This window comes from Aegilops tauschii, chromosome 2 (genome assembly GCF_002575655.3).
Source record: "Aegilops tauschii subsp. strangulata cultivar AL8/78 chromosome 2, Aet v6.0, whole genome shotgun sequence".
Classification (NCBI taxonomy): Eukaryota; Viridiplantae; Streptophyta; class Magnoliopsida; order Poales; family Poaceae; genus Aegilops; species Aegilops tauschii.
The window spans coordinates 380,372,192-380,444,280 of record NC_053036.3 but is presented as its reverse complement, the minus strand read 5'-3'; the positions used below and the strand labels follow the sequence as shown (position 1 = coordinate 380,444,280).

Genomic DNA, 72,089 nt, shown 5'->3' with positions numbered 1-72,089 from the left:
CGTTCCCAGAACGCCGACACTTGCCGGCAAAGCTTGTACAAAAGGTGGCATGCCGGGAGGCCCGACGAGCCGCGCCTTATGGGTAAAACTTGCGAAGATGCTCGATGTTCCAGGATTTGCTCACTGGGACAGCATCTTCAGTCTCCAGGCGGACTGCGCCGGGCCTGGTGACTCGTATTACCCAATAAGGGCCTTCCCACTTCGGCGTCAACTTGTTGGAATTCTTGGCCGACTGAACGCGCCGAAGAACAAGGTCGCCTTCCTCAAAGCTTCGGGCATGGACCTTGCGGCTATGGTAGCGGCACAAGGCCTGCTGGTAGCGTGCTGCTCTCACAGCCGCCTGAAGACGATCTTCCTCAAGGAGCGTTGCGTCATCTTGCTGCAACTGCTCTTGCTCAAGCTCATCATAAGCGAGCACTCGAGGTGACCCGTATATGAGTTCTGTGGGGAGAACTGCTTCTGCCCCATATACTAGGGCAAAGGGTGTCTGGCCGGTTGCTCGATTTGGCGTCGTCCTGATCGACCAAAGAACCGCTGGCAACTCATCAATCCAACGCCTTCCACTCTTGTGCAGCTTGTCAAAGGTCTTTGTTCTCAGGCCTCGCAACACTTCAGCATTCGCCCTCTCAGCTTGGCCGTTGCTCCGGGGGTGTGCCACGGAAGCAAAACAGACCTTGCTGCCGAGGTCTTGAATGTATTGCATGAAGGTGTGGCTTGTGAACTGCGTGCCATTATCAGTAATGACTCTGTTGGGCACACCAAAACGGCAGACTAGTCCCTTGAAGAACTTGACGGCTGACTGTGTTGTCACCTTCCTCACCGGTTCCACCTCCGGCCACTTTGTGAACTTGTCGATTGCAATGTACAAGTACTGAAAGCCCCCGACAGCACGGGGGAAGGGGCCCAGTATGTCGAGCCCCCAGACCAAAAATGGCTAGGAGAGAGGGATTGTTTGAAGGGCTTGAGCTGGTTGATGAAGCTTCTTTGAATGGAACTGACACGCTTCACACTTGGTTACTAGTGCCGTTGCATCCTGGAGGGCGGTGGGACAGAAGAAGCCTTGTCGGAATGCCTTGCCGGCAAGGGCCCTTGACCCTATGTGGGAGCCACATATGCCACCATGTATCTCTGCCAACAGCTCCAGTCCTTCCTCCCGGGGGATGCACTTCAATTTCACACTGTTCGGTCTTCTTCTGGACAGGACGTCATCGATGAACTGGTACAAGGCAGACAGACCGACGGACTACTTTTTCCGCTTCTTCCTGCTCCTCAGGAAGTTCCCCTGTCTGGAGGAAATGGACGGTATGCTGTGCCCATGCTGGAGCCTGGGGCTCAACGGCAAGGACCAAAGGCATCTCTTCCGCCATGGGGGCAGCCGTCTCTACGGCCAGGGCTTGGCGCCCCGCCGGAGCCAGCCATCCCTCGGCAGGCTCAGGATCCGCGGCAACACCCTTGCCCGCAGCCCCTGGGGGCTCGGCGGGAAAGTACTTGCTGGGGCCTGACTTCTTCCGCTTGTTCTGCTCTGTTGATGGCTCGACGGATGGTTGAGTTAACCGAAGCAAAAAGGTACCTCGTTCCATAGGTAGCTTGAATGCAGCGCGCTTTGACAGATAGTTAGCGATGTCGTTCTTTGCTCGGGGAACGTGCTCTGCTTGTATACCGTCGAAGCGCTCCTCCAGTTTCCTCACCTCATCTACGTAGGCCTCCATCAACGGACTCTGATAATCCTTGTTAACTTGTCTGATGACAAGCTGTGAGTCACCCCTGACGATGAGCTTTTTCACCCCGAGGTCCGCCGCGATCCTGAGACCGGCAAGCAGCCCCTTGTATTCAGCAGTGTTGTTTGTCGACATCTCCCTGGGAAAGTGCATCTAGATCGCATACTTGAGGTGCTCTCCAGTGGGTGCGACAAGCAGCACACCGGCGCCGGCGCCTTGTAGCGAGAAAGCCCCATCAAAGTACATGATCCAGTCGCGGCTTGCTTCCTTGCCGGGGAGAGCGGTCTCATGAATTTCTTCGTCGGGCGTTGAGGTCCATTCTGCAATGAACTCCGCCAAGACTCTGCTCTGGATTGTCGAGGTACTTTCAAACTTCAACCCAAAGCTCGACAACTCCAAGGCCCATTCCACAATCCTTCCGGTCGCATCTGGGTTGTGCAGTATCCGTTGCAACGGGAGGCGGGTGACGACAGTGATCTCGTGGGCTTGGAAGTAATGACGCAGCTTCCTCGAGGCCATAAGGAGGCCGAAGAACAATTTCTGCACACCGGAGTACCTCGACCTAGCCCCCTGCAAGAGGGAGCTGACGAAGTAAACCGGGTGCTGCATTATCTTCTTCTTCTGCACCACTTCACTTGACTGTGCGGGCACCACCCCGCTGGCGTCAGACACTGCCGGGGGCCTTGCCTTTCTTCATCAGTGGATTTGGTTTCCGCGTTGGCGTCCTCGCCGGGGTACTTCCTTCCCTCTTCAGCCCGGGCGCACCTATCGGCCAGAACATAAAGTTCGGCCACATCCTTAACCTTGTTCATCGCCAGCTCTTCGCGCATCTTGCGGTTGCGCATGTTCTGATGGAACGCACTGATCACGGCGGCGGGATGAACATCGGGGATGTTGTACTGCACCCGGCTGAACCTCTGGATGTACTCGCGCAGGGTTTCCCCTTCCTTCTGGGAATGATATGCAGATCACTGGCTTGGCCATGAGCTTGGTGGCCCCCGGTGAAGGCACCAACAAACTCATGGCACAGATCCGACCAAGAAGAGATGGAATCCGCCGGCAAGTGCATCAACCAAGACATGACGTTGGGCTTCAGTGCCAACGGGAAGTAATTGGCAAGCACCTTGTCGTCGCGAGCTCCGGCAGCTTGCATCGCGATGGTGTAGATGCTGAGGAACTCTGAAGGATGGGTCTTGCCGTTGTACTTCTCGCCAACGTCGGGCTTGAACGTGTGGTGGGACGGCCACTGGAACTGCCGCAGCTCACGGGTAAAAGCTGGGCAACCCACCTTGTAAGGTAGGCCGCCGGAGCTCCCCGGCGCTGGGTGGTCCATAGCAGGTCCTGCCCGCTTGTCCGACTAGTGGCGCGTATAGCGCCGGCGCTCGATAGTGGTTCGAGCATCTTCGTGAGCTCATTCTCGAAGAACTTGGCGCTAGTCGCGGTGGGTCCGTGGGTCGGGCGATGCTATGGAAATATTATCACAAGCGTCATCACGATGGACCGACACCCGCGGTGGCTAGCATGGAGGAGGAGAGTGCATCGTGGCCGCCGCACCCCCGGCCCCTCCACCGCTGGCATGCGGTGGTTCGACGGAGCGCCGGCCCGAAGGCCCCGCCGGTCGCGGATCATCTTTATTGGCGACGGCGACGAGGCTCCGGATGGTGGCTCTCCACTCGCCGAGCTTCTCCGCAGCAGGAGGGAAGTCGAGGAGCAGCTGCGCGCGCGCCAAAGCTTCCGCTGGCGTGGGTTGCGGTGACAGCTGCGTGGACTGTGGCGCGCTTCGACTTCTAACTACGTTAGAAGGAGCTCTACCATGGCCCAGCGGCCACGTGCCATTTTTGCCAGCACTTCGGCGAGCATGCTGGACTCCTTCGTCCCGCGGACGATGCACAGGGCTCTTCCCACGGTGGTGTCCGGGGCCTCCAGCATGGTGGCGCTGCTCGTCGCGCGCACCCTGGGAAGAGCGTGCTGTGGGCGCCGGCGTGGGCGTCTTGGAGGTTGCTGCGCCGCCCGTGGGTGGCACAACAACACTCCTGGAGGGCCCCGCGCCGCCTGCGGGGGCCCAGCTCCATCTTTGGATTTGGCGGCGTGCGGCCCGTCGCCTGGCGCACGAACGACGCCGCTCGCCAGGCTCTGACTGCCAGAGCGATGCTGGTGCTCGCGGACTGCGACCTGGGTCCTATCCGCGACCGGCCCGTTGTTCGCCCGCACTGGCACGGGCCGTTCGGTTCCCGACGAGCCGATCACCGTGATCGTCTTCTTCTTGGGAGCCATGGCGATGAAGAACTGCTAGGCTAACTACTAGACCAGATTCTCACAATTGCGCCCCCTACCTGGCGCACCAAAGATGTCGGTGGGAAACGACACCTATGGGATCACAAGAATCCCTACTACGGTTGCCGGGGCGCGGGGTTGTGAGAAGAGTAGGATTAACAGTCAGCACAAGGAACGTTTACCCAGGTTTGGGCCGCGAGGATGCGTAAAATCCTAGTCCTGCTTTGGTGTGTATTTGAGAGAGTTCTTAAGCTCTCGAACTAGCTATGGTGGCTGCGTAGTTCAAAAGAGCCCAATCCCCCTCCAGTATGCCAAGGGCCTCCTTTTATAGTCGGAAGGGGCTGCCACCATGGCACACAGGAGGTGGAAAGGCCTACAGTGCTGCGAGCTTATCGCTCGTGTTACAGGACAAGACGCATTTAATGCGCAGCTTAGGTGTCCCTTAGCTTTATTGGGGACGGGAACGAGGCCCGTCCCGTCCGTTGCCGCCTCGCCTTGCTTCGACACGCGCCTAGGCCAGCGGTGCATGCGGCGCCATGTAGGCAGGCAAGTAGCTGAGGTGGCGCGGTGGTAGGATCTTCACGAAGATCTGCATGCCACCACGCAGGTGCTTGCTGAGTTGGCGTAGAGGCCGCCCGTCGCCACGCAGGTGCCTGCCCAGCTGGTTGAGCTAGCAACTGCTTGGGGACGGCGGTGGAGTCTTGGTCGACGCGGGCCTGGCTGTGGCCCTGCTGACGCCCTCGGCAAGGGCCTTGCCGGGGGCCTGGCAAGGGTCTTTCCGTGGCGTCGCAGTCGTCCCCGGCAAGGCGCTTGCCGGGGGTCTTGTGGATCTCCTCGGCAAGGATCCCGCTGAGGGTCGCCGTCTTCTGGTTCTCATTTGATCTTATATCTCTATGGTCTTGACAAAGATTTGCATGCTACCACGGAGGTGCCTCCCGAGCCCTAGTTCCAATGTGGTTGGTTGAGTTGGAACCCGTGGGCTCAACGGTGGCCCACTCTGTTAGCAACGGGCAAGTTGCCCCGGCAAGGCTCTTGCCGGGGCCGCGGAGGCCCTTGCCGGGGGAGTCCACCTCGCCCTCTCGCTCTTTGGTCTTGGCATTGCCTTGGCCATCTTGTGCTTCGGCTTCTCTCCGGCTCCCCTCCTCTGCCCTGCTTAGTGTGGCCGTGGCGCGCGGCTCCGACTGCCCGTGCACAAGTAAAGGGGTACAAAGGTGTGCCCCTACTTTTGTACACCGACATAAACTAAAAGTTCATCCGATCCCAACAAACACACCGCAAAAAGAGTTACATCATATGGATCTCCAAGAGACCATTGTATTGAGAATCAAACGAGAGAGAGGAAGCCATCTAGCTACTAACTACGGACCCGAAGGTCTACAAAGAACTACTCATGCATCATCGGAGAGGCACCAATGGAAGTGGTGAACCCCTCAGTCATGGTGTCTAGATTGGATCTGGTGGTTCTGGACTCTATGGCGGCGGGAATTGATTTTCGTCGACTCCCCTAGGGTTTCTAGAATATTGGGGTATTTATAGAGCAAATAGTCGGTTTAGGGGGCACCCAATGTGGGCATAACCCACCAGGGTGCGCCAGGGCCTCCAGGCGCGCCCTGGTGAGTTGTGCTCCCCTCAGAGCACCCCCCAGGCGCTTCTCCGGCCCACTGGATGTCTTCTGGTCCAAAAACATCTCCAAAAAGTTTCGCTGCGTTTGGACTCCGTTTGGTATTGTTTTCCTGCGATGTAAAAAATATGTAGAAAACAGCAACTGGCACTTGGCACTATGTCAATAGGTTAGTACCAAAAAATGATATAAAATTACTATAAAAAGATTATAAAACATCCAAGAATGATAATATAACAGCATGGAACAATAAAAAATTATAGATACGTTGGAGACGTATCAGCATCCCCAAGCTTAATTCATGCTCGTTCTCGAGTAGGTAAATGATAAAAACAGAATTTTTTATGTGGAATGCTGCCTAACATGTCATATCATATTCTTTTCTTTATAGCATGGACATTTGGACTTTTATATTGTTCAAAGCAATAGTCTGGTTTTGACATGATAACTTAAATACTCAAGCATACCAACAAGCAACCATGTCTTTCAAAATATCAACGCTAAAATAAGTTATCCCTACCCCAACATGCTCAATCATTGATCCATTCATGAAACACACTCGAATATTAACTACACCCAATGCTCAAGTACGATCATAGTGCCTCCTAGTTGGTGCTTTTTATAAGAGAACATGGAGACTCAAATTGAAAAATAAAAATTGCATAAAGTAAAAGAAAGGCCCTTCACAGAGGGAAGTAGGGATTTGTAGAGGTGCCAGAGCTCAAAGCGAAAAACTTAGAGATAAAAACATTTTGAGAGGTGTGCCTTTTCCACCAACGAAAACGGCTTAGAGTTCCCAGCACTTTCCATGCTAGATATATCATAGCCGGTTCCCAAACAGAAATTAAAGTTTATTCCTTTTTCAACCATACTTTCACTTTCCATGGCTAACCGTATCCATGGGTGCCTTCCATACCAACACTTTCCAAGGAATTTATTATTTGACAACATAAAGTAAATTCATTTTTCATTTCGGGACTGGGCATCCCTAATACCTTTGCCTTACTCTCATGCAATGACAAGTGAATAAACACTCATCGTGAGAATAACACATCTAGCATGGACAATATTAGCCACCCCTCACCGCCTGCGAGCGGTACGAACACACAAAAGAGAAGTTCATTTCAAAAATTAGAAATGGCACATACAAATTTGCTTAGAACGGCAAAAGAATGCTGCATATAGGTAGATATAGTGGACTCATGTGGCAAAACTGATTTAAATGTTTTTTGATGCACAAGTAGTGATCATACTTAGTGCAAAATGAAGGTTAGCAAAAAGATTGAGAAGCGACCAACCAAGAAATGAATAATCTCATAAGCGAGCATTAAGCATAATTAACACTGAATAATGCACCACAAGTAGGATGCAATTTCTTTGCACAACTATTGACTTTCGTGCTTACATAGGGAATCACAAACCTTAACACCAATATTCTTACTAAAGCATAATTACTCATCAACATGACTCACATATCACACTATCATATCTAAAAACTATTACAAGGAATAAAGTTTATTTTGTCCAATGATCTTCCTGAAAGTTTTTATTATATTCTTCTTGGATATCTATCACTTTGGGATTAATTTTCATATGTTGGTTTTCATAAGCTCAAACAAATATAAGTGAAGATCATGAGCATAATATTTCTTTCTCTCAAATTAATTTAAGTGAAACAAGAGAGAATTTCTTGAAAATTTATTAACTCTCAAATAAATCTAAGTGAAGAAAGAGAGCGTTTCTTCAAAAATTCTAAAGCACATTGTGCTCAAAAATATATAAGTGAAGCACTAGAGCAAATCCATAGCTCATAAAAATTTAAGTGAAGCATAGAGAGCAATTCTATCAAGTCATGGCATAATTTTGGTTCTCTCAAATAGGTGTGTTCAGCAAGGAATCAAGACTAAAAACACAAAGCAAAACAAGCAAAGACTCAAATCATACAAGACGCTCCAAGCAAAACACATAGTATGTGACGAATAAAAATATAGCTTGGAGTAAAATACCGATGGTCGTTAGAAGAAAGAGGGGATGCCACTCGTGGCATCCCCAAGCTTAGTTGCTTGCTTCTCTTTGCATAATAGCTTGGGATGCCATGGGCATCCCCATGCTTAGGCTCTTCTTACTCCTTATTCCTTCATCCATCGTAAGATAACCCAAAACTTGAAAACTTCAATCACACAAAACTCAACAAAACCTTCGTGAAATTCGTTAGTATAAGAAAACAAATCACTACTACAAGTACTGTATCAAACTTATTCATATTTTCTTCTTGCATTATATCTACCATATTCCAACTTCTATATGGCAAAAACTCATCAAAGAAAACCATAGAATCATCAAAACAAGCACACAACGCAAAGAAAACAGAATCTGTCAAAAACATAACAGTCTGTAGCAATCTGATTTTTTTGAATACTTTTGTAACTCCAAAATCCTGAAAAATGGGGACGACGTGAGAAATATGTGTATATCAATATACTATAAAAATTCAGAATTTTTTGTCACTTCTGTGATTTTTAAAAATTCTAACTCTGGACGCAGAAGTTCCTGTTTTTTCAGCAAGATCAAACAACTGTCACCCAAGAAGATCCTAAAGGTTCTACTTGGCACAAACACTAATTAAAACACAAAAAACACAATCATAACAGTAGCATAATTGTGCTAACACTCAAGAATAGAAATGAAAAAGCAAAAATAAATTTTATTCATTGGGTTGCCTCCCAACAAGCGCTATTGCTTCACGCCCCTAGCCAGGCATAAAGCAAGGATCTAAGTTTTGTCATCTCTGTTTCGAGATCCATAAGATGCCCTCACGATTGATTCATATGGAGGCCTAATTCTTGTTCTAGGGAAATGTTCCATACCCTTCCTTAACAGAAATTGGAACTTACTATTGCCTTCTTTCATATCAATCACGGCACCGATAGTGCGTAAAAACGGTCTACCAAGAATGATTGGACAAGTCGGATTACAATCAATATCAAGAACAATAAAATCTATGGGCACATAATTCCTATTTGCAAGAATAAGAACATCATTAATTCCTCCCATAGGCTTTTTAATAGTAGAATCCGCCAAGTGCAAATTTAAAGAGCATTCTTCGATATCGGTAAGACAAGCACATCAAATAAAGATTTCGGAATTGTAGAAACACTAGGACCCAAGTCACACAAAGCAAAACACTCATAATTTTTAATATGAATAAGAACATCATGCAATTTTCTAGGAATTGAAACTTCTAATTCCAACTTTTCTTCTAAAGCTTTCATCATAGCATCAACAATATGTTTAGTGAAAGCTTTATTTTGTTCATAAGCATGGGATGAATTTATCATGGATTACAACAAAGAAATACAATCAATCAAAGAGCAACTATCGTAATTAAAGTCTTTGTAATCCAAAAGAGTGGGCACATCACTAGTTAAAGTTTTGACCTCATCAAACCCACTTTTATCAATTTTCTCAACAAGATTTTCACCCTCCGAATTATCAGGACACCTTCTAACTAAAGTTGAATTCAATAGAAGAAACACCAATCATTTTAAGATCTTCATCACTTTTATGAAAGCAATCACTAGAAAATGTTTTTTTCTAAAAATTCTCTTCTAGCTCTAAGCATAGCGGTTCTTTTGTTACTTTCATCCATAGAAACATAAAGAGCTTAATTGATTCCTCAACTTTAGGCACAAAAATTTTCATCTTGAGATTTTCTACATCATGAGAAATTCTATCAACACTTCTAGACAAATCATCAATCTTATTCAACTTTTCTTCTATAGTAGTGTTGAAAACTTTTTGCATGTTGATAAATTCTTTAATATTATTCTCAAGATCAGAGGTGTTCCTATTATTATTGTAAGATTGATTTCCACAGGAATTACCATAATTATTAGAGGAATTACTAGGAAAAGGCCTAGGATTAAAATTACCTCTATAAGCATTGTTATTGAAATTATTTCGAGAGATAAAATTCACATCTATGGCATCACTATTTTTCTCAATCGAAGTAGACAAAGGCATATGATTGAAATCAATAGGAGCACTTTTACTAGCAACCAATTTCATAAGAGCATCAACTTTTTCACTCAAAGAAGAAATTTCTTCAACCGAATTAACTTTTTTTACTAGTAGGAGCTCTTTCGGTATGCCATTGCGAATAATTTGCCATGATATTATCAAGAAATTTGGTGGCTTCACCCAAAGTAATTTCCATAAAAGTACCACCCGCGGCGGAATCTAAAAGATTATGAGAAACAAAATTCAATCCCGCATAAAAAATTTGTATGATCATCCAAAGATTTAACCCATGAGTTGTGCAATTCCTTAGCATCATTTTCATCCTTTCCCAAGATTGTGCAACATGCTCATGTTCAAGTTGCTTGAAATTCATGATCTGGGTTCTAAGGGATATAATTTTTGCGGGCGGAAAATACTTAGTGATAAAAGCATCTTTGCACTTATTCCAAGAATCGATGCTATTGCGAGGCAAAGAAGAAAACCATTTTTTTGCATAATCATGCAAAGAAAACGGAAATAATTTCATCTTCACAACATCATTGTCCACATCTTTTTACTTTTGCATATCACATAATTCCACGAAGGTATTAAGATGGGACGCGGCATCCTCATTAGGAGTACCAGAAAATTGATCTTCCATAACGAGATTCAGCAAAGCAGTATTAATATCACAAGAGTCTGCACTAGTGGCGGGAGAAGCAATCAGAGTGCCAATAAAATCATTGTTGTTGGTATTTGAGAAATCACACAACTTGGTGTTCTCTTGAGTCATTGTGACTACGCAACAAGATTGCACTCAAAACAGATCCGGCAAGAAAACGGCGAACGAAAAAGAGGGCCAATAAAACGGAAATTTTTTGTGAAGTAGGGGAGAGGAAAATGAGAGGCAAATGGAAAATAATGTAAATTGCGAGGAGATGAGATTTGTGACTAGGAACCTGGTAGATGTTGAAGATCCTCCCCGGCAACAGCGCCAGAAATTCCTTTTGATGCAGCTCGAAGCTACGTCTGTATTTCCCCAAAGAGGAAGGGATGATGCAGCATAGCAGTGGTCCCTCAATTATGAGACCAAGGTTATCGAACCAGTAGGAGAACCAAGCAACACTACGTAAACAACACCTACACACAAATAACAAATACTCGCAACCCGGCGTGTAAAAGGGGTTGTCAATCCCTTTCGCGTAGCGGCGCCAGAAATTGGCAAACGGACGTGAGGGAGTAGTAAATATTGATAGATCAAACACCAAATAAAATAAAGTGCAGCAAGGTATTTTTGTATTTTTGGTTTAATAGATCTGAAAATAAAAGCAAAGGAAAATAGATCGCAAAGGCAAATAATATGAGAAAGAGACCTGGGGGCGTAGATTTCACTAGTGGCTTCTCTCAAGAAAAATAGCAAACGGTGGGTGAACAAATTACTGCTGGGCAATTGATAGAACTTCAAATAATCATGACGATATCCAGACAATGATCATTATATAGGCATCACGTCCAAGATTAGTAGACCCACTCCTGCCTGCATCTACTACTATTACTCCTCAAATTGACCGCTATCCAGCATGCATCTAGTGTATTAAGTTCATGGAGAAAAGGAGTAATGCAATAAGAACGATGACATGATGTAGACAAGATCTATTTATGTAGAAATAGACCCCATCATTTTATCCTTAGTAGCAATGATATATACGTGTCGGTTCCCCTTCTGTCACTGGGATCAAGCACCGTAAGATCGAACCCACTACAAAGCATCTCTTCCCATTGCAAGATAAATAGATCAAGTTGGCCAAACAAAACCCAATATCGGAGAAGAAATACGAGGCTATAAGCAATCATGCATATAAGAGATCAAAGAAGACTCAAATAACTTTCATGGATAAAAAGATAGATCTGATCATAAACTCAAAGTTCATCCGATCCCAACAAACACACCACAAAAAGAGTTACATCATATGGATCTCCAAGTGACCATTGTATTGAGAATCAAACGAGAGAGAGGAAGCCATCTAGCTACTAACTACGGACCCGAAGGTCTACAAAGAACTACTCACGCATCATCAGAGAGGCACCAATGGAAGTGGTGAACCCCACCGTGATGGTGTCTAGATTGGATCTGGTGGTTCTGGACTCTGCGACGGCTGGAATTGATTTTCGTCGACTCCCCTAGGGTTTCTGGAATATTGGGGTATTTATAGAGCAAAGAGTCGGTTCAGGGGGCACCCGAGGTGGGCACAACCCACCAGGGTGCGCCTGGGCCTCCAAGCGCGCCCTGGTGGGTAGTGCTCCCCTCGGAGCACCCCCCCAGACGCTTCTCCGGCCCACTGGATGTCTTCTGGTCCAAAAAAAATCTCCAAAACGTTTCGCTGTGTTTGGACTCTGTTTGGTATTGATTTCTGCGATGTAAAAAACATGCAAAAAACAACAGCTGGCACTTGGCACTATGTCTATAGGTTAGTACCAAAAAATGATATAAAATGACTATAAAATGATTATAAAACATCCAAGAATGATAATATAATAGCATGGAACAATCAAAAATTATAGATACGTTGGAGATGTATCACTAGGTTTGAATCTCCCCTTACTTCGAGGTGTTGCACCCCCATTGACGTGGCCATCCGAAGACCATGTAGTAGCGCTTCATATTTGGCTGCATTGTTGGAGTCCATGTACATTATTTGTAGGACATACCGAACGGTATCGCCTGTAGGGGATATTAAAATTACCCCAGCCCCTAGTCCGACTAGCATTTTGGAGCCGTCGAAGTACATCGTCTACTGCGAATATGTACTGTATTCCCGGGGTAGTTAAGACTTCGGTCCATTCGGCTATAAAATCGGCCAGCACCTAAGATTTAATAGCTCGGCGTGGTTTGTATGTTATCTTGAAAGGAAGGAGCTCGATGGCCCATTTGGCGATGTGGCCCGTGGCGTCCCTGTTGTTGATTATATCATCCAAGGGGACCTCTGATGCCACTGTGACCGAACATTCCTGAAAGTAGTGTCGTAGCTTTCGGGATGCCAAAAAAACCGTGTAGGCAATCTTTTGATAGTGCGGGTATCTTGATTTGCATGGCGTAAGTACCTCAGACACGTAATAGACCGGCTTCTGGACTTGGAACTTGTGGCCCTCGGACTCTCGCTCCACGATGAGCACCGCGCTGACCGCCTGGCTGGTGGCTGAAATATATAGTAGCATGGGCTCACCGACGCTAGGTGCGGCCAGGATAGGGTTGCCGAGGAGAAGTGTTTTAATCTCCTCAAGCACCACAGTTGCTTCGTCAGTCCATTAGAAGTTCTTGGTGTTTTTGAGCAGTCTGTAGAGTGGGAGTGCCTTTTCTCCGAGGCGAGATATGAAACGGCTTAATGCTGCTACGCATCCAGCCAATTTCTGGACGGGCTTGAGCTCTGTTGCTATTGCGAGCTGGGATAGCATGCTGATTTTGGCCGGATTGGCCTCGATTCCTCTATGGGAAACGATGAATCCAAGCAATTTTCTGGCAGGGACCCCGAAGACACATTTTCCGGGTTGAGACGTATATCGTAGCTCGTAAATTGTCGAATGTTTGACGGAGGTCGTCTATCAGTTGGTCGATGTTTTTGGTTTTGACAACCACGTCATCCACATATGCCTCGACCATTCTGCTGATTTGACTCTCGAGGCATGTTTAAATCATGCGCTAGTATGTGGCTCCTACGTTTTTTTAGTCCGAACGGCATGGTGTTGAAGCAGAAAGGCCCGTAAGGGGTGATGAATGCGGTTGTCGCCTGATCGGACCCCTTCATCTTAACTGGTGGTATCCGGAGTATGCGTCAAGGAAGCATAGCGAGTCGTGTTCGGTGGTGGCGTCGATGATCTGGCCTGTTCTTGGCAGGGGGAAAGGGTCCTTAGGGCAGGCCTTGTTCAGGTCTTTAAAATCGACACAGAGCCGCCAGGACTTGTCCTTCTTGGGTACCATGACCAGATTTGCTAACCATTCCTGGTGTTTGATCTTGTGGATGAATCTGACCTCCAGCAGTTTTGCAAGCTCTTCGCCCATGGCTTGTCGTTTGGGTTCGAAAAAACAGCATAGAGTCTCTTTCACCGGCTTGAAGCCTTTGAGGATGTTTAGGATGTGCTCTCCTAGCCTGCGTGGGATTCCTGGCATGTCTAAGGGGTGCCAGGCGAATATTTCCCAGTTTTCACGTAGGAATGCTCTTAGTGCCTTGTCGACTATGGGGTCCAGTTGTGCTCCTATAGATGTCGTTTTATTGGGATCTGTTGGGTGTACTTGGGATTTGACTATTTCATCTGCTAGCTTGAATGATGTGGATTTTTGTCTTTTACCGAGGAACACGTCGTCCTTGTCGACTATAGTGCGCAATGTTGTCAACTCTTCGGCCGCTAGGGCTTCGGATAGTGCCTCTAGGGCAAGGGATGTCGTCTTGTTTTCGGCTCGCAAGGCTTTTCTCGGGTCGCTTTTGAGTGAGATTACCCCGTTGGGCCTTGGCATCTTGAGTTTCATATACCCGTAATGTGGTATGGCCTGAAATCTCGAGAATGCCTCGCGTCCTAGCAGGGCGTGGTATCCGCTGCGAAAGGGCACAATGTGAAATAGCAAGGGTTCGGATCTGTAGTTATTGGGTGAGCCAAACACGACATCCAGGGTTATGCGTCCTGAGCAACGTGCCTCCCTACCGAGCATTATACCTCGGAATGTGGTATGACTGCGTTCGGTGCGAGACCTGTTGAACTGCATTTTATCGAGAGTATCCTCATAAATGAGGTTGAGGCCGCTGCCTCCATCCATCGGCACTTTAGTCAACCGAAACCATCGACAATGGGGTCGAGGACCAGTGCGGCCGGTGCGTGGTTGTTATGGGGGCTTGGCTCATCCTTCTCGTCGAAAGTGATAGGCGTGGCTGCCCATGGCTGTGCAGCCATTGATACGTCCATTTTGCATCATGCTTTTATATTGATATTCATTGCATTATGGGCTGTTATTACACGTTATATGATGTGTTTTAACCTGGAAAAAAACAGAAGGAAGCTTTCGGGACGAAGCGCTGCCGTCTTGAGGCGGAACTTGGGCAGAACCAATCTAGGGCTCCGGCGGAGCTGTTCTGCCGGGGAAACTTCCCTCCCGAAGGGGGAAATCGAAGCCCTCATCATCACCAACGATCCTCTCATCGAGAGGGGGTCAATCTCCATCAAAATCTTCACCAACACCATCTCCTCTCAAACCCTAGTTCATCTCTTGTATCTGATCTTTGTCTCAAAACCTCAGATTGGCACCTGTGGGTTGCTAGTAGTGTTGATTACTCCTTGTAGTTGATGCTAGTTGGTTTATTCGGTGGAAGATCATATGTTCAGATCCTTAATCATAATTAATACTCCTCTGATTATGAACATGAATATGCTTTGTGAGTAGTTATGTTTGTTCCTGAGGACATGGGAGAAGTCTTGTTATAAATAATCATGTGAATTTGGTATTCGTTCGATATTTTGATGAGATGTATGTTGTCTTTCCTCTAGTGGTGTTATGTGAACATCAACTACATGACACTTCACCATTATTTGGGCCTAGGGGAAGTTGGTAAGTAATAAGTAGATGATGGGTTGCTAGACTGACAGAAGCTTAAACCCTAGTTTATGCGTTGCTTCGTAAGGGGCTAATTTGGACCCAATGTTCCATGCTATGGTTAGATTTATCTTAATTCTTCTTTCGTAGTTACGGATGCTTGCGAAAGGGGTTAATCATAAGTGGGAGGCTTGTCCAAGGAAGGGCAGCACCCAAGCATCGGTCCACCCACATATCAAATTATCAAAGTAACGAACGCGAATCATATGAGCATGATGAAAACTAGCTTGACAGTAATTCCCATGTGTCCTCGGGAGCGCTTGCTTTATATAAGAGTTCGTCCAGGCTTGTACTTTGCTACAAAAAGGATTGGGCCACCTTGTTGCACCTTGTTTACTTTTGTTACTTGTTACCCGTTATGAATTATCTTATCACACAACTATCTGTTACCGATAATTTCAGTGCTTGTGGAGAATACCTTGCTAAAAACCACTTGTCATTTCCTTCTGGTCCTCGTCGGGTTGAACACTCTTACTTATCGATAGGACTACGATAGATCCCCTATACTTGTGGGTCATCAACCGTCACTTGATATATCTGGCTGAGCTCTCGAAGAGCCTTTTTCCTTTTATTGTTTGAGGCGAACGTCTTGTAGACCGTAAGGACATTGTGGTCCTGTGGTGAAGCTGCGAGCTGTTTATCTAGAGGCGTAAGGCCCAAGATTGACTCGCCAAGTTTGGCTACTTGTCTCACCACCCAACAGGCTCGAAGTCTGTGGGTTTGATTTGCGTCTAGCAGGACCGAGTGTATTGGGCATGGTTTATCCAGTAGTTCGTCCAGCACTGATCTGGGCCTAGTTTTCTTTTCGTCAGGCTCGTGTTCTGGCGATTGATGTGTGTATGCTCATTTGATGCGAGACTGTCCGTGCTGCGTGGCGGGTTGTGGCCCCATGTCCATCTGTTGCACCCTCCACGTGTTCTCCATGGCGCAATACTTGCGTACCGTATCTGATAGTTCGGTGAAGTTGTGAATTTGGCGTCATGAGAGGGCGTTTAAGAGGCCCTCGTCCTTGCAGTTGAACTGGAAAGCTTTGATTACCTCTTTGTCGCAGCACGGTGCCATCATGTTCTTTACAAGGAGAAACCTGGCCCAATAATGATGGACTGTCTCGTTTGGCAGCTTTTTGACATACATGAGGTCCCATATATCCGTATTTCTCGAATCCGGGGAGTATTCCGTGTGGTGGGTGGGCGGGAAAAATTCGGGGATTCCTCCCTACGGCGGACCCGGACTATCCTTGATAGGTGGTTGAGCCATGTCCAGTTTTGATCGCGCAGGGTTCAGATCCGGACTAGTGTGCGGCTGGATCGGCTCGAGGTCAGATCTTGCACTAGGGCTTAAGTCCGGACGTATCTCTGGCCTAGTGTGTGACTCCGAGCTAGAGACTCGAGTGTACACTGTACTTAGCTTGTAAGGCTCTAGACCCTCCTGGGCCTCTTCGACGGTGCGACGAGGTGCGTGGCCGGAGAGGTGTTGATTTCTCGGTCATCGGGTTTAAGCCCGATCCGATCATAGGCCGTGGGCCTGATAATGGAGATTCCCATTGCACGGAATAGACTTGCCAAGTGGTCTGTCGGTTGGGCACATGGGGATGCCGGACACTCCGGCAATTCGGCGGGAGATCTCACGGACGGTCGGTCGGGGTCAGGCTCCAAGGCTGGACTCTGAGAGATACTTGATTCTTGTAGGTCTGCTGGCCCCGGGGTTGATGCCCCCGAACTAGTGAGTCCCTCCATGGGGGCGAAGCCTTCGATCTGGCCGGGGTGACTAGTGAGATCGGCGTGCACTAATATGCCGTCGAACACGAGGAAGTGACCAGGGGCAAGGAAGCCCTAGGCGCGGGTGTGGTCTCTAATGACCAGTTGAGCCACCGATTTTGCTGGCGATCCAACAGCGGAACTCTCAATGAAAGCACCAACGTCGGTGTCAAAACAGGCAGACCTCGGGTTAGGGGTCCTGAACTGTGGATCTAAGATCGATGGGGAACAGGAGACGATGAACACGGTGTTTACCCGGGTTCGGGCCCTCTCGAAGAGGTAATACCCTAAGTCCTGCTTGATTATATTGGATGTATAGTATGGTTTATGGAGTACATCTACCTCAAGATCAGCATGAGCTAAACCCTCTGGTGATGAGGTGACGAATGTGTCCCTACCCTAAAGACTACAACCCTCGGTTTATATAGACACCGATAGGGTTAGGGTTACCAGAGATAGAATACAATAAGGGAAAAAGATATCCTATCTATCCTCAACTTGGAGGACACACCATGACTCCGTAGATCGCCTGTCGCTATACGGCTTCACTAGTCCGGCCCATACTCAATGGGCCGACGCCCCGAGGACCCCTTAGTCCATAACTCCCTCAAGTACAATAGAAGGTCAATTTTATTTAAAAAACAGATTTTTTTACCTTTTTAATTATTAATTCCTCCTTGAACTAAAGCCATGACAATAATCAGTTCATCACTAAACGTTTGCATCAATGGCTGCTACTTCTATCACTTACTCTTGTCGTTGCTAGTAGACCACACCTCTGATCATTGCTGCAATAATCAGTTCATCACTAAGTTAAACAACATTCTAAGTGGAATGATGATCGAGAAGCAGACCGACCGATTTGAGGCAATGGTTTAGGTTAAACCAAGCAAGCTACCTGTGTACCCCTTTGTCAAGTCAGAAAACACCCAACAACAATACGTCTCCATATATCATTCTAGTCAGTTGCCATGTGAGCCTCACAAACGGGTGCAAAGGAACTTTAAGCAATGCAATTTGGGATTTTTTAAAGTGTGGTACATTATTGGAAATTTATTTCTAAATTACCCTACATTCATGGCATAATCTTTTAGTGTGTTATTTTCTAACATTTGCGTTATTGTTATACATGTATGTGTATATGTAGTCGCCTGGGTGCACACATGTGTGAGTGATGGTGTATTCGAAAGAAGCATGTCCAATATAATCATTTGGTAAAGTTAGTGCAACTGACTCAAGACATCAGAACAAAGAGAGTATGGGTGATATAGAATACCCTATGTAGGATTTATATCACTAATTTACAAACTTAGAGACTAAATTATTGTATATTGTCCAACAATTTTTTTTCCAAATGGACATAAATGGCCCACCTACAATGGACACACATCCAATGACTAACCCATAGAGGCAGCGATGCTAGTATTTTTCTTTCTAGTCCCCTAGAGCAAATAAATCAATCCATCACAAATGCTTCAATCACATGTGCTCTATTCATTGCTAGTAAATTATACCTTTGGTCAATGTCAAAATCATCAGTTCGTTACTAAACTAACCAACATGCTAAGTGAAAATGGGGACCAACCGCCTTGAACCAGTGATTGGGCCAAACCAAACGAGCTACCCGCACGCCCCTTGCCATCCCAAGAAGTATTGAACAACAATATGTCTCTATATATCATTCTAATTAGTTGCATGTGAGCATTCCAAGTGGGTGCCATGGAACTTAAGCAGTATAAATCAGGAAAAAATTAGCTAAGAAGTGTAAACTATTGGTAATTTGGTCTCTCAATTATCCTACATTCATGACATTATGTTTTAATCGAATATTATGTGATGTTTTATGTCAGTCTTTACGGGTATATGTAGTGGGTGCATACATGTGTGAGTGATGGTGTAATTTAAAAGAGGCATGTCCAATTTAACCCGATCTTTCAAATGATGAAGTTGCTTTATTTATTTAACAAACTTAGTGCAACAAACTCAAGGCATCAAAACAAAGATATCACTGGTGATAGAGAATACCCAATTTAAGGATTTTTGTCACCAATGTAGCAACTTAAAGATCAAATTCTTGTAGTATGTCTATAAAATTGCCCCGGATGGCCCGCCTAACAGGCTCAACAACCGATGACTAACCCATAGAGGCATTAATGATGATTTTTTTCTCTCGCCGCCCATAGAGCATAGAAACCAAGCTATATTGTTACTTCTATCACCTAGGCTCTCATTGTTGCTAGTAAACTATACCTCTGATCGTTGTTGCAATCATCAGTTCATCACTAACCCAATCAACATGCTAGGTGAAATAGAGACCGAGAAGGCGATCGACTGACTTGATGCGATGGTCGAGCTAAGCCAAGTGAGCTACCAACACACCCTTTTGTCATGTTAGAAAGTGTAATAGCCCCAATTTTGTAGTTGTAGTCTTGATTGTACATCATAATAATCTCATCAACATCATGTTTAATTAATGTTAATTTGGAAAAGAGGATAATTCAACTTTGAAGTTTTCCTATAAGGCAAAACTCTAATTGAACTCCAAATTTTTAATAAACCATAGGTATTTGATCTATTTGAATTGAATAATTTCACATGGTGAATTCTCTTGAAAACTTGTACATAGCCTTCAATAATTTTAGGGAGCTACCAAAATTATTCGATCAATTTTGGAATTACCCACAACACACTTTTAGCTTGAATATTGATTTTAATCAAATTGGGTTTATATTTTTAGGAATGAAACTATCCACCCAAAAATACTAGAGATAATTTATGTGGGCTTGGAATAATCCAAAGAAGTTGTGTAAAAACTTTCACAAGATTTGAACCAGGTTTGACTGTTCAAACAGTTTAAAACTTGTTCGATTGGTTAATAATAATAATCCCTGCCTTTCTGTGTGTTTCATTGGGCCAACCCAGTAGTCAACACATCACAAAACCAACAACTGAGCAAGAAGCAACCCAACTAGGAGTTAGCCAACCAAGGTACAACCTCCTTCTCTTCGGCGCGGCTATGTGCCACTTCTCGCGATGCCTAGGCAGGGCTCGCATGCGGGGAGCCTGAACTGGGCAGGCCCACTAACGATGACGTCATGCGTGTATTATCTTTTTGTGTTTTCCTTTTTCCTTCACATTTTCATTTTCTTTATTTACTGTTGTCATAAATAAATGTTAATCTTACAATTGAAAAATGTTAAACATGTATAGAAAATATTTGTCATAAACCAAAAATGTATAACGTGAATGAAAAAGTATAAATGTTAATCATACATATGAATAATGTTGAACATGTGTATGAAAACCGTTAGTGACAATTAAAAATGTCACACATTTCAAAAATAATGTGACATTGAAAAAATGTTTATACAATGTCAAAAAATGTTCATATAATCCAAAAACAAACGTCCCGTACATTAGAAAAATGTACGTCACACTTAAAAAAATCTACACAAGTTTAAAAAATGTGTTGGTGAAATTTAGAAAAACTGTATGTAGAATGTACAAAAATGTTTTTATAGTTCAAAAAATGGGTTTTATTATTAAAAAATGTATCAACATGTATTGGAAAAAATGTTTAACACATTTTTGAAAATTAGTAATATTAAAAACATGTTTCTGTAAAAGAATGTTGGTACTTAAACATATTATGCTTGTATACAAATGTTTTATATGTATAACAAAAATGTAAAAAGCGTATGAAAAATTAGACCTGTGTTAAAAAATAAAAAGAAAAATGCCGACAAAGAAACAAAAAAGATGCAAAGAAACCAAAAAAACCCGAGAAAACCTAGAAAGAAACAAAGTAAACCAAAGTATAAGGAAGAAGAAAAGCAAAAAAAACTAGTTGAAACAAAAAAACCAAAAAACCCTGAGAAAACCAAGAAAGAAAGAAAGTAAACCAAGGTATAAAAAAGAAGAAGAAGAAAAAAACTAGTTGAAAAACAAAGAAAACTGAATACATAACAAAAGAGGAAATAAGGCAAAAAAACAAAGGAAACCAAAGAAAAAATAACAAAAATGCAAAAAAACCATCTGAACTGGTCGATCGCGACGACAGGACATGCACGATCAAGCGCATCTAGTGCAGAGCTAATGGGCCGGCCCGCTACTCTCACGCTTAGGCGATTCCTATTAGGAATCAATACACACAATATATAGCTCTTGCGCCTTCTCTCGTCTTGGCCTAGTTTGGCCCAGCAAGAAACATGGCGTACCCAGCCAGTACAGGCCTCCCCTAAAAAGGGCCAGCACAGGCCTAGCCCACCTAGCCCCATCCTCTTCCTCTTTCCTCTCCCCACTGTGTGGCGCCATTGTGGCCGTGGATGGCGCCACATCGACGATACAAGGTGTTGCATGCATAGAAAGTCATCATTGCCACCTAGGATATCCCCTCTGATGAGGAACCTTGTATGAAAAACAAAAAAATTCCTACGAAACACCCAAAGATCCATCTTATGCTAACAACGAGAGGGGAGTGTGTCTACGTATCCTTTTAGACCGACAACATAACAATCTAATGATCGTGGTTGATGAAGTCGTGCTCGCGTCGTGATCCAATCCGATCCAAGTAACGCACGTGCGACACCTCCAAATTTAGCACACGTCTGGTCGGTGGCTTCCGCTCCTTGATCCAGCAAGTCAGGGAGAGGAGGTACATGCGATCTGAACCAACATGATGGCGTGGTGGTGCTCGCTGCAGCAGAACTGCATCAGGGCTTCACCAAGCGTGTGCGCGAGGTGGAGGAGGTGTAAAGGAAGGGACACGAGCAAGGGTGGAAGGGTGCAACTCTCCACGCGCCTCCCCACTATATATAGGGGGTGGAGGGGGGCTGGTGGCTTGCCCTCCAAGCCCCTAGGGTCATTGGCCAAGGGGGGGAAGGAAATCCCTTCTTTCCTTCCCCATCAATCGCTATCCCCTTTTTAGGGATCCTTATCTTATCCCTTCGGAATATGATCTTATTTCTTTTAGGGGGGTCTTGGTGCCCCTAGACCAGGGGTGTGGGGCCTTGCCCCACTACCCTCTTTCACGTGGGTCCCCCCATGCAGGTGGGCCCCACTCCAGAACCTTCTAGAACTTTTCTGGTACAATACTGAAAAATCTCGAACATCTCCGGAACCCTGAATATGACTTCCCATATATAAATATTACCTTCAGACCATTCTGGAGCTCCTCCTGATGTCCTAAATTCCATCCGGGACTCCGAACAACCTTCGAACTTCACCATATTAATATCTCAATACTACTCTAGCGTCGTCGAATGTTAAGCATGTGACCCTACGGATTCGAGAACCATGCAGACAAGACCGAGACACCTCCCCAGTCAATAACCAATAGTGGGACCTGGATGCTCATATTGGTTCCTACATATTCCACGAAGATCTTTGTCGATTGAACCACGATGTCAAGGATTCAATTAATCCCGTATACAATTCCCTTTGTCCTGTGATATGTTACTTGCCCGAGATTCGATCATCGGTATCTCCATACCTAGCTCAGTCTCATTACTGGTAAGTCTCTTTACTCATTTCGTAATACAAGACCCCCATGACTAAACTCATTAGTCACATGCTTGCAAGCTTCTTGTGATATTGTATTACCGAGAGGGCCCAGAGATATATCTTCGTCACATGGAGTGACAAATCCTAGTGTCGATCCATGCAACCCAACAAATACCTTCGAAGATACCTGTAGTAGAAAAGGACGGGAACAGAGGCCCCCTCCCCCCCTCTCTCCCTCGCGTCGCCCTCTCGGGCGACTCAAGGGCCAAAAACCTAGCCCGCCGCCGCCGTCTCCTCCCCCTCCAATCCTCCCCTCGCCGCCGCCTGAGGCAGCCGCCGGCTTCGCCCGGGGCTGCTGATGAAGGTGGCGACGGGGCCTCTCCTGCTGCCCTGCATCACTCGCGGGGGGCCTCGGGACCCGGGGCGGCGGCCTCGGCTGGATTGGCGCCACCGGATCATCGGCGCATGGTGGCGCAGGTGCGGGCCGGTGCCCCTCGGCCGTGTGGACGGCGAGGTACCCGGTGGATGCGAGCCAGGGCGTGGCGGCGGCGGCCTCGGCTTCGCGGCTCCAGATCTGGCCGCCTACCATCCTCTGCAGCGGATTCGGCAAGTTCTCCCCCCCCCCCCAAGATCTGGCCGGCTCCGTTCTGGACACCGGTTCACCGCCTGGTGGGAGTGGTGACGGGAAGATTGCCTGGAGAAATCCCTAGCCAGCCCTGCTGGCTATGACGGCGGCGACGCCCGCGGGCGCCGCGCACCTTCTTGGAGGCGTCTGTCAGGTATACCTTCCCCGCCCCTTCCCCCTTGTCCTCCCGGGTGAAAACCCCAACGATGTTGGGCGGCGGCGACGCCCTTGGCGCCGTATCCTTCTTGAAGGCACTGCTTTGGGAGCAAGGTGGGAATTTGGACTTCGCTGTGATGTGTGCGGTGGGTGTCGGCGGCAGCAGCATAATATCCAGCGGTGGTAGTGTTCCCCCTGGTTCAGGCCATGTTTGTGTGCTCACCGGGTGGATGTAGTGACCCTAATCCAGTGCCTGTGGCTACTGGGGAGGAGGGGATAGGGACTCCCCCGTCGGCAGTGTCACTCCAGCGAGCCGGTTGTGCAGAAGCTTCTCATTTTGATATTGGCCCTGGCTGCTGCTCCTTAGTTCATTCTGGCATCTTTCCTCTTGAATGCCAGGGTCCTTGGTTTTCGGTGATGTTCTGCTCTAGGTGAGAAGTCGACGGCAGGTCGAGTCTGCCTGGCCCCAACAATGTGGATGCCATCGGTGCCACTCATCCAGGTTCTAGGGTGAACGTGTCCATTGTCGACGGTTCGGCGCCTCTCGAGCCAGGCGAGGAGGCAGAGGCCTTCTTCGACGATGGATCTGGATGGTGGTGTTTCCCATCTGGTCCCAGGTGTTGTGGCAACGGCTGCCTCTCTCGGTCATCTGATCTTCCTCTCCTTCACCGGCATCTCCCTTCTCCTAGGCTTCGTGCGTGCAAGAGGCCTTGTCATCTTCAAGCTTGGTGCTTCATGTAGATCTTTTTTCATTTTGTTGTATGTCTGGCATGTGAGCTGCTCCCGGCACCATTGTATCTTGCCGTGTTTTCTTTTTATGGTTTATGTCGAGGTTGTTATCCAGAGTGTGTAATCCTGGCCGGTTGATGGCTTTGTTAATTCAAAGCCGGGCTCTGCGCGGGCCTTCGTTCCAAAAAAAGAGATACCATTAGAGCACCTTTATGATCACCCAATTACGAAGTGATGTTTGATAGCACACAAATTATTCCTTCGGTATCTGGGAGTGGAATGATTTCATGGTCTAAGGAACAAATACTTGAAATGAAGAAAGTTGTAGAAAGTACACTAAGTGACACGATCATATGCTAAGCTTACGGTTGGGTATGTCCATCACATCATTCTTCTAATGATGTGATCCCATTATAAAATGACAACTCATGTCTATAGTTAGTAAACCTTAACCATCTTTAATCAATGAGCTAGTCTAGTAAAAACTTATTAGGGACAAGGTGTTGTTTATGTATTCACACATGTATTTAAGTTTCCGCTCAATACAATTCTATCATGAATAATAAACATTTATCGTCAACAGAGAAATATAATAATAACCAAGTTATTATTGCCTCTAGGGCATATTTCCAACACCCTCCCCTTTCCCCACTCGCATGGCTCTCCCTGAGACTCTTTGTCGCTCCCATACTGTGAACGGAGTGTGCCCATGCGATCACTGAGCTTCGTCCTCGCGGCCGAGTCACCACCGAATCCAACGAGCATGTCCCAGAGCTCACTTTCACAGTGCTTGGTAAACACCATGCAAGGAATTGAACTGGGTGGTTGTGAAGACGCCACCATCCTCCTCCTCTTCTACTCCTCCAATTGCGGTCACCGCCTCTGTTCGTTGTAGTCATAGCCAACGACCGCCATTCATCTGCCCGATGGGTCGCATAGAACCGTCGTGGTGCCCTGATGTTCTTCTCCAAGGGAATCACTCTGGGACGCTAGGAAACAACAACATCAGCCTCATCTTCCTTGCCCTCGGCAGATCGCTGCCATGCCGTCTGCCTCTGCACCAAGCCTCCCCTGCCACCTCGACCACTGGAGCATCTTCATCGTGAGCATGTGCTCGTTTTTTCCCTTTCCCCAGCTCGATATCATCCGCTAGGCCAAATTCCCCCAAGCCCCGTCGTCCTCCGTCGCATATGGTTGTAGCCAGAGCTTCTTTGGTGACCATATGGTCATGTGCCGCCATGGGCCAGTGCGGGCTAGCCTCGAATCGACCGCACGCACTTCAAAGCAAGCAAAGTTCTCAGAGTCGCAAGTTCGGGCACCTAGTCGAAGCACCGCCGCCATGACCACCATTGTGGTTTTACTAACCAATGGGCTTTTTTATCTCCTGTCTCTTCTAAAAAAAGGTTGACCTCCTGCTAACCCCCACTTACCGGTGGATCCTAAGCTTAATTAACATGTTAAAACACCCTTGGGAAATACTCAAACATGGGTCTTGGTGCTCTGTTGACTTAGTCAAATGCCAACTATGTTTACCCACCCCTGAGCCCGCTTATAGGTCCTAGTGGCTAGCTACCGAGTGCGTGACAAAGTACTGCTGGACTTTATAATTTCATAAATGGATTTAAATGTTTCAGAAAGTGCTATAAACTTCAAACATTCATAAACGTATAGTAGAAAATTAGGTTTAATATACCAAAATTTGAAAAAAAATGCATACAATTTAGTTTATTCCATATTCATACATGTTAACAACATTTAAAATCATGTTCAGGAATAAACAAGATTAAGCCCTTTCTTTTAAATTTGAAATGATATAAGTAGTGCATCTCAACTCCAATTAAATTGCTTCTTGTCGCATCAGGTTAATTTTTTCGAACCCTGTGCCATGTCATGCATTGCATATCATGATCGTGTTGATATCTTTCTTGTAGTAGTAAAATGCATCATTTACTCTTTTCTAGTGTTCCGCTTCTTTGTTATAGGTTCCAGAGATGACATGAGCAATGAGCAAGGTTTGACCAGTACCAAGCTACTGATATAGCAGGCAAGCAAAACATCCTTGAGCATTCTAATACATCCTACTTCCTTTCTTCCTTATTCTTGCATTAGTGCCATCAATTCTGTTGTGTAGTCATCCATAGCTAGATGTTACCTATTCCTTTGCATGGACTATCCTTCTCGCCTTATATTGCTTTAATCCTTATCCTAGTATGCCTAGTAGTTGCTTGCGTTATCATCTTCTTGGCCCTGCAATTTTGTCATGCTTAGATATGCATAAGGTTGCGTGAGTATTAATCCATCTAAGTGATGAATCATGGTGGTAGATACACATGGTGCATGTTTTGTGGTATGCTTCTCTGCACTTTACCTCACCTTGTTTTGATCTTTGGCATCTCGAGTACCTTAGAGCCCTAGGATCGAGGTAGAGACAAGAGACAAAATTGTTGCACAACACATAGAAATAAAGTCCTCGCAAAGTAAATCAACAGTCCCTTTATGATGGGAATGCGAGGCTACACCACAACTCTTAGCCACAAATAAATCACGAGCAATAGACATTGTATACAAATATACTTAAAGATAAATGATTGAAAGTACTATTTTTTTGTTGATTGCGGTGTAATATCAATTACAAGTAATTAAACTAATAAAGATGGAGCCTATGGTGGTGGTGGTGAGGATGGCCATGGAGATTGCTCCTACTATTGATGAGAATGGTGATGATGGCTGAGAGGTGATGAAGATGGGAATGATCATCTCTCCATGTATTGCTTGGTCGAAGGGTTCTTCTCCTTCATATAGTGTAGACGGACGGAATAGGGTTTTGTTATGCCTTCATTGCAAATAAGCCTAGGGTACCTTCACGAAAGTTGTCAAGGGTGCCAGGGAGTCCATGCAGCCCCGATTGAATGGCAATGGATCCTTGGCCATATCAATGTGATTATCTAAAAAATATTTGGGAGAAATATATCAATTTAAACATGGGTAAAGATGAGTGAAAATCCACTCATCATCCCTTCCCCATGATAGTGATGCATATGTAGATAGTTTTGATGTAAGTCTTACGAGTCTTGTACTCACCTTGCTTTATTAATTCTTTTGATCCGGATACTGCAAATCAGATGGTATCATTTGGACTATGTGATCTCTAGTGGTGAAGGATGCTACAAATCACACGCCAGCTGGCTCGCTCGCTCGGGCATGCTCGCACTTCTTTTCTCGCTCGTGTTTTATGTTACATTCTCTCTGAAAAACTAGCTACCTTTTTTATTTTGAAAAATAGAGAATAAAAATGTTTGTTATTTTTTTAATTAGACATAAAAAAAGTTGCGACCATGAAAAGAGCTGTTAGTTGCAAAAATATATTCACAAAGTTGATTTATTTATGAATTTGAAAATGTCCTTGAAAACAAAAAAGTTCGTGAGTTCAAAAAATGTAATGAATTTGGAAAAATGTTCGATAGTTCAAATTATGGTCACGGTTATAGAAAATGGTCATTAATTTACAAAATTTAAGTGAATTCCGACATTTTCATAAGTTTGAATTGTTCATTTTAAAAATCATGAATTTGAAAAAAGTTCGCATATTTGAAAATATGTTCACCCTTTTTGTAAAAAAATAACTAAAAGTGAAAAAGAAACATAATAAGTACCAAGAAAAACATAGAAAAATACAAAAGTAAAGCCGGGCCGAAAGCTTCTAAAATTTTCTCAAAATCGGGCTGAAAGCTTCAGAAAAATTCCCAAAATCGGGTTGAAAGCTTTCCAAAATCTGGAATGAGTAATTGAGGGGTACTCCTTCCTAAGATCACTCCCCCTCTCCAGGTTGTGACAAGTGGCGTGTTGCATGTGTGCCACTTGTCTCCACCTAGGAGTTTTCCTTTTTTTTCATAAATCCGTTTATTCAAAATGTTTTATCTCTTAAACGGTGCGTCCAAATCTCGAACCATTTTTATCGTTGGATTCCTCGCGTTGAGATCTTCAAAACTAGATCCCATGTTGATAGATTTTGACGGAAAAAAGTTTCATGAAAAAACAAACGAAAAAGCCAAACCGGAAGCATGTTTTTTTCGTTTTTGGCCGTTTCCAAGAGGCACAGACGTGCCTCTCGCGAAAGAAAATCATTGCCTCTCGCGAAAGCATATTCATGCCTCTCGCGAAAGCAAAACCGTGCCTCTCACGAAAGAAAAAAAAGAAAACACATTTTTTTGTTTCCGAGAAGCACGGCCGTGTCTCTAGCGCGAAGCAAAATCCGTGCCTCTCACAAAAAAAAGAGAAAACGCGTTTTTTCGTTTCCGAGAGGCACCGTTGTGGCGCTCGTGGAAGCAAAACGATGCCTACCGCGGAAGCACAACCGTACCTCTCGCGAAAGAAGGAAAAAGAAAAAACACATTTTTTCGCTTTTGAAAGGCACGGCCGTGCCTCTCGCGGAAGTAAAAGCATGCCTCTCGTGAAAGTAAAATTGTGCCTCTCATGAAAAAAAAAAAAAGAGAAACATGTTGTTTTGTATCTGAGAGGCACGGCCGTGCCTCTCGCACAAGAAAAACCATGTCTCTCATAAAAAAACATGTTTTTTTCACGAAAGATTTTTTATCAAAAGCTAAGAAAGACCGGTAGAAAACCAAAAAGTCAAAAAAGACTAGAAAAAACCATGAAAAAGCAAAAAACACGTACGGAAAAATAAAAAAAGCGAAAGAATCGCCCAAAGCACGGCACGTGGCGGCTGCTGACGCGCTCTCAGCCCCCCGTATGATCCCCTTTGGGGAGTCTCCCGAAGGTCTCCTGGACTAGTTGCTCTCCTCAAAATCCTCTGCAAAATTCAAACGGTGGTAGGCATCTTAGGATTTAGATGGGCCGGCCACGTAGAGACCCTTGAGCGGTGGTGTACGTCTTATACGATTCGGCGCCTTAAACGCTGGGCGAAATTTCTTTAAAAAAGCCAAAGAGGCACGGCCTGTTTCTTTCTATTTCTTATTTAGAAGCAAGGATACACGAATTATCAGGTGGAGTATATAGCCAGACATGCCGACTAAACACATGACTGCGTACGAGTTGGAAGCTTGAAATATGGCAGTTGATGTTTATGGGCTCTTTGTATTTCCTGGAGAGAATAATACAGAAGCAACAAGATGTACCAGTTGGCTCTTTGCATTTCCGAAACAAAAAAAGAGTGAATTCAAGCACTACAACTCCTCATCTCAACTCCTTTGTACACACATTTGCCTGGAAAAAACCTCCTCCGTGACTGACATCTGTTTTTTTCTAATGTGGTACAACCGAAGTTGCTCACATACATGAGCACGCACTCACATCTATGAACGCACATGCACGCACGCACACCATATCCTTATGAGCATATCCGAGAACCTGAGTCGGCATATCATCTTGAGATTTGACGAAGTCACCCCTGACACCTTAGTTATCGATGGGGACATCTTCTCCCACCGAACGCACATCGCCGAAAAGGCTGAAATAAATCCAGAAAAAATGCAAGCATCAATGTCATGTCTAGAACTTAAACCCGATGGGCTGGGATATCACTGTCCTCCTAACCATCCAACCACGGGTTGATTCGCTGTTGACGACATCGATTGTTCTGTTCTTTCTAAAGCATCTTATGTTTGTCTTTCTCAAAGAAAAATTACAATGTCATGAGCAGTGTGTACTGAACAGTGGAACTAATGGCAACTCCAATGTGATTTATCGCAACTCCAATGTGATTTATCGAAAAGTCAACACCAAATGTCCACAGACACATTCAACCGTATTCATTAAATCCGGACAATGGGAGTGAGACCAAACTTGAGCTTCCGTTGCACCATTAAACGCTGAGTAAATTGTAAAAAACCATCATACTTGGGACCCTAATTCAAAAAACCGCCATCCTTCGATTTTTTTCTTCAAAAAACCACCATCATTGTGCTAACAGTTTTCAAAAAACGTTGATTAACCGATTAGAATGGTTTGAGTGGAAACATGACGCCTGGGTCCCTCTGTACGTGATGACATGGCACAAGGAAAACGGAAGAAGAAGACGGATGTTAAGCCACCCAGTCAACCTCTCCTCTTCCTCCCTGAGTGTTGTTGGCATTTCGCCGAACACCTGGCAGGCACACGCCACAGGTGCTACTCGGTTGCTGCTATAGACGCCGGCGAACGGTGGCATGCACACACATCTGTGCCTGGTGCCGCGAGGCTCGCGCTCGGTAACCTGACCGCCTCCAGGAGCACCTGCGCACTGGCGATTGACGAGCTTGGACGGCGTTGCATGCCCACCGGAGAACGACGAGTTCGGACGGCTCCGGGAAGGCGACGGCAGAGGCGCGCACCAAATCCCCGGCCTCTCTCATCCCCGGCGACGGCAGAGGCGCATACCAAATCCACTGGAGTGTGCTCCTCGCGTGCACGCCCGAAGCTCCAGGTTCGCGCTCACCGCCACCGTCATCACCGCGGCGGCCAACTGACATCCCGTGGCAAGCCACATTGTCTAGAAGCTCCGCCATGCCGCGGTCGAACTCTCCGTCGAAGTAATCACGCCGGGAAGCCCTCAAGATGACGCCCAGGTGGCCAGGTCCTCTCTTCCCCGACCATGTCCGTCAGCTGCTGCGCCCGATCTCTGGCCATATGAATCAGGTGAGCCACGGCCGTCTGTGGAAGGATGAATCCGACATGTGTGGCCCTTGGAGCTTGGCAGGACCATGCTGGAGAGGCGCGGAGCGAGGGCGGCGATGCACAGACCTCCACCGTGACCCGCTGCTGCCGCTGGACTCGACAACTTCGAGTGGTTCGTGGAAGACGCACTGGCGGGCAGCAGGCGGCAGAGGAGGCCGCTGTCCTAGACAGGAGCGGCGGCCGCCGCCGCCTCACCGGAGCGCGTCAATGGGAGCACGGCCGTGGTATTTAGCCCGAGGAGGAAGAAGGGGTGAGAACGTGGACTAGAGTATGACGGGTGGGCCCTTGACAGTTGAGTCAGACGGTGTCAACCTTCACATGACATGTCATCACTTACAGCAGGACCCACCAGTCAGTTTTCACGTCAACCTTTGCTTATTTTGTGATTAGCGTTTTCTGAAAAGTGTTAACACGATGTTGGTGGTTTTTTGAAAAAAGTTCGAAAGGTGATGATTTTTTGAATTAGGACTCTCAATTGTGGTGGGTTTTTGCAATTTACTCTATGTGACCCACGCCCGTCGTCAAACGTAATGGATCATGGCGCACAGCAAGATCAGTATCAATCAGATGGCGAGCGCACAGTTAAACAGCCCACGGCCTACCGGCATCAGATGGCGATCGATGTGACATCAACAATCTTTAAATGAACAGATCGTTAACCATGAATCCGCGTCCAGATCACTTCGCTCGGAACCGCACAAAGAAAATGTGCGGCTGATTCCGACCGTCAAGCGGCCGGAAAATTAAGAACAGAAGCAAGTTGCTCACTGGCCAACTAAAAACGCTCGGCCACAAGGCATCCAAGTACACGAGCCACTGAGTTGGAGACACGAAAAGATGGTGGTGATTTACTTACAAGATTAACCAAACGAGACTCTCGGGAGAGAACAAGGTCGAAAATTGAATAAAATGGATACTGGAAGAGAGGGGAAAGATTGCTTAATTTAGGTTTAGGTCACGGTGTCCCGATCACAAGCTTGGGGAGGTTGGGAGACGGCTACAGATTAATGATCGATACAGGCTAACAATGCATGCACCTTATGAGATGTGATGTCGTGATGGAGTGGATTTTAGTGAGAGACCCCTGATCATCCTAAATGGAAATTAATGGACCACATTTTTACTTTTTTGAAAATTAAATCAAGTACCAATATTACACAGTCCCCCCGCGTCGCCTCTCCCGGGCGTCACGGGGAAACCCCCCCCCCCCCCCCCCCCTCCTCCCCTCACCTCGCCGATGCCTGAGGAGCCCGCCGGCGAAGCCCGGTCAGGCTCCAGGGAGGGTGGCGGCGGGGCATCTCCCAGGACGGCGCTAGGGCGGATCTGGCGCGCGGGCTCGTCGGGCTCTGACGGGCGCGCGGGGGCGGCTTCGGCGCCGGCGGGGGCGGCTTCGGCGCCGGCTGGCGCGGATCCGGCTGGCCCGGATCCGGCGGCGCAGCGTTGGGCTCGCCGAGGCCTGGGGTGGCGCGGGCGTTCGGCGGGCGCGAGCGCGCGTGGAGCTGCGGCTCGGGCGTGGCCGGGCGGTGGGGGCGAGATGCGGGCGGCGATTTGGCTGTCGCGCTGGTCGGCGCAGGTCTGAAGTGGCAAGGAGGCCTCCGGTGGCGTTGGCGTCGTCCTGGCGTCACGAGGCTGTGTGGGATGGAGCCGCCTTCGATCTGCTAGGGTGCACGTCGCGGGCGTGGAGAGGGCCCGGGCAGCGCTTTCGGCGCGGCTTGGAGGCCCGTGGGCGGCGCGGAGGAGATCTAGTCTCGGGCGGATGCTGTGGCGCGCGTGACGAGTGTCTGATGCTGGGCTGCGGCCGGGGATCATGGTGGTTCGCGGCCTCGGGCGGGGCGCCTTCGTTCTTTGCCGGCATGGTGCTCGGCAGGGCATGGTGGTTGTGCTGCGTCCGGTGGCTCTGCTCTTGGTTGGCCTTTGTTGGATCTGGCTTCTGGCGCCGGTGTTTGGCCGTTGTTGGTCTCCGCGAGGTGCAGTTGCGTGCGGCGGCTGCGGTCTCTTCGTCCATGGGTTGGTTTGTTGGTGGTGCTGGTGGACTTGCCGAAGTCGATGCAAAAATGATGTGCGACCGAGGGGGTGTGGAGCTTGGGTGAAGACCTTGTCTCGGCTTTATGTCGTGACCAGCTATGGCGGCGGCCGTGGCTGTCGTTGACCTCCCTGGAGGCATAGCTGCTTTGCTGCCACACCCTGCTCGCACGGATCCGGCCATCTAGGCCCCTCCAGGGGAAACCCATGATCTTTTGATCGGACGATGGCGGCACTTTGATGTGTCGTTTACCTCTTGGGGGCTTCGTCTCGGAGCTCGGCATCGGCAAGCGGGACCTGTGGTTTGCGGTGGTTGTGGCATCCAGGCTTCTGTGGCAACGATGATGGTGGGAGCGATGTTGGTGACGCGGCAATGGTTGTGGTAGTCGGCTCTTCTTCGGCGTGTCTGCGGTATTGCCTCGGTTCATTTGTTGCTGTGGAGTCGAAGCTACGGTGGCGGGGCCCTGTGGTATACGATGACTGGCTGCAGCTGACCCTTTCGGTGATCTTCCGTGGCGCCAACCGTGCCTGGTTTTGTTCTTCTGAGTTCTCCGTCAGAGTCGGAGTTGCGTTGTCTGGCCGTAGGTCGACTTGTCGTTGATTAGGGTGGGCTTTGCCCTGTGTGTTTCAGTCTATGAATGTGGGCTTGGCCCTTGTTGTTCTGGTTTTTGCCCTTTTTCGTAATTAACTAGGCAATTCTCTTCTGCTTAATTAATAGATGAGGCAATCTTTGCCTCCGTTTTGAAAAAAAAAATCAAGTTGGTCAAAAGAATATTGAATACAATCGGATATAGAGCAAATTAAAACTCACGGACACAAAAACGAAAGAGGCTACTACTATGACTATATGCCTCAAAATTCTTACTGAAGTTGTGGCTGAACTTGTCGTCGTTGCGCCACCGTAGCCCATGCCGACCATAGTCAACATTGAGAAATCCAACCACTGAAGTACCTGCAAAGACCTCTAAAGAAACAAATCTTGTTAAATCGCTGTAATAGTATACTGCCATGTACGGCGGAGATTGTCAATTGTGCCAAGCATATCAATAGGAGATCGCCCCGATCTAGACAGACAATCGCGCTAGTATGATCGGACCAAAGCCAATGGACATGCTCGCAAAGGCTCGAAGGAAGAGACTGTTGAAGAAGACGATGTTGCCACTACATATGGACATGAAACCACGTGGACACACACCACGGATAACCAACCCGATGTCCATGAAGAATAACAGGGACAAAAACTCACGGCTCCTCAACAACACCACACCAAGCACCACCAAGATAGAATTGGAGCCAGAGGACTTTTATTTGAGATGACACGCCATCACCGTTGAAGTGGCGTCACCGTTGAAGTGGCGTCGTCGTGATCCAAAAATCTACTACACAAAAGACAAGAGTAGAGGATCCCCTCCTCTACACCTCATGACATCGAGGGGAGATTGATTTTTTGGCAGCTAGGTTTCTTCGTTGAGCCACATTTTACTTTGTTGTGCAGTCAATGTACATATATCGTTGTAATTATGGCCCCGAAGGTCATTTGGACATCTATGGAAAGCTAAGCTTCCTCTCAAATTTTCTCTTTCAAGAAACATGATATAGACACAGACGCTCATAACATGTAAACACACTCATCCCTATAAATGCGTGTACAGTTGTATGTCTTACCCATATGAGCACATTTCAGACTCAGTCATCGTGTCTTGAGAATGATGAAGTTACTCCAGGCAGTTCATAGTTGACGGACACATCATAACATTGAAAGAGCAGCGCCGGCAAGCCTGAAATAAATGCAGCAAATATAAGAGAACATGTGCCAAGTCTAAGACTTGTACCCGGGTGGGTTGTTCCACCATACGAAACCAAACCATCTAAGTTATACTTAGTTTGCCTCAAAACTGTTTTGACTCTGGATGATGGTATAGAGAGGGGGGAGAAGAAAGTGTAACTTATTTATTTCTAAAAGGAATTTTGTGTGAAATAGCTGGATAGATCACAAAGTTATTGAATGATTGTAATAACCTCTCCCATAGTTATGGTTGATTGGATGGCTAGAAATCATTATTCATATATATAGTACTATTATGCTACCGGTAATAGAATATTATTTGGTTAACTTCGGCTCCCTACCCTACATAGGGAACAAAACTTCTATGAACCGGTACCTAAACAAAGAAAAAGGAAAAAAGGCAACTTTACCCGACGGCCCGACCTAACTCCTCCAGCACCCATCTTCTACCTTGCTTCTGCGCCCGCCATCTCCCCCTAGCCCCGCCACGTCGATCCTCTAGCACTCTCCCCGACCACCGCAGCCCCTCGGTGCCCGTCACCCGCACCTAGGCCACGTGCTCCCCATCACCGCATCCCGCCAGCGTGCTCACCATCATAGGATCCAGCACTCTATACCCGCTGGCCGACCCCACAACCAAATATCGGCACCCACCCACCAACACCAAACCCGCACATCCCCAGTCATAGGATCATGGTTGCACGCTCACCACCGCCAGCATTTCCCCTGTGCCAGATCCCAGTCGTAGGCTACGTGCCTCCCCTACTGCCCAGATCCCGTCTGTGTGCCTCCCCCTAGCCCCACCACGGCAGATCCATCGCCTCATTCCATGGTTTTGTGCCACAGTTCCTCCCTTGAGACTTCCCCGCCGCTAAACTCGTGTCTCCCGCAACTTGTAAACGCCATCTTTGACTGCCAGCTCGCACTGCACCGGGGCATGCTTCACCGGCGTAAGCACGAGGTGAGAGCGCAGCAGCAGTGTTGGTAGGCAGTCGGGCCCGTAAGAGGGGTGTGGTGGTGATGAGCCACAACTATAACATCCGGGTTAATAGGATTGATTAACTACTCATGTCGACATGGAATACATTCTTTTCTGGGAGACCATCTGCAAGGAACCTCAAAGTTAAGGAGCCTTAGAGTTAAGTGTGTTCACCTTGGAGCAATCTAAGTATGGGTGATCGACTAGGAAGTTGATCCAGAGTGTGCACGAGTGAGAAGAAAGTGCACGGAGAAGACTAGTGTTGGTCTATGGAGCCCGTCTAGATCCCAGGTGCTAGCCAGGTGTAGCGGCCTTATATTTGATAGCTAGTCCTAGGGAATTACAATAGCAATGGCACCCGACACTGGGCATGTGTGCATTCGTGTGTGTGCGCGCGCGCACTCGCTTGTGCGTACATTATGTGCGTTCGCGAGTACGCGTCGTGTGAACTGTGTGTGTTCGTTCGTTAAGTGTGATTTGGTTGTAACTCCTCCCCCTCTCTCCTTTCTTATATGCTCTAGTGTACATCACGTGCTCGAGAAAAACATTTTGTGTATCACATAGTTCATTTATAAATACTTCGGGAAGTTCAAAATCCGGAGATCCAGAAGTTCAAAAACCTGTAAGAAACAAAAAAATATATACATTGAAAGTTTACTGGAAACACAGAACATACACATACATGAAAACACAGAACTGGTAAAGTTCACAGAACAAAAACTAAGAAGTTCAGACATGAAAACACAGAAAGTTCAAGAACCATCCTTGAGAAATTCGCTTTGAAAAATCTAGAGAAATCACGTTTTTTAGAATGTTATGGGTATACAACTTAGAAGAACCCTAGCCTCTGAAGGGATCCGCGCGGGGGGGGGGGTCGAAGGAAGGTCTCTGTCATGCCATCATCTCAACCAAGGATACTCCGGCATCAACCATCGTTGTCCCTCTCCCCTATTCATCCCTTTGTAATACCGAACCCTAGGTGAAAAGCTATGTGTATTACTTTGATCGTTCATACATACTTGCCATTATTTATCTTGTGATGTTTCTCATCTCTATGTCTAGGTAATACCCTTAGTTTTCGGGGATATGGAGGAACTCTGGTAAGTTTAGGTGTTGTACGTCGATATGATTCGACATACTATTTCTATATTTATGCTGATAATCTCCCCAATGTTGCGTGAAGTCGACCACTCAACATTTTCCCTTAGGTGCGTGAAGGTTATTACCATCGGTGCGATGGTGGATTTGCGGAGGTATTGCAGTGATTCCTTCCTTGTTTGTTTTATAGGGGATTGTGGGAGACCTTTAGTTGTGTCCATGGGGAAACCCTTAATCACTATTCTATAACCTGTTGTGGGAAGGAACGGTGGTGGAGTATGTGATACGTGGTTGCGGTATGTCTGCACATATCTGTACTTGGCTCCAACCAGCTATAAAAACATAGTTAGTGGCTTAGTTATCCAAATCTAGAACAATGCTCAACACATAAGTTACCTTAGTCAAATACTAGTGGGGAATCCGAACTCCCTGAGAATGCCTTAGCCCTATCGATTTCATAGTTACCATTTACCCTCTTATGCCCTTTTATTTTAGTGTTTTACTTTACTTTCAGCCGCTAATCACTTGAAATATTTTCAGGCTCCGTTTACGCTTTTCTTTGGAGTGTCATTAGCTTGCAGTCACATCTCTGTAAACCTATACAAGAGGCAAAGACCATTTCTTGTGCTCCCTATGGGATCGATACTCTTGCTTTGAAAAAGCTATAACTATACTATGTGCATATGCAGATCATTAATGATCAATCTAGCGAATGAGGGCGGTAACCTACCACATCGCCGCCTTGGCCACTTCCTTGATGGTTGAGGACTTTGCTTCAATGATGGATGCCTCCAAAACATCCTTATTGAAGGAAGTACGCTCCAGGGTCAAAAAAGAGATGGGCACATGCTTTAAGGCTACAAACGCCACAACGCCTTCTTTTTCCCCAAATGAAGTCGTTGATGCGGATGGGGATAAATAAATGTTTTCGCATCCCCAGCCGACCACCACTCCATCCTACAATATCGCAGAGCATTCCTATGCACCTCAACCCATCCCTTGTCCACATATTAATTCTCATGGTTCTCTCCCTCCTTTGAATACTAAAGACTTTGCTAAGTGGAAACTCGGTATGGAGTCTCACATTCGCGGTGCCTCATTGCAACTTTGGTGGGTGACCATAAATGGTTGCAAGCCTAAGGACCCGACAAGTCTTACTCCAAGGGAATTCGGATGACCAACTTAATGTCACCGCACTCAACACTTCATCCGTGACTGGTGAGTATCGAGACTCCAATGCTCTCCTCGAGACCTTAAAGGAGATTCGGGATTGCCTTGATGACATGTTCCAAGGTGAAGTTAATATTCAAAGATCAAGGTTGGATTTGCTAAAGTAAGAGGCCAATTTGATTCTGAAGAGTGATGGTGAGACCGCGAAAGAGATATATTGAAGGCTGAAGACTATTGTTTTCGATTTGAGGAACTTTGGGTGTACTTGAGTGGTTGATCATTTTTTCATTGACAAGTTTCTTGGAGCCATGGTTTTGATCGATAATAGTATGTTCATGTTCATTCATCAACGACTGGACTTTGAAACCATTTCTCCCAATGAAGTAGTGGCAACTTTCACCACTCATTATCCGTTGAAGGTTAAGTTAAACCAAGCCATTGCACTTGCTCTCAGGACCAAGAGCTCAAATCTCGCTTTGATGGCCTAGAAGGTGCTTGTGCATGCACCAAGAGAAGAAGAAGAAGGTCCTAAAGAAGAATACGATGGCGGTACTTGCCCGATAACTGACTTTGAGGAAGACTTGACTCTCTTGATCAAGAAATATTTGTGCACCATGCAAACGAATGGAAGAATCTCAAGGGCAAGTCCTTTGTAAGAAGTGTTGCAATTGTGATAGCCCACAACACTATGTTGTGGATTGCCCCTATGAATGAAGAGAAGACAAGATCGAGAAGCTCATTCTCAAGAAGTTCTCGAAGTTCACGAAGAGCAAGGATGACAAGACAGTTGTTCATGAGGAGTACAGGTCCGACGGCGAGGAGAACAACGATGGGGAGAATGTGGGTACAACTGTCGTTATTGTGCAATCCACTTCCTCCCCCTCTACCGCCGGCCTCTTTGATGCCCCCAACGAGAACAAGCCCATCACTTATCGGTGCCTCATGGCTAAAGAGGTACTAGCAAAGTCCTCCTCCCCTAACCCACCCCATTTCACTCTCAAATCTTCTACTACTTCGTATGCTTCATGTAACGACGATCTGGAGGATGAATGTGAAGGTCGTGTGAATGATGATGAGGATGCCTCGTTGACCTTTATCAAAACTCTTCGGGTGAGGCTCTTGCTCGTTTTAGCATTCTCTTGAAGTTACTTGTCGAACATGATGAGTACGTTGAGAATGTTGAAAACCTCCTTATAGAGGAAAAAGAGATCATCGAAGTCCTCAAGCAACGAACCACACGTTGCAATGCAGCATCGCCAGCAAGTCGTGGCAGCGTGTTTGCAGCTGGCCATCCGTTGCAACGTAGCATCGCCGCCAGCGTGCCATCAACGTCCTTGTAGTTTCGCCTGTAGCAACGCGAGGTGAACAGTGGACATGGATGCGGCATCAAAGCCTAGGTTGCAGCTGGGTGTCGCCCCAGGAAGCCACTTGCAATGGCGATGCCAATTTGCAACATGGATGTTGTTGTGCTTGCAACACCGCCACCCCCCTTTCTTGCTGCATCTGGTGCTTACTCCCTTACAGCAGCGGTGACAGCCCGGCCGCGACCTATGAGAGCTGGTGATGGGCGGTAGAGAAATACAAGAGGAAAGAGGAGGGATGTGAGGGTGCCCGAGGAAAAAGAAAGAAACATATGGATGTGATCGCGAGAAGACAAGGCCGTAATCAGCCGATTGTTTCTAAACATTCCCTAAGAAATGCTATTTGGGCAGACATTAACCTCAATGCTTAATCTACCCAATATTCCCGGTGAGTGGTCGAAAGTACCTGCAGACTGTAGAGGAGTAACATTCAAATTGTGGGTTTAGCTGCAATATGTTGGGCTCTTTGGAACAAGCAACGTTTTGAGCATAAGTTGATTAGATCCCCCACTGAGTTAACCTGTTATGCATGTTTCCTTTATTTATTGGGAAGGTTGCAAGGTGAAGCTGTCACAGATTTGAGGGGCTGCTCATTTACAAGCTGAAGCTCTGCGACATCAGCAAGCGATGGGGAGGAGCCAAGGAGGCAAGCAACAAGCTGCGGACGGATTCTAGCTTTGGAGGGCAAGGATGAAGATGTTAATACTAACTTGTTACTCAATCTGACGTTACACGTTCTGACAGCTAGGTACAGTGCAGAATACAATTACATCGAGATTAACCAAAACATATTCTTCGACTTGTAAAGGAAAAGAGAAGGTATCACAGAAGATTGCACCAAACCAGTACTGAAATTGTTGTCGCGTGGATGAAAACCAAACTTGTAAGATGAGTTCTCATGCATGATCATTCTAGCTGTTACGAACATACCAAGTCTGTGCAACCATTATGTACTGAGTGATTCTAGAAGAACCAGCGGCCCCAAGTTTGATGTGGCAAGGTTCACATGCCATGATGGCCAGCCATGCTTGCCATAAAGAGATTAGGACTGCAAGACCTAGATAATGATGTCACAGGGACCCATAATATAAGCCACTCGGGTCATAATAATTTGCTGAGTCAACCTTATGACAAATCTGATATTATTGCGAGAACGACCTGCATTTGGTTAGCGAAATAGATAGATTCTTTAGGAAGAGCAAATTCGTTCGTGTCTTAATTTATTTATCACCGGTCATTGGCTCCCGGTCAATCTGAAAGTTGAAAACTGAGGAGCAAAGATCCTGGTAAGCTTATCATGTGGCTTAGACACGGAATCATAAATTCCCGCGTTAACGCTCCCATTTTGACATGAAACCTCCGAGCTGACTGAACATCTCGAGAAGAAAAGGCACGTGGTTTCAGTGGTCTGGAAAAGAAGAGAGAAAATACGCGTGGTTTGAGCCTCCTATGTAGTACTCCAGTAGGACCTCATATGATAAGACATTAATCTCCTCCAACTGCCCCTTGGCCAGCGGCACAGATGCCGATCGATCGCCCGAGGAAGAAGATGCATAGACATATGGCCTCTCCTTTCCTCAAGAAGAACGATGGATGTGCTTTGACGCAATCAAGTCCCCAGCACACTGTATGCGGAATTAAAGCCTTCCCATACACGGGAATAGCTCAAGAAACTCCGACGGCTACTAGTACCTATATATCATCCGAGCACGCACGGTCGTAGTAATGTCCATGAGATGAAAGGTACGCCACCCGAAGCGAGAGCACGTCGCATGCGTTTACATGAACGATGATGGAGTCCACCCTTCCATCCTTATCACGACCGGCCGCCGGTCACCAGCGTGCATCATCGCGGGGAAAAATGTTGGGCCGGCTAAAGAGGCCCGAGGTGCAGCAGCGCCATCCGAGACTAGATTTGCCGGTCTCCGCTTTCAGGGTCTCTGAATAGTGTTTGCAGGCATACAGACCACCGCACAATGGATCTCGGAGCTCAACTGGACCAGAAAGAGAGACGTGAGATCTGATGGATCCTCGAGGGGTGAAAGAGGAATGGCAGACTGCGCTCAGTTTCGGGACCCCCATTGACCAAGTGCCACGCGTGCAGCCGGCACGGCCTGAGCCGTACAAGCGCCGACGCGTGCAGCCTGCGCGCCTGCCACCGCGCTCTGCCACGCCACTGTACTGTACATCGCGAAATTATACTGGTCGGGCCGTCGTTTCCGCGGAAACCAGGGCGCGCATCCTCGCCATCTACTAGTACTATATAGCCCGCCACGCACAGCCAAGCGAGACACTCTCAAAGTTCCCATCGCCGATCTCCACTTCTCCAGGAGCCGCACGAAACGACATGGTGGCTACGATCGAGGACCTGCACGCGGACGTGCTGGCCTGCGCGCTGCGCCGCCTCGACGGCCGCTCGCTGGCCGCCGCGAGCTGCGCCACGGCGGGGCTCCGCGCGCTCGCCGCGGACCCGGACACGTGGCGCGCGCTTTGCCTCGCCGAGTGGCCGTCCCTCGCGGCCCAGCACTGGCTCCTCTCCGCGGTGCCGCCGCGCCGCCTCTTCGCCGACGCGTCCCCTTTCCCTTGCCCGGACGCCGGGGAGCCCGGCGCCGGCGGCCTCCCCGCGAGGCTCGTCTCCGCGGTGGACGTGTACTACAGGGGCGAGCCCGTGCTGTACCGCGTCGTGGAGACGCCCGCGTCGTCGCCGTGGTTCCTCAGCTCGCCGTTCCGCGTCGAGGCCGTGGACTGCAAGAAGCCGGCGCCGGTGGCGGCGGCGTTCTCCCCGGCGGAGTTCGAGCTGAGCTGGGTGGTCGTCGACCCCGCCCGCGGCCGGGCGGTGAACGTGTCGAGCAGGCGGGCGGTGGCCCTGGGCCGGCACTGGTACACCGGCGAGATGCTGGTGCGGTTCGCGGTGGTGCTGGGAGGGTGCAACTTCGAGACCACCGTGGCCTGCTCCGAGGAGGCCGGGCACGTCAGCGAGGTCAGCCTCGCTGTGGAGAACGCCGACGGCGCGGCGGTGAGCGGCGAGGGCGCCCTCCGGCTGCTCGCCGCGGCAATGGAGGGGCGGAGGAGGGGAGGCGAGAGAGAGCGGGAGGAGGCCAAGGCGAGGTACGAGGTGTTCGTCAAGAGCAAGAAGGGGAGGAAGGAGAGCAAGGCGCGAAGAGAGGTGCTCGTTGACCTGTGCTGCTCCGCCGCCAGCGCTGTCGCCGTGCTGGCCTTCTTCGCCACCGTCGTGCTCCGGTGACAAGTTCTTTTTGCCACCGACGGGCGGATCCAGCAATGAGTTCATTCATGCATGATGTAGGTGCACAGTAGGCATCATGCGGGAAATGAATTGTTTTGTGTAAGATTCCTATATGGTATTTCTGCGCTCCAAATAAGACGGCATCAAAGCAAGAACTAACGTGTATTTACATCTTCTCCCTGGCAGCTAGAGTGTGTACATCCATTCTAGTGACAAAGTTTTCCTCCTAATAAATTTAGGTGAAAATGACAGAGAAGTGGAGAGACAGAAAAATCTGCCATGCAATGTGTGACATTCAAATGACACAGTTCTCCTTAGGTATGGGGGAAAAGTATCTACCATTGAGTGCATTGGCAGCCACAGGACGGAAGTACGATCACAATCTACTGTTCCCCTACCTACAGCAATTAATGAAGTTTATTTATTTAAAGTACGTATGAACGGCAAAGCATTGGCTCCAGGGCAGCCATGGGGAAAACATTGTTCTAGCACAGGATTGTATCAGCAACCTGTCGATGTCCACGAGGTTAAGGAACAGGAACATTATCTGATATGCTCTTGGACGTGTTGCTCTTGCAGAACATAAAATTCAGCACAATATTACGCGTCGATTACATTAGGAAAATATATGTTCTTGCAAAACATGAAATTCAGCATAATTACACATCGGCTTTTCTCTAACAGCGCCGCAATCTACCTTATTTGTATTATGTTTGAAGTTACAAGCATCAGCACAACACGCATTTTTCAGGTGTTGCCGACTGGCTTAGGAGGGCCTCTTGCTATTGGAACTACGTCTGCAGCACGGTCCTGTTTGGCCTTTGCAATGTCGACATATATAACTCGCCCATTGAGTACCTGTTGCAAGCTTGCATTGCTCAGCTCTTCTTCTTTTTTTCTCAAATGGAGCGGCAAAAAATACAGATTACTGATATATTGAACTAGCAACAGCACTATAGTGATAAACGTACGGTTCCTGCTAGTTCTTCAAAAGAAGAGAAGAAAAGAAAAACTTGCCTTGCCGTTCATCTCTTCCCGTGCTTTACTGGCCTCTTCCTCGGAGGCAAATTTCACAAAGCCGAATCCTTTTGATCGGCTGGTCATCTTATCCGTGACAATGGTTGCTGAGCTCAAATAATAACAAGTTGCAACTTAGATGGCAACAACAAGCAAAACAACTAGCAGCGGAAGTTTGTTCTGGCAAGGGATGAGGATAAACCTTCTAATACTTGGCCATAACGCATGAAAGCTTCTGCTAGGCTGTCTTCCGTTGCAAATTGTGACAAGCCTGTAAAACGATTAAAAAACCAAGACCGTGTCAGAGAGGCAGTTCCTAAATTGCATATAACAACTGTATCCAACTGAACAGAGCCCAACGATTCTCAAATATGTAGGTTCTTTGATCCAGTAGTAATTTTCAGCTTGGATGGAGTGAGAGAAAATATTTTTTATACCAATCAACTGAGAAATATATTAGTGCTAAAACCCAGAGTACTTGCAAGAAGAACATGAAATGAACTGAAATTAGTATGTTAAGTGTTAACCCATGATCGTTCATTGTAGATCAGCAGCAACTAACAAAAGCTTATATGTTGCACTAATAAAATCTAGACATAATAATAGGAAGTTTTTGAAGTTATAATAGTAAAGTTGACCTGAGTAATGTATAACAAATGCTAGTTTGAATTACTTCAGCTCTTTTAGTTAAATTTACCCTTTTCTGAAAAGATAGTAAACCCTTTTAATTAAACTTACCTAAGTAACCTGATCACTCATGTGGCATTTATAATGGAGCAAAGAGGTATTCCATAGTTTTGGTTATAAAATCACAAGAAACCACAAGAGCGTAAGCCCCCCACATGGCAGGTCCAACTCACTGTTGTCTGTTGGCATATTGAAGGCAGGCATTTTCGGAGTAAGAAAGGAAGATATATAACATTCGGTTACCCATATTGACCTGATAAACAAAATCTCTGCTATAAGACGGGCTCCATCTCCTAAACTTATTCCCGAGAGCATTAGTTGTCACTTAAGCTAGCAAAACAAAATGAGTAACCACGTATGGCAAAGCATCTATTGAAGACCACCACAAGTAAAACACAAGCAGCTGCACTGGTAAATAGCCCTATTGCAATTTGTCGAACAAGGCATGAAACTGCTGCCCGCACGAGCATTTCGTCGAACACTTGCTATGCGCGCGTCCACGGAGCCACGGGCGCATTCACACGCTTCTGGTAACCACTGCACGCGTGAGAGTGGAGAGCGAACAGCGGGTTGATCTGAGACTGGCCGAGGATGCGACGTAAGGGGGGATGTGGGCGTCGAAACGGGAGTGGACGGGTGAAGACTTTAACCTCCGATGAAGAGCTTGTGTGTGATACCGCGAGAGTGCGTGAGGAGCAGCGGGCGCGTGGCGGCGCCGGCAGGGCTCCACGTGGAGATGGAGGCCAGGCGGCGGGAGGCCTCACGCAGCGCCGCCATGGCCATGGCTCTGCGCTCTTTCCTTTCCTTGGGGAAGCGGGGTGAGTCGGCTGGGGGGACGGAGCCGGGAGAAGCGGGCGGCCAGTTCGTCGCTAGGTCTAAGAGAACTGGGAGGAGCTGTCGCGGGGCAGAAATCGTACCTCCAGTTTTAAAGAAAAACATCAGTTTCTCATGGAAATCGGAACCGGAATACTCCAATTCGCACTCTCTTTTTTTTTGGCTGCGGAGAAAGGAGTAGAGAACTCAAAATAGACCTGGAGAACAGGCCTCTTCGGTTCAAAAAGTTTTCATGCAAAATTTGATTGCATCTCATAAAATAGATTGTGAGGTCATTTTGAAGTACCTTTTATAGAATATTCTCCATTTGCTGAAAGTATTACTTTCTATATTATCAATGCAAAGTTTTGTTGCTTTGCTCATATGGATGTAGGCGGACGGAGTCCGCAGGCCAAAAACACACTAACTTTGCGGAAATGATAAATCCCGAATGGTTAGATTTTAAGCATGACAACTCAAACGTTTTTCATGGCAATTTTAGTTCATGCGAGGTTGACAAACATGGCAATTTTCTAAAAAAATTGAGACAAAGTTGCCGTGTCTTGACAACTAAATTTGCCATCTCGAACTAAAGTTACCATGAAAAAACGTTCGGACGTCAGTCACCGCCGTGTCCGCCTGCATGCCTTTTGCTCCTTGATCTTAGGTCCTTTGTACTAATGCCGTTTCAAGGCAGCTAGGCTAGATTCTGCAATGAGAATCTAGTTCTATCATCGCAGGGGGGGATCAGCAAGTATGCCTCTGTGACTGCTAGCGAAACAGGACCCACCCTGTTCAAAATATCATTACACCCAATGATCCCAACCGCAGCTGAAACTGGGCAATAGTCAACTAGTGGCAGATATCTACAGTTCAAACGAGAGGCATGTTTCAACATAAATAAGCCAACAACCGCATATAAATGAAAAGAGAAAACATTTAGCAGAACATCACATCCACGGCAAACAGACCTTGATAAACAGCAACCAACAGAGATCCAGATCAACAAACTCTGAAGCAACGTCAAAATGCCAGCACCTTGTATAATGTAAGATGATCCAGAACTCCAGCATGGTACTCAAAACCAAGGGCAGGTACAATGTGCATATATGTCTCTCTCGCGATACTACTCTTTAATGCATGGAGCAAGTTCATTTGGAAGCATGAAGACAGCACTATAGGGGCCTAGGGTCGATTACACTCATTCGTCGTCGTCCTCATCGACATCAGCACCAGCAGATGAGTTGAGGGCGTTGAGCCGCTCCACGAGACTGGCCTTCCTCTGCTCGTAGGTCAGCTTCTTGGGGTTGTACCTGCAGCGAACAGTCACATTAACTTGCAATCCAATCAAAGTGCTGAAATCAGTTCGTCTGACTTTAATAAACAGCAGGATATATCTACCTCTTGTGCGTCTTTGGAGGTTCCTTGGTTGACTTTGCCATGGTAGGATCAGCACGAATGGCAGCATGAACCTTCTTGTACAGTGCTTCCATGTTATCAGCCTCAATCCCCTTCTTGATGTACTCACTGAAGTGAGATTGGTACTTCTCAGGTTCCTCATCAGCCAGTGACTGAAAGAAGGGTAGGGCAGAAGTTAAAACGAGATTCAGTAAGCTGCTTCATAAATAGGAACAAAGTACACTGCTTTAGGATACTTTGTATGGGTGAATCAGGCCCCAGATATCATTCAGAAAGAATTCATGTATACAACAACGATAACACTAGGGAGTGAAGAAATGGCATTATAATACCACGAGGGCAATGGATCCAACTCACCTTCATGTAGTCAGCAACATGCCCTCCATAGATGTATTTGCGGTGAATCTCAGCGTCCAGCTGCTTCTCATCCTTCTTGAAGCCAGCAAATCTCTTGTCACTGTGCGGAATATCAAGACCACCATCCAAAGCTCCCTGCAGCAGCAAACAGAATCACACAACTGTTATGCAGCAATCAGAGTTGCACCAAGTATTGAAGTGTTCAAAAAGGTTTTTGTCATTAACAAGTGACCGTTAAAAAAAGGTGTTTAGATCCTGCGGACAAAACAGTACAATCTCTGTAACTTAATATAAAACGTTTTTTGACACTGTCATGGCCTCTATAAACGTCTTATAAAAAGTTACAGAGGGAGTAATATTTTAGTATGGACATATGATGTGTCACCCTATACCTGGGCATAGATTAATCCTAGGCCGTAAGAGTGTTTCACGAAGTTAAATAGCATATAGTTATGTTGTAGATCAGGTAGGAACTTGAGCAAATAAAATGAACAGCTACATAAACTCTGAGAACGTAAAAGTGACAAAAGTCTTAAATCTAAATAACCTGACACAAATTGTATGCCTGAGACATTGAAGTCAAAAACATGTGTACTGGCAATACTAAGTGCAACCAACCATTCATAATTTCTTGCAGTTATATAATCACATCATAAAAGATCACATACCTTAAGGGCACCAAACACACGGTTTCCAGTAGTGGTCCTAATAAGGCCAACATCCAAGAGCGCGCGGAAAGGCCTCCTCTCATCAGCCGGCTCAACAGAGAAGTCCTCCCCAGTGGCCTGGACTCATAAGCAGAATTACAAGTGTTCAATAAACACAGCATCAGAGAAAGCTCGTATGGAAATAAACATTTCAAAGCAAATTATACCTCAACATTGCCCTCATATTCCTGATCCAAATCACGGCACTTGAGCACACGGCGGGCCAAAAGCAGACCAGTGCAGTACGCTACATGACGGATTAAATCAGTTGAACTGAATAAATAGGGATGCATGCATGGAGATAAAAATTATGCACTTTGAGTTGATAATCTACCTGCAGCATAGTTGGTGAGGCCAACTTCAAGACCATACCGAGGAAGCTCATGGGAATAGGCAGCAGCCATCACGATATCACCAGCAATGGTAGCGTACACAATTTGGGCAGTGACATCTTTGTTGGTCTAAGGTACTATTGTTAAGAGATACAATATCCATCTACTAGTAGTAAAAACTATGGCCATAGATAATCACAGTTGAGATGAATAGACGATTAACCAGTGCAAAACGTGGCAATGAACAACTTAAGGATACAAATCGTACAACAAACCGGTACTTGGGCGTGTTGTACTTGTTCTTGTCTTGGTTGGTGAGCCTGAGCCTGGCCCTGTAATCGGTCTTCCCCTCTGCAAAACAAGCGCAAACGAAAGGCAGCCCATCAGTAACACTATCGACTAAGCCAAGTACAGAGTCGCCGAGGGAAGGGGGTTCAACTTACGTCTCCTTCTCTTGAACTTCACTTGGAACCGCTTGGAGTAGGCCCTGGTCTTCTGGTTCTTCACAAACACCTGAAAATCCATCCAAAACTGCGCATGAATACACTATGGATTCGAATCAATCAGAAAATAAGCTGCTGGTCATAAACGGCGTTTAGATCCAAAGAGGCTTCCGGATCTTACCATCTCGCTCGCCTGCTGCGGATGCGGCGGCGGCGGCTTTTCTTGCCGAGGGAGAGGGGTGGAGAAGTGGGAGAAGGGAGGGTTTAGAACGGCGTCGTTGCGGAGGGACTTGGGTTGCGGCTAGGGTTTGCTGCGGGACTTCGATGAAGGACTGGGCCTTGGGCCTTCGTATTTTTGCCGAGGGAGGGAATTGCTGGACCGAACAGACGGTGAAAAAATATAGAAAGAATTCCTTATTTAACACCGTGTTTAAATTGTACTCCCTCCGTTCTTAAATATTTGTCTTTCTAGAGATTTTAATAAGTGACTACATACAGAGCAAAATGAGTGAATCTACCCTCTAAAATATGTCTATATACATCCGTATGTGGTAGTCCATTTGAAATCTCTAAAAAGACAAATATTTCGGAACGGAGGGAGTATGTCCTATTTGACATATTATCTAAAAACGAGTCTAAATTTTATGCCCCTTATGACTTTTTTGTCCATTTTAAACCTAAATGACACCTAAAAAGACTATTTGACCCCCATATGGTACGTTTGTGCGTGTGCGTGCATGTTGTTGGATGAGTGTGTGGCTGTGTGCGCATGTGCGTGCGTGCTACGATGCTGCGTGTTTGTGTGCGTGCATGTGTGCTGCTGCGTGTTTGCGTTTGCGTGCGTGCATGCGTGTTGTTGAGTGTGTGTGTGTGTGTTGTGTGCGTGTGTGTTGCATGCGTGTGTGCTGGTGTGTGTGCTGCTGCTGCTGCAGTGTGTGTATTACTAACCTGCACGGATATTTGTGTATGTGCGCTATTGTCCCGCACACATGCATATCATATAAGGGATAAAAGGGTCTTTTCATGTGTCATTTAAGCTCAAAATGAACGGAAGTGTCATAAAAGGCATAAAATTTAGACTCGTTGTTAGATAAGAAAGAAATAATTTTCAGTGTCAAATAAGAAAATAAAATTTAAGATAGTGTAAAATAAGGAATTGTTTCAAATATATAAGGACATAAGAGGGACCGTGAAACCAACCTCTGGTTGTAGTTGGATGGTTATACGAACCACCAGGGTTCAAGTTTTGATGGTCTCCACAAAAAGGAGTCTGCGGCGGTGATGGTCAATTGGTACGTCGTTCCACTTATGCACGCCTTGTCTCCCGCAAAAAAGTAAACCTCCACCTCTCCCATAATCTCCTCTGTCTACCAAACCCATTCGGCCTACCGAAGGCCGACGGGTCATATAAGTGATATTTCTGATTCAGTTGCTAAAGAGTAGTAACTCGAAAACGGGAGTTGCAGAATAAACAGAGACTAGTAAAAGGCGAGGTGACGATGTGTGTTGGAAGTAGTTCCAAGATTGATATGATCATCATCGCACACTCCCTGTACTTTCGGGATTAGTGTTGAAACTAAATAAGTATTATTTGGTGTTTGCGTTGAGCATGAATATGATTTGATCATGTTTTTTGCAATACGGTTATTCATTTAAGATAGAGAACAATTATTGTTCTGTTTACATGAATAAAACCTTCTATGGTCATACACACCAACGAAAATGGTTTGTTGGATCTCGATCGTAGTGATACAGCCAAAAGATGCAAAGTTAATAATGATAGTGCAACTTATTTGTGGCACTGCCGTTTAGGTCATATTGGTGTAAAGCGCATGAAGAAACTCCATACTGATGGGATTTTGGAATCACTTGATTATGAATCACTTGATGCTTGCGAACCGTGCCTCATGGGCAAGATGACTAAAACGCCGTTCTCCGGAACTATGGAGAGAGCAACAGATTTGTTGGAAATCATACATACAGATGTATGTGGTCCGATGAATGTTGAGGCTCGTGGCGGATATCGTTATTTTCTCACCTTCACAGATGATTTAAGCAGATATGGGTATATCTACTTAATGAAACATAAGTCTAAAACATTTGAAAAATTCAAAGAATTTCAGAGTGAAGTTGAAAATCATCGTAACAAGAAAATAAAGTTTCTACGATCAGATCGTGGAGAAGAGTATTTTAGTTACGAGTTTGGCCTTCAGTTAAAACAATGTGAAATAGTTTCACTATTCACGCCACCTGGAACACCACAGCATAATGGTGTGTCCGAACGTCATAACCGTATTTTATTGGATATAGTGCAATCTATGATGTCTCTTACCAATTTACCACTATAGTTTTGGGGATATGCATTAGAGACAGCTACATTCACGTTAAATAGGGCACCATCAAAATCCGTTGAGACGACGCCTTATGAACTGTGGTTTGGCAAGAAACCAAAGTTGTCGTTTCTTAAAGTTTGGGGTTGCGATGCTCATGTGAAAAAGTTTCATCCTGATAAGCTCAAACCCAAATCGGAGTGTTAAATCACATGGCGATGTGAACTAGATTATTGACTCTAGTGCAAGTGGGAGACTGAAGGAAATATGCCCTAGAGGCAATAATAAAGTTATTATTTATTTCCTTATATCATGATAAATGTTTATTATTCATGCTAGAATTGTATTAACCGGAAACATAATACATGTGTGAATACATAGACAAATAGAGTGTCACTAGTATGCCTCTACTTGACTAGCTCGTTAATCAAAGATGGTTATGTTTCCTAGCCATAGACATGAGTTGTCATTTGATTAACGGGATCACCTCATTAGGAGAATGACGTGATTGACTTGACCCATTCCGTTAGCTTAGCACTTGATCGTTTAGTATGTTGCTATTGCTTTCTTCATGACTTATACATGTTCCTATGACTATGAGATTATGCAACTCCCGTTTACCGGAGGAACACTTTGTGTGCTACCAAACGTCACAACGTAAATGGGTGATTATAAAGGTGCTCTACAGGTGTCTCCAAAGGTACTTGTTGGGTGGCGTATTTCGAGATTAGGATTTGTCACTCCAATTGTCGGAGAGGTACCTCTGGGCCCACTCGGTAATGCACATCACTATAAGTCTTGCAAGCGTTGTGACTAATGAGTTAGTTGCGGGATGATGTATTACGGAACGAGTAAAGAGACTTGCCGGTAACGAGATTGAACTAGGTATCGAGATACCGACGATTGAATCTCGGGCAAGTAACATATCGATGACAAAGGGAACAACGTATGTTGTTATGCGGTCTGACCGATAAAGATCTTCGTAGAATATGTGGGAGCCAATATGGGCATCCAGGTCCCGCTATTGGTTATTGACCGGAGACGTGTCTCGGTCATGTCTACATAGTTCTCGAACCCGTAGGGTCCGCACGCTTAAAGTTACGATGACAGTTTTATTATGAGTTTATGTATGTTGATGTACCGAAGGAGTTCGGAGTCCCGGATGAGATCCGGGACATGACGAGGAGTCTCAAAATGGTCGAGACATAAAGATCGATATATTGGACGACTATATTCGGACTTCGAAAGGTTCCGAGTGATTCGGGTATTTTTCGGAGTACCGGAGAGTTACGGGAATACGTATTGGGCCTTATTGGGCCATACGGGAAAGAAGGAAAAGGGCCTCAAGGGTGGCCGCACCCCTCCCCTTGGTCTGGTCCGAATTGGACTAGGGAAGGGGGGCGCCCCCTTCCTTCCTTCTCTTTTTCCCTTCCTCTTTTCCTATTCCATATGGGAGGTGGAATCCTACTAGGACTAGGGAGTCCTAGTAGGACTCCACACTTGGTGCGCCCCCTCCTAGGGCCGGCCTCCTCCTCCCTTGCTCCTTTATATACGAGGGCAGGGGGGCACCCCAGAGACACAACAATTGATCCTTGAGATCTCTTAGCCGTGTGCGGTGCCCCCTCCACCATATTACACCTCGATAATACCGTTGCGGAGCTTAGGCGAAGCCCTGCGTCGGTGGAACATCATCATCGTCACCACGCCGTCGTGCTGACGAAACCCTCCCTCAACACTCGGCTGGATCGGAGTTCGAGGGACGTCATCGAGCTGAACGTGTGTAGAACTCGGAGGTGCCGTACGTTCGGTACTTGATCAGTCGGATCGTGAAGACGTACGACTACATCAACCGCGTTGTGATAACGCTTCCGCTGTCGGTCTACGAGGGTACGTGGACAACACTCTCCCCTCTCGTTGCTATGCATCACCATGATCTTGCGTGTGCGTAGGAAATTTTTTGAAATTACTACGTTCCCCAACACTTACATCATGTAGAAGAGAGTAGATGGTAAGATCACCAAGTAGCATCGCATAGCATAATCCTACCCGGCGATCCCCTCCTCGTCGCCCTGTTAGAGAGCGATCACCGTGTTATATATGGCACTTGGAAGGGTGTGTTTTATTAAGTATCCTGTTCTACTTGTCATAAGGTCAAGGTACAACTCCGGCTCGTCCTTTTACCGAGGGACACGGCTATTCGAATAGATAAACTTCCCTGCAGGGGTGTGTGACGCCCCCGATTTGACCGTACACTAATCATGCACGCAAATGTGTACGATCAAGATCAGGGACTCACGGGAAGATATCACAACACAACTCTAAAGCATAAATAAGTAATACAAGCATCATAATACAAGCCAGGGGCCTCGAGGGCTCGAATACAAGTGCTCGATCACAGACGAGTCAGCGGAAGCAACAATACCTGAGTACAGACATAAGTTAAACAAGGTTGCCTTAAGAAGACTAGCACAAAAGTAGCAACGATCGAAAAGGCAAGGCCTCCTGCCTGGGACCTCCTAACTACTCCTCGAAGCCGAACTCCATGTAGAATCATCCTCGGGATCTCTAGCTCCTGGAACTCCAGCATCTGGTTGCGACAATCAGGTATAGGAAGGGGAAAAGAGGGAGAAAAGCAACCGTGAGTACTCATCCAAAGTACTCGCAAGCAAGGAGCTACACTACATATGCATGGGTACATGTGTAAAGGGCCATATCAGTGGACTGAACTGCAGAATGCCAGAATTAAGGGGGCGATAGCTAATCCTGTCGAAGACTACGCTTCTGGCAGTCTCCATCTTGCAGCATGTAGAAGAGAGTAGATTGAAGTCCTCCAAGTAGCATCGCATGGCATAATCCTACCCGGCGATCCCCTCCTCGTCGCCCTGTTAGAGAGCGATCACCGGGTTATATCTGGCACTTGGAAGGGTGTGTTTTATTCAGTATCGGTTCTAGTTGTCATAAGGTCAAGGTACAACTCCGGGTCGTCCTTTTACCGAGGGACACGGCTATTCGAATAGATAAACTTCCCTGCAGGGGTGCACCACATAACCCAACACGCTCGATCCCATTTGGCCGGACACACTTTTCTGGGTCATGCCCGGCCTCGTAAGATCAACGCGTCGCAGCCCCACCTAAGCACAACAGAGAGGTCAGCACGCCGGTCTAACCCTATGCGCGCAGGGGTCTGGGCCCATCGCCCTATGCACACCTGCACGTTGCGTACGCGGCCGGAAGCAGACCTAGCCTAGTGGCGTTCCAGTCCAATCCGGCGAGCGCCACTCAGTCGCTGACGTCACGAAGGCTTCGGCTGATACCACGACGCCGGGATACCCATAACTACTCCCGCGTAGATGGTTAGTGCGTATAGACCAAATGACCAGACTCAGATCAAATACCAAGAACTCGTTAAGCATGTTATGTATCTGCGAACGCCGACCAGTGCCAGGCCCACCTCTCTCCTAGGTGGTCTCAACCTGCCCTGTCGCTCCGCCACAAAGTAACAGTCGGGGGCCGTCAGGAACCCAGGCCCACCTCTACCGGGGTGGAGCCACCTGTCCTTTCAGCCCCCTCATCAGAATCACTTGCGGGTACTCCTCGAGCCGACCCGACTTTAGTCACCACATGTGTCATGTATATAATGTATATAGTATATACCCGTGATCACCTCCCAAAGTGATCACGACCCAGTAGTATAGCCTGGCAGACGGACAAGAGTGTAGGGCCACTGATGGAACACTAGCATCCTATACTAAGCATGTAGGATTGCAGGTAAAGGTAACAACAGTAGTAGCAAGGATAGGCTATGCATCAGGATAGGATATCGGCAAGCAGTAACATGCTACACTACTCTAATGCAAGCAGTATAGAGAAGAATAGGCGATATCTGGTGATCAAGGGGGGGGGGCTTGCCTGGTTGCTCAGACAAGGAGGGGTCGTCAACTCCGTAGTCGAACTGGGGGTCGCCGGTAGTCTCGGGGTCTACCGGAAAGAAGTAACGGAGGGGGAACACAATAAATAACAGAGCAATCAAAACAACACAAAGCGTAACATGACAATACGCGGTGCTAGGTGTGCCCTAACGCGGTAGTAGGTGATATCGGCAAAGGGGGGAAACATCCGGGAAAGTTTTCCTGAAGTTTGCATTTTTCGGACAGATGAAAAGGAGGGGGAAAGTTGCAAGTTTGCTATGCTAGGGACGTCTGGCGGACGAACGGACTGCGTATTCGGATTCGTCTCGTCGTTCTGAACAACTTTCATATAGAAAGTATTTTCATCTGAGCTACGGTTTATTTTATATGATTTTCTAAAAGTTTTAAATCATTTTAGAATTTATTTAATTTATTTATTTCAACATTATCCAGAATAGTGCCTGCTGACGTCAGCAGTCAACATGGCGTTGACTGGGTCAAACTGATGTGCGGGACCCACCTGTCATTGACTGATTAATTAATTAACTAATAGTTTAATTAGTTTAGTTATTAGATTAGTTTAATTAATCAAAAATTAATTAGGTTAATTAATTCTTTAATTAATTAATTGTTTTTAATATATTATTATTATTATTATTATTTTTTCTTTTTTTTTCTTTTTTTTTCGTTCTGGGGGTGGGGTCCCCGTGTCAGTGGCTCAGGGGGTGCAGCGGGCACTGGGCGAATGGGCGCAACGGGTGCCCAGCACCCGTTCGTTCGGGCACACGCCTCAACCGCCAGAGGGGCAACGGCGACGGCATGGCGCCGGGGCGGCGAGGGGGTGGTCGTGACGGCAGCAGGAGGTGGTGCCGGAGTGGGGCCGCGCGGACGGGCGCCGGGCACGGAGCGCTAGACGCAGCCAGGGGGCGCGGCCACGCGCGGCGCACGGGCGCGGGCATCTCCGGGCGAAGGGTTCGTGCGGCGTGGGGCTCGGGGCGGGTTACGACCGGTCAGGGCAGGGGAAGGGACCGCGCCTGGGCGAGAGGAGCGGGACAGCGCCAGCGCGCACTGGGCGCGGCGTGGACGGCGATTGCGGGGCCGTCGGGCGGGGCCATGGGCGTGGCGACGAGGCGAGCCTACGCGGGCGCGTCGCTGGCAGTAGCAGCACGGCAGGTGCGAGGCGCTGGTAGAGGGAAAGGGGAGGCCGTGGGCCTCACCAGCGGTGGAGGGAAGCGGGGGCGGCGTGGCTCGAGGAGGCCGGTCGGGGATGAGGTCGAGGTGGGCGTCCGGCGGCGCTGGGTGAAGCAGAGGCGGGGAACGGGGCGGTCCTGCGATGGAGAGGCGGGCGTCGGGGTGGCGCCGGGGACGCGCGCCGGCGTCAGGCATCGGGGAGGCGGGCGCAGTCCGGTGGGGAGGAAGATGGGGATGCGGTGCAGGAGGTTGGGAGCCACGAGGAGGAGGCCGGGGTGGCGGTGCTCGGCGCCGGCGGGCGGCGGCCTCAGGGGAGCGGCGGCTCGGGTGCCCGCTCCACCGGGTGTGCGTGCGTGCGTGTGGCGGCGCGGGTGAGGGGACGAGGGGAGCGATGGGGAATAGAGTGAGTGGGTGGATCGGGTTAGGGTTTGGGAGTGGGAGGGATAAGGAGGCCCGACTGGGCCTGGTGGGCCGGCCGGTGCGGCGGCCAGCTGGGCCGTTCGGTCCAGCTTGGGGGGGTTGTTTTATTTCTTTTTTGTTTTCTTTTCTTTATCTATTTTCTTTTCTATTTTATTCTTTCAATTTCTGTTTTATAAAATATAAATACAACTCCTAAATTAATGTTATAATTTATTCTACTGCCCCAAAAAGTTTGACACCTAATTAAAATAGTTTGTATTATTATTATTTTTAAAAGGCACTTAATTAATTGTCATAGCTGCTGTTTTAATTACTTTAGAGCCTTTAAACATTTTATAAAAGTGTGGTTTCTCCACAATAATTACCTATGCATTATTTGGCAACACCCCAACATTTTAGTTTTAATATTTGAAAATCTTTACCGTTTGACTTTATTTTAAGTTTGAATCTCGAATCGATTTTGAACTAACACGAGATTAACAACAGTAACCGTGGTGACGTGGCATCATTAACGTGGGATTACTGTAGCCTAATTATGCGGGCGTCACAATTCTCCTCCACTACAAGAAATCTCGTCCCGAGATTTAAGAGGGGAAGTGACGGGAAAGGGATTTGGTCATGAAATTCTAACGAGCGTTCTCGATCTTGGTTGCTCTTCTCGAAGCGGTTGATCCATTACGTTGATGTCTTCATTTTCCTGCTTCAGGTCATCATGATGAAGGTGGCATCCTTCCTTCAGGAATTCCATCGTACTTACGAAGGACAAGGGGTAACTTCGGAATAACAGGCCTCTGAACGGTTGACTATCTGGTTGATAACATCGGGAAAGGTGGCGGAAAGTAACTCTCGAATGGAAATTTAAGACAATATCGAGAGCAAGGTAAGGAGGTATCGTGGGGAAGTTTCGAGCGGGTAGGCAATCGTTTGATGCCTGAAGGGTTCTGAGCAACGGGAATAAGTATTGTGTCTGATACCAAGATTGATGATCTCACGAAAGGTGGCACGTGAATTACACGGAGCCAAGTGTGAGGAATAACCATTAGAAACAGGGTTGTATAGAAGAGTCAGGTTTCGATCCTGTGGAACTGTGGGTTATGGGCCCACCATGTGGATTAAAAGTAGGAGGAACAGTGACATCTTGCACGGTCATGATAGCAAGACATGTCAGAGGGTAGCCTGTCGATTATGTCGGCAACAACGTCGATACCAAGGGCGAGGGACGAAGAGAACCCTTTTCCTGCTCGTTGAAACGAGGCGGACCATTAGGCAAAGTTCTCGTCCATCGGTGGTTACCGAAATGTCACCAACAATAGTAACAGGGGCTTGCTGACAGAATTGTACACCGAGGTGTTTACATAAGCAGGAGAATATTACTGCTTAGATCATATAGACCACAAGAAAGGTTAAACCAAACAATGGAAAGGAAATTATGATTATCAAATTAAACAGAACAATGGAAAGGAAAATGTGTTTAAACATGCCTTTCAGGGGTATATCCTTTCCAAGGGCAAGCAGAACCTGATATCCACGACAGGATATAATGTAGAGAATCCTTTAGGTAAGGGGAGGGAAATTTCATGACATTACCCATACAGCGGTGTTTGGATAATTGAGCAGGAAACATTTAGCATTGGGCTTCAAATGTTCCTGTTGAAAATCGGAGTACCATAGACATGCTTCGAGATAGCATTGACATGGTCAACAGGTGAAGATCAGACTTTGGAAATAAAAAGGATCCATCAGGAACAACCTATAGAATAAGTCTTACAATTTCCTCACGGAAGAATGACTAACCTTGCCAAAAAGGAAACTATAACAATAGGTCCTCCAGCCAGGTGTGTTAGGCATGACATCACCTTACCGGGTCATAAATAGGCCAATGTTATAAGTCTTGGAAATATGTTCCAACCATCATATCTGACCGAGATTCAGATCTGATTGATGTCAGGATAACTCAGACTCAGGATGCCTGAGAAGAAAAGGTGCAACACAAATTGTCGAAACGACATCGAAGATTCTTGGGAGATGAACTATGGAAGCGAGTCCCGAACAAGGGTTCATCATTAAATCAAGGAGAGGTGAGGAGGTGACTGATTGACGCAGCGACAATCCATTGAGATTTCCAAAAGATGGATTTCCACAACTATGTGAACAAGGAGATAACATTAGCTAGATCGAATGACTTAATGAGGTATGCTCGAGGAAAACATACACAACTAAACATTGGTTGACAGGTGCACCCGAATATGGGCTTAGGTAGAATGATCAATGTTAGAACGGTGATTCGATAACCAATGGTCTAAGAATGAAATATCGACCATTAACTTCAAAGCAATAGGGTTGCTAGAAGTTTTGAAGTCGCACATCATAGTTCAATTGTCGGTTTTCCGGTTAGAAACAACACGGGGATCAGAAAACAATTGGAGATGGCGAGAAGTATTACTATATCAAGAATTCTCAAGAGGTGGAGAAATTCTCACAATATCCTTGTCATAAAATATGGTAATACTCCAAGGTAGAACATAACATAAGCTGGTTAGCAAGGAGCTCCATAACATGATCAAGTTGGTGTTGAGGGGAGGCAAGAATGTTGTCGATGATAACACAATTCATCGAGGGGCAAGGATGATATTTCTCATCCTGAATTTCGACTGATATCCTGGAAGAGCTCAAAATGTTGGTGCTGATCACGACACATTTGTCGAGAGATTTCATGAAGATGTAATCTATCGGCGATGACATCAAGTCAGAGGAATGATGAAAGCGATAGGTTAATGGAACCAAGGGTACGACACAAACTTGAAATCAAGCTTGTTGTTCAAGGCGAACTAATATGACGAGGAAGATCGACGTAAGCTTAGCTCATCATCGAAAGTTGTGTTCCGGGAAGGACCGGGTAGCACAGTTAAAAAGTTTGCACGATAATGATATAGCCGATAAGGCTAGGAATGACTTGAAGGATTATTAAACTCGTAAGCAACAAGAATTACTTAGAGTTATTGAATCGGAGTGCGGAATCGATTCACTTATCGGTGTTCTCGAGTGACTAATAACTCAGAGCCCGTGGAAAATTGGAATCAGTGAGAATGTAGCACTTGATGAAAACTCATAAGAAGTTATGCAGTTCCATGATAATCTCGAGATACCAGGGGGTAATACTCGACGATAGATCAAAGTAGAGGATGGATTGGGGTATTGCTCTATAGAAGACAATTACTTTAAACTTGCATAGGAAATGGTATTTAAAGGAGAACATGGTCGAAACCACGATCGCAAAGGATCAATTCACCGATACCAGATGATATTATACCAGGGAAATAGTTATTATTATAAGGAGGTTCCATGATAGGATCTACATCGTGTCCACGGGCATGAACACAAAGGTTCAAGGTCGACTCCCACTTCTCCAATGCATAACCTTTCATTCACTTCTCATTTTTCAAAGAAGTTGTAGTGTTGAAATTTTAACTGGCAAAATACTAGGAGAGTATGACTCGTGAAAACTTCTGAGTTCACACATATTAAGGAAGGCATAGGTTCAACCCAACAGGGCATCTTAGGAACATATACCACAAACTTCGGAGTAAATAATACAAGCTCGAAAGTAGAGCATGGTTCACAAAGCAGAGGATACAATTTACCAAAGGCATCATGTATCCGAGGAAAAGCTCACAAGCTTATTTAATATGGAGGACATTGTCGGATAAAATCCGACAAAAGGGTCTGGTGGTCCACAAGGGATCTGATGTGAGCATCAATACTCAACCAGAGGAAGAAAGAATGCAAGGATAACAGATTATAGAAACAACTGACTAACTCAAAAGCTCAAATGCAAAGGAATTATGAATTCCAAGACAAGGGATCAGAAGCAATGCTCTGATTAGGGATGGATAAGTTGAATAGCCTTAGGGGTACAATCGATTACGATTTGATTGGTCGAGATCCAGCTCATGTTAAAGATGTCTGAGCCGGAAGGATGAATTCTAGGATCTGATTGAGGATTGCGAGCATTCGCAACATATTGAATCAATGGACTCAAAAAGATAATGACAAAGGGTGCCAATAAGATTTCGAGACTTATGGGATTAATCATAATGCTAGTAAGCAAGAATTTCAAGAGCAACAGGCTCCTGAAGATTTTCAGAAGATCGAATGATATTTTGAACACTTTTGTGAAATACTTGAATCAATTGGGGATGAGCGGATACTCGGTAAATGCGAGGATTATCCGTAGGGGTATTCAGGTGACAAAGAACGGCAAGGTAGTAAGCTCAAAGGATTCTCGGAACAACAGAGAGAATTTCGAGGTATCTTGTACTAACAAGATCAACTGGGAAACATTGTATGAATGGCGAGTTTACGTGGTTATCCATAGGAGTTTATCGATGAAAGGGAATTGCAAAAGCGATGAACACAAGTCCTCGGGTTATCAGCAGAGAGTATCTTCAGGGTCTTCACGTGCAGCAGACGATCATCAGTAATAAGGGGCTCTCCGGGTGAAAGTGATAACGAGATCCTAATGTTAGATTTAGTAAAATTCAATTAACCCGAATAGAAGAGAGATCAGAGTCCCAGAGTATAGACAAGGAGTAAAAGATCCTAATACCACCCAATGGCGACGTGGGCCCGTAAGCCACACAGCCATGTTAGTAAAAGTTTTTCAACGAATAGACTCGACTTCGGCCAAGGAGTTGGAAAGGGGGATTCCTACAGGCAGTCGGCTCTGATACCAACTTGTGACGCCCCCGATTTGACCGTACACTAATCATGCACGCAAATGTGTACGATCAAGATCAGGGACTCACGGAAAGATATCACAACACAACTCTAAAGCATAAATAAGTAATACAAGCATCATAATACAAGCCAGGGGCCTCGAGGGCTCGAATACAAGTGCTCGATCACAGACGAGTCAGCGGAAGCAACAATACCTGAGTACAGACATAAGTTAAACAAGGTTGCCTTAAGAAGACTAGCACAAAAGTAGCAACGATCGAAAAGGCAAGGCCTCCTGCCTGGGACCTCCTAACTACTCCTCGAAGCCGAACTCCATGTAGAATCATCCTCGGGATCTCTAGCTCCTGGAACTCCAGCATCTGGTTGCGACAATCAGGTATAGGAAGGGGAAAAGAGGGAGAAAAGCAACCGTGAGTACTCATCCAAAGTACTCGCAAGCAAGGAGCTACACTACATATGCATGGGTACATGTGTAAAGGGCCATATCAGTGGACTGAACTGCAGAATGCCAGAATTAAGGGGGCGATAGCTAATCCTGTCGAAGACTACGCTTCTGGCAGTCTCCATCTTGCAGCATGTAGAAGAGAGTAGATTGAAGTCCTCCAAGTAGCATCGCATGGCATAATCCTACCCGGCGATCCCCTCCTCGTCGCCCTGTTAGAGAGCGATCACCGGGTTATATCTGGCACTTGGAAGGGTGTGTTTTATTCAGTATCGGTTCTAGTTGTCATAAGGTCAAGGTACAACTCCGGGTCGTCCTTTTACCGAGGGACACGGCTATTCGAATAGATAAACTTCCCTGCAGGGGTGCACCACATAACCCAACACGCTCGATCCCATTTGGCCGGACACACTTTTCTGGGTCATGCCCGGCCTCGTAAGATCAACGCGTCGCAGCCCCACCTAAGCACAACAGAGAGGTCAGCACGCCGGTCTAACCCTATGCGCGCAGGGGTCTGGGCCCATCGCCCTATGCACACCTGCACGTTGCGTACGCGGCCGGAAGCAGACCTAGCCTAGTGGCGTTCCAGTCCAATCCGGCGCGCGCCACTCAGTCGCTGACGTCACGAAGGCTTCGGCTGATACCACGACGCCGGGATACCCATAACTACTCCCGCGTAGATGGTTAGTGCGTATAGACCAAATGGCCAGACTCAGATCAAATACCAAGAACTCGTTAAGCGTGTTATGTATCTGCGAACGCCGACCAGGGTCAGGCCCACCTCTCTCCTAGGTGGTCTCAACCTGCCCTGTCGCTCCGCCACAAAGTAACGGTCGGGGGCCGTCAGGAACCCAGGCCCACCTCTACCGGGGTGGAGCCACCTGTCCTTTCAGCCCCCTCATCAGAATCACTTGCGGGTACTCCTCGAGCCGACCCGACTTTAGTCACCACATGTGTCATGTATATAATGTATATAGTATATACCCGTGATCACCTCCCAAAGTGATCACGGCCCAGTAGTATAGCCTGGCAGACGGACAAGAGTGTAGGTCCACTGATGGAACACTAGCATCCTATACTAAGCATGTAGGATTGCAGGTAAAGGTAACAACAGTAGTAGCAAGGATAGGCTATGCATCAGGATAGGATATCGGAAAGCAGTAACATGCTACACTACTCTAATGCAAGCTGTATAGAGAAGAATAGGCGATATCTGGTGATCAAGGGGGGGGGGCTTGCCTGGTTGCTCAGACAAGGAGGGGTCGTCAACTCCGTAGTCGAACTGGGGGTCGCCGGTAGTCTCGGGGTCTACCGGAAAGAAGTAACGGAGGGGGAACACAATAAATAACAGAGCAATCAAAACAACACAAAGCGTAACATGACAATACGCGGTGCTAGGTGTGCCCTAACGCGGTAGTAGGTGATATCGGCAAAGGGGGGAAACATCCGGGAAAGTTTTCCCCAAGTTTGCATTTTTCGGACAGATGAAATGGAGGGGGAAAGTTGCAAGTTTGCTATGCTAGGGACGTCTGGCGGACGAACGGACTGCGTATTCGGATTCGTCTCGTCGTTCTGAGCAACTTTCATATAGAAAGTATTTTCATCTGAGCTACGGTTTATTTTATATGATTTTCTAAAAGTTTTAAATCATTTTAGAATTAATTTAATTTATTTAATTCAACATTATCCAGAATAGTGCCTGCTGACGTCAGCAGTCAACAGGGCGTTGACTGGGTCAAACTGATGTGCGGGACCCACCTGTCATTGACTGATTAATTAATTAACTAATAGTTTAATTAGTTTAGTTATTAGATTAGTTTAATTAATCAAAAAATAATTAGGTTAATTAATTCTTTAATTAATTAATTGTTTTTAATATATTATTATTATTATTATTATTATTATTTCTTCTTTTTTTTCTTTTTTTTCGTTCTGGGGGTGGGGTCCCCGTGTCAGTGGCTCAGGGGGTGCAGCGGGCACTGGGCGAATGGGCGCAACGGGTGCCCAGCACCCGTTCGTTCGGGCGCACGCCTCAACCGCCAGAGGGGCAACGGCGACGGCATGGCGCCGGGGCGGCGAGGGGGTGGTCGTGACGGCAGCAGGAGGTGGTGCCGGAGTGGGGCCGCGCGGACGGGCGCCGGGCACGGAGCGCTAGACGCAGCCAGGGGGCGCGGCCACTCGCGGCGCACGGGCGCGGGCATCTCCGGGCGAAGGGTTCGTGCGGCGTGGGGCTCCGGGCGGGCTACGACCGGTCAGGGCAGGGGAAGGGACCGCGCCTGGGCGAGAGGAGCGGGACAGCGCCAGCGCGCACTGGGCGCGGCGTGGACGGCGATTGCGGGGCCGTCGGGCGGGGCCATGGGCGTGGCGACGAGGCGAGCCTACGCGGGCGCGTCGCTGGCAGTAGCAGCACGGCAGGTGCGAGGCGCTGGTAGAGGGAAAGGGGAGGCCGTGGGCCTCACCAGCGATGGAGGGAAGCGGGGGCGGCGTGGCTCGAGGAGGCCGGTCGGGGATGAGGTCGAGGTGGACGTCCGACGGCGCTGGGTGAAGTAGAGGTGGGGAACGGGGCGGTCCGGCGATGGAGAGGCGGGGCGTCGGGGTGGCGCCGGGGACGCGCGCCGGCGTCAGGCATCGGGGAGGCGGGCGCAGTCCGGTGGGGAGGAAGATGGGGATGCGGTGCAGGAGGTTGGGAGCCACGAGGAGGAGGCCGGGATGGTGGTGCTCGGCGCCGGCGGGCGGCGGCCTTAGGGGAGCGGCGGCTCGGGTGCCCGCTCCACTGGGTGTGCGTGCGTGCGTGTGGCGGCGCGGGTGAGGGGACGAGGGGAGCGATGGGGAATAGAGTGAGTGGGTGGATCGGGTTAGGGTTTCGGGAGTGGGAGGGATAAGGAGGCCCGGGTGGGCCTGGTGGGCCGGCCGGTGCGGCAGCCAGCTGGGCCGTTCGGTCCAGCTTGGGGGGGGGTGTTTTATTTTTTTTTGTTTCTTTTTATTTTTCTTTTCTTTATCTATTTTCTTTTCTATTTTATTCTTTCAATTTCTGTTTTATAAAATATAAATACAACTCCTAAATTAATGTTATAATTTATTCTACTGCCCCAAAAAGTTTGACACCTAATTAAAATAGTTTGTATTATTATTATTTTTAAAAGGCACTTAATTAATTGTCATAGCTGCTGTTTTAATTACTTTAGAGCCTTTAAACATTTTATAAAAGTGTGGTTTCTCCACAATAATTACCTATGCATTATTTGGCAACACCCCAACATTTTAGTTTTAATATTTGAAAATCTTTACCGTTTGACTTTATTTTAAGTTTGAATCTCGAATTGATTTTGAACTAACACGAGATTAACAACAGTAACTGTGGTGACGTGGCATCATTAACGTGGGATTACTGTAGCCTAATTATCCGGGCATCACAGGGTGCACCACATAACCCAACACGCTCGATCCCATTTGGCCGGACACACTTTTCTGGGTCATGCCCGGCCGCGGAAGATCAACACGTCGCAGCCCCACCTAGGCTCAACACAAAATATGAACAAGCTTGTGTTGGGGGGAGGCAAGAATGTTGTCGATGATAACATAATTCATCGAGGGGCAAGGATGGTATTTCTCATCTTGAATTTCGACACACAACTTGGAAGAAGTCAAACTGTTGACAATGATCACGACAAATTTGTCGAGAGGTTTTCAAGAAGATGTAATTGATCGACGATGACATCAAGTCAAAGGAATGATGAAAGCGAATGGTTATTGGAACCACGGGTAGGACACAAACTCGAAATCAAGTTTGCTGTTCAAGGAGAAGTGATGTGACGAGGAAGATCGATGCAAGATTAGCTCACTGTAGAAATTTGTGCGCTGCGAAGGACCAGGTAGCACAGTTAAAATCGGCACGATGATGACATAGCCGAGCAGGCTAGGGATGACGTGATCGAGTACGAACTCGTAAGCAAAGGAGATTACTAAGAGTTGTTTAATCATGATGCGGACTCGATTCAGTTATCGATGTCCTTGAGTGTTTAATAACTCGGAGCCCGTGAAAAATTGGAATCAATGAGAATGTAATACTTGATGGAGAACTCATAAGAGGTTATGCAGTTCCGTGATAATCTCGAGATACCAAGGGGGTAATACTCGACGACAGATTAAAATAGAGGTTGGATTGGGTATTGCTCTACAGAAGTCAAGTGCTTAAACTTGCACGAGGAATGGTGTTTAAAGGAGAACATGGTCGGAACCACGATTGCAAAAGGCCAGATCCCAGATATAAGATGAACTTATACCAAGGGAATAATTAATTTAAGAGAAGCTTTTAATGATAAGATCTACATCGTGTCCATGGGCATGAACACAAAGTTCAAGGTCGAGTCCCACTTCTGCAATGCATAACCTTTCATTCACTGCTCTATTAAAAATAATTTGAGTGCGAAGACCTACCTGGTGAATTACCAGAGGAGTATGAACCTTGCAAAACTTTCGGGTTTACACAGATTAAGGAAGGCATAGGTTCAACCCATTAGGGCAACTTAGAAACATATGCCACAAGCTTTGAGAGTGATTATCACCAGCTCAAAAGTAGAGCATGGTTGACAAAGCAGAGGATACAATTTACCAAAGGCATTATGTATCCGAGAAAAGACTCACAAAGTTATTGAATATGAAGGACGTCGTCGGATAAAATCCCATAAAGGTTCTGGTGGTCCACAAGAGACCTGATGTGAGCATCGGTACTCAACTAGCAGAAGAAAGAAAGCAAGGAGATCAGATTATCAAGACAACCGACTAATTCAAAGCTCCAATGCAAAGGAATTATGAGCTCCAAATCAAGGGATCAGAAGCAAACACTCTGATCAAGGATGGATAGGTTGAGTAGGCTTAAGGGTACAATTGATGACAATTTCATTGGTCGAGATCCAACTCATGTTTAATATGACGTCTGAGCCGGAAGGATGAATTCTAGGATCTGATTGAGGACTGCGAGAATTTGCAACATATTGAATCAAGGGACTCTAATGATAATGACAAAGGATACTAATGAATATTGCTATTCATATGGAACGCAACCATAATGCAAGCAGACAAGTATTTGCCGAGTAATAGCGGGCAGAGGATTATCAAAAGATCAGATGGTATTTCAATGTGTCTTGTAAATCAAATAAACAACGGGGGAAGAGCGGATACTCGGTAAGTGCGAGGAATTGTCCGTAGAGGGTATTCATGTGGCAAGAACCGCAAGGCAGTAGGCACAAAGTATTCACGGATCAATAGAGGGAATTTCAGGGTATCTTGTAATGAGAAGATCAACTGGGAACAAAAGTAAGATCGACAGATGTATGTATTTATCCATAGGGATATTTCGGTGATAGGCAATTGCAAAAACAACGGACACAAAGTCTCGAGAGAACATCACAGGGTAACTCCGGAATCTTCTACTGCAGCAGGCGATCATCTGAAGTGAGGGACTCTCCGGGAGAAAGTACTTTCGAGAACCTAAAGTTAGTTTTGTTTTTAGCAAAATCATTTAACTCGAATAGAAGAGAGATCAGAGTCCCAGAGTATAGACAAGGAGTAAAAGATCCTAATACCATGGCGACGTGGGCCCGTAAGCCACACAGCCATGTTATTAAAAGTTTTTCAATGACTAGACTCGACTTCGGCCAAGGAGTTGGAAAGGGGGATTCCTACAGGCAGTCGGCTATGATACCAATGATGGGAATCGTAGCATAATTTAAAATTTTCCTATGCTCACCAAGATGCATCTATGGAGTCTACTAGCAACGAGGGGAAAGGAGTGGATCTACATACCCTTGTAGATCGCGAGCGGAAGCGTTCCAATGAACGTGGATGACGGAGTCGTACTCGCCGTGATCCAAATCACCGATGACCGAGTGCCGAACGGACGGCACCTCCGCGTTCAACACACGTACGGTGCAGCGACGTCTCCTCCTTTCTTGATCCAGCAAGGGGGGAGGAGAGGTTGATGGAGATCCAACAGCACGACGGCGTGGTGGTGGATGTAGCGGCTCTCCGGCAAGGCTTCGCCGAACTTCTGCGCGCGAGAGAGAGGTGTTGCAGGGGAGGAGGGAGGCGCCAAAGGCTGTAGTGTGCTGCCCCCCCTCCCCCCCCCCCTTTATATAGGCCCCCAAGGGGGGGTGCGCAGCCCTTGGAGATGGGATCTCCAAGGGGGGCGGCGGCCAAGGGGGAAGGGGTTGCCTTGCCCCCCAAGGCAAGGGGAAACTCCCCCCCCTAGGGTTCCCAACCCTAGGCGCATGGGGGGGAGGCCCAAAGTGGCGCCCCAGCCCATTAGGGGCTGGTTCCCCTCCACTTTCAGCCCACGGGGCCCTCCGGGACAGGTGGCCCCACCCGGTGGACCCCCGGGACCCTTCCGGTGGTCCCGGTACAATACCGATAACCCCCGAAACTTTCCCGGTGGCCAAAACTGGACTTCCTATATATAATTCTTCACCTCCGGACCATTCCGGAACCTCTCGTGACGTCCGGGATCTCATCCGGGACTCCGAACAACTTTCGGGTTTCCGCATACATATATCTCTACAACCCTAGCGTCACCGGACCTTAAGTGTGTAGACCCTACGAGTTCGGGAGACATGCAGACATGACCGAGACGCCTCTCCGGTCAATAACCAACAGCGGGATCTGGATACCCATGTTGGCTCCCACATGTTCCACGATGATATCATCGGGTGAACCACGGTGTCGAGGATTCAATCAATCCGTATGCAATTCCCTTTGTCAATCGGTATGTTACTTGCCCGAGATTCGATCGTCGGTATCCCAATACCTAGTTCAATCTCGTTACCGGCAAGTCTCTTTACTCGTACCGCAATGCATGATCCCGTGACTAACGCCTTAGTCACATTGAGCTCATTATGATGATGCATTACCGAGTGGGCCCAGAGATACCTCTCCGTTTACACGGAGTGACAAATCCCAGTCTCGATCCGTGCCAACCCAACAGACACTTTCGGAGATACCCGTAATGCACCTTTATAGTCACCCAGTTACGTTGTGACGTTTGGCACACCCAAAGCACTCCTACGGTATCCGGGAGTTGCACGATCTCATGGTCTAAGGAAAAGATACTTGACATTGGAAAAGCTCTAGCAAACGAAACTACACGATCTTTTATGCTATGCTTAAGTTGGGTCTTGTCCATCACATCATTCTCCTAATGATGTGATCCCGTTATCAATGACATCCTATGTCCATAGTCAGGAAACCATGACTATCTGTTGATCAACGAGCTAGTCAACTAGAGGCTTACTAGGGACAGGTTGTGGTCTATGTATTCACACATGTATTACGATTTCCGGACAATACAATTATAGCATGAATAAAAGACTATTATCATGAACACAGAAATATAATAATAACCATTTATTATTGCCTCTAGGGCATATTTCCAACAGTCTCCCACTTGCACTAGAGTCAATAATCTAGTTACATTGTGATGAATCGAACACCCATTGCGTCCTGGTGTTGATCATGTTTTGCCCTAGGGAGAGGTTTAGTCAACGGATCTGCTACATTCAGGTCCGTGTGTACTTTACAAATATCTATGTCTCCATTTTGAACACTTTCACGAATGGAGTTGAAGCGACGCTTGATATGCCTGGTCTTCCTGTGAAACCTGGGCTCCTTCGCAAGGGCAATAGCTCCAGTGTTGTCACAGAAGAGAGTCATTGGGCCCGACGCATTGGGAATCACCCCTAGGTCGGTAATGAACTCCTTCATCCAGACTGCTTCCTGTGCTGCCTCCGAGGCTGCCATGTATTCCGCTTCACATGTAGATCCCGCCACGACGCTTTGCTTGCAACTGCACCAGCTTACTGCTCCTCTATTCAAAATATACACGTATCCGGTCTGTGACTTTGAGTCATCCGGATCTGTGTCGAAGCTAGCGTCGACGTAACCCTTTACGACGAGCTCTTCGTCACCTCCATAGACGAGAAACATATCCTTAGTCCTCTTCAGGTACTTCAGGATATTCTTGACCGCTGTCCAGTGTTCCTTGCCGGGATTACTTTGGTACCTTCCTACCAAACTTACGGCAAGGTTTACATCAGGTCTGGTACACAGCATGGCATACATAATAGACCCTATGGCCGAGGCATAGGGGATGACACTCATCTCTTCTATATCTTCTGCCGTGGTCGGGCATTGAGCCGTGCTCAATTGCACACCTCGCAGTACAGGCAAGAACCCCTTCTTGGACTGATCCATACTGAACTTCTTCAATATTTTGTCAAGGTATGTACTCTGTGAAAGACCAATGAGGCGTCTTGATCTATCTCTATAGATCTTGATGCCTAATATATAAGCAGCTTCTCCAAGGTCCTTCATTGAAAAACATTTATTCTAATAGGCCTTTATACTTTCCAAGAATTCTATATCATTTCCCATCAATAATATGTCATCCACATATAATATGAGAAATGCTACAGAGCTCCCACTCACTTTCTTGTAAACACAGGCTTCTCCATAAGTCTGTGTAAACCCAAACGCTTTGATCATCTCATCAAAGCGAACGTTCCAACTCCGAGATGCTTGCACCAGCCCATAGATTGAGCGCTGGAGCTTGCATACTTTGTTAGCATTCTTAGGATCGACAAAACCTTCCGGCTGCATCATATACAACTCTTCCTTAAGGAAGCCGTTAAGGAATGCCGTTTTGACGTCCATCTGCCATATCTCATAATCATAGTATGCGGCAATTGCTAACATGATTCGGACGGACTTCAGCTTCGCTACGGGTGAGAAAGTCTCATCGTAGTCAACCCCTTGAACTTGTCGATAACCCTTAGCGACAAGTCGAGCTTTGTAGATGGTCACATTACCATCTGCGTCCGTCTTCTTCTTAAAGATCCATTTGTTTTCTATGGCTCGCCGCTCATCGGGCAAGTCAGTCAAAGTCCATACTTTGTTTTCATACATGGATTCTATCTCGGATTTCATGGCTTCTAGCCATTTGTCGGAATCTGGGCCCGCCATCGCTTCTTCATAGTTCGAAGGTTCACCGTTGTCTAACAACATGATTTCCAGGACAGGGTTGCCGTACCACTCTGGTGCGGAACGTGTCCTTGTGGACCTACGAAGTTCAGTAACTTGATCTGAAGCTTCATGATCATCATCATTAACTTCCTCCCCAGTCGGTGTAGGCACCACAGGAACATTTTCCCGCGCTGCGCTACTTTCCGGTTCGGAAGGGGTGACTATCACCTCATCAAGTTCCACTTTCCTCCCACTCAATTCTTTCGAGAGAAACTCCTTCTCTAGAAAGGACCCGTTCTTGGCAACGAAGATCTTGCCTTCGGATCTGAGGTAGAAGGTATACCCAATAGTTTCCTTAGGGTATCCTATGAAGACGCATTTTTCCGATTTGGGTTCGAGCTTTTCAGGTTGAAGTTTCTTGACATAAGCATCGCATCCCCAAACTTTTAGAAACGACAGCTTAGGTTTCTTCCCAAACCATAATTCATACGGTGTCGTCTCAACGGATTTAGACGGTGCCCTATTTAAAGTGAATGCGGCAGTCTCTAAAGCATAACCCCAAAATGAGAGCGGTAAATCGGTAAGAGACATCATAGATCGCACCATATCCAATAGAGTGCGATTACGACGTTCGGACACACCATTTCTCTGAGGTGTTCCAGGCGGCGTGAGTTGTGAAACTATTCCACATTTCCTTAAGTGTGTACCAAATTCGTGACTTAAATATTCTCCACCACGATCTGATCGTAAGAATTTTATTTTCCTGTCACGTTGATTCTCGACTTCACTCTGAAATTCCTTGAACTTTTCAAAGGTTTCAGACTTGTGTTTCATTAGGTAGACATACCCATATCTACTTAAATCATCAGTGAGAGTGAGAACATAACGATATCCTCCGCGAGCCTCAACGCTTATTGGACCGCACACATCGGTATGTATGATTTCCAATAAGTTGGTCGCTCGCTCCATTGTTCCGGAGAACGGAGTCTTGGTCATCTTACCCATGAGGCATGGTTCGCACGTGTCAAATGATTCGTAATCAAGAGACTCCAAAAGTCCATCTGCATGGAGCTTCTTCATGCGCTTGACACCAATGTGACCAAGGCGGCAGTGCCACAAGTATGTGGGACTATCGTTATCAACTTTACATCTTTTGGTATTCACACTATGAACATGTGTAGCATCACGTTCGAGATTCATCAAGAATAAACCATTGACCAGCGGGGCATGACCATAAAACATATCTCTCAAATAAATAGAACAACCATTATTCTCAGATTTAAATGAGTAGCCATCTCGAATTAAACGAGATCCAGATACAATGTTCATGCTCAAAGCTGGCACTAAATAACAATTATTGAGGTTTATAACTAATCCCGTGGGTAGATGCAGAGGTAGCGTGCCGACGGCGATCACATCGACCTTGGAACCATTCCCGACGCGCATCGTCACCTCGTCTTTTGCCAGTCTCCGTTTATTCCGTAGTTCCTGATTTGAGTTACAAATATGAGCAACCGCACCGGTATCAAATACCCAGGAGCTACTGCGAGTACTGGTAAGGTACACATCAATTACTTGTATATCACATATACCTTGGGTGTTGCCGGCCTTCTTCTTGTCCGCTAAATATTTGGGGCAGTTCCGCTTCCAGTGACCACTTCCCTTGCAATAAAAGCACTCAGTCTTGGGCTTGGGTCCATTCTTTGACTTCTTCCCGGTAACTGGCTTACCGGGCGCGGCAACTCCCTTGCCGTCCTTCTTACCCTTGCCCTTCTTGAACTTAGTGGTTTTATTCACCATCAACACTTGATGTTCTTTTCTGATCTCTACCTCAGCTGATTTCAGCATTGAATACACCTCGGGAATGGTCTTTTCCATCCCCTGCATATTGTAGTTCATCACAAAGCTCTTGTAGCTTGGTGG

At 46.9% G+C, this 72,089-nt stretch overlaps 3 protein-coding genes across 3 annotated transcripts; 1 reads left to right on the top strand and 2 right to left on the bottom strand.

Moving 5' to 3' along the window:
- Positions 1-41,383: 41,383 nt before the first annotated feature.
- LOC109753179 (probable F-box protein At2g36090) lies at positions 41,384-42,506 on the top strand. The gene has a single exon (XM_020312102.4). The coding sequence runs from the start codon at positions 41,455-41,457 to the stop codon at positions 42,349-42,351; it is 897 nt and encodes a 298-aa protein (XP_020167691.3). The 5' UTR covers positions 41,384-41,454; the 3' UTR covers positions 42,352-42,506.
- A 433-nt stretch (positions 42,507-42,939) lies between these two features.
- On the bottom strand, positions 42,940-44,966 carry LOC109753187 (small RNA-binding protein 11, chloroplastic). Its single transcript, XM_020312109.3, has 4 exons — positions 44,706-44,966; positions 43,571-43,639; positions 43,369-43,475; positions 42,940-43,209 (listed from the first exon to the last, which is right to left on the bottom strand). Exons 1-4 carry the CDS (start codon positions 44,836-44,838, stop codon positions 43,099-43,101), a joined length of 420 nt encoding a protein of 139 aa, XP_020167698.1. The 5' UTR covers positions 44,839-44,966; the 3' UTR covers positions 42,940-43,098.
- Positions 44,967-45,823: 857 nt separating this feature from the next.
- Positions 45,824-48,482, bottom strand: LOC109753177 (large ribosomal subunit protein uL18z). The gene is made up of 9 exons (XM_020312100.3): positions 48,308-48,482; positions 48,127-48,196; positions 47,943-48,034; positions 47,686-47,812; positions 47,519-47,598; positions 47,313-47,429; positions 46,645-46,779; positions 46,270-46,439; positions 45,824-46,181 (listed from the first exon to the last, which is right to left on the bottom strand). Exons 1-9 carry the CDS (start codon positions 48,308-48,310, stop codon positions 46,070-46,072), a joined length of 906 nt encoding a protein of 301 aa, XP_020167689.1. The 5' UTR covers positions 48,311-48,482; the 3' UTR covers positions 45,824-46,069.
- Positions 48,483-72,089: the final 23,607 nt, after the last annotated feature.

Coding starts and splice junctions, on each gene's coding strand:
- LOC109753177 (XM_020312100.3), bottom strand. Junction 48,035..48,126: donor GAAGTTCAAGAGAAGGAGAC/GTAAGTTGAACC, acceptor CTTGTTTTGCAG/AGGGGAAGACCGATTACAGG. Junction 47,599..47,685: donor CCTCACCAACTATGCTGCAG/GTAGATTATCAA, acceptor TCCGTCATGTAG/CGTACTGCACTGGTCTGCTT.
- LOC109753179 (XM_020312102.4), top strand. CDS start 41,455: ATGGTGGCTACGATCGAGGACCTGCACGCGGACGTGCTGGCCTGCGCG.
- LOC109753187 (XM_020312109.3), bottom strand. CDS start 44,838: ATGGCCATGGCGGCGCTGCGTGAGGCCTCCCGCCGCCTGGCCTCCATC. Junction 43,640..44,705: donor ACACAAGCTCTTCATCGGAG/GTTAAAGTCTTC, acceptor ATCGTTTTACAG/GCTTGTCACAATTTGCAACG. Junction 43,210..43,368: donor GGGAAGAGATGAACGGCAAG/GCAAGTTTTTCT, acceptor AGCTTGCAACAG/GTACTCAATGGGCGAGTTAT.